The sequence below is a fragment of the Sarcophilus harrisii genome, chromosome 4 (assembly GCF_902635505.1).
Source record: "Sarcophilus harrisii chromosome 4, mSarHar1.11, whole genome shotgun sequence".
Taxonomy (NCBI): Eukaryota; Metazoa; Chordata; class Mammalia; order Dasyuromorphia; family Dasyuridae; genus Sarcophilus; species Sarcophilus harrisii.
In genome coordinates, this window is record NC_045429.1 from 131,528,231 (window position 1) to 131,600,319 (window position 72,089).

General features: G+C 36.9%; 1 protein-coding gene across 1 annotated transcript; it reads left to right on the top strand.

Moving 5' to 3' along the window:
* The first annotated feature begins 9,558 nt into the window (after positions 1-9,558).
* SOD2 (superoxide dismutase 2) lies at positions 9,559-22,962 on the top strand. The gene is made up of 5 exons (XM_003769575.4): positions 9,559-9,722; positions 10,796-10,998; positions 18,293-18,409; positions 19,857-20,036; positions 22,105-22,962. The coding sequence occupies exons 1-5, from the start codon at positions 9,691-9,693 to the stop codon at positions 22,248-22,250; spliced, it is 678 nt and encodes a 225-aa protein (XP_003769623.1). The 5' UTR covers positions 9,559-9,690; the 3' UTR covers positions 22,251-22,962.
* The last annotated feature ends 49,127 nt before the right edge of the window (positions 22,963-72,089 follow it).

Here is a 72,089-nt window from a genome sequence, read left to right on the forward strand (position 1 = left end):
CCCATTTTTCTTCTAATTCTTTTTTAATGACCTTTTTAAATTCTTCCATGACAACTTTTTGAATTGGAGAGCAGTTCATATCTTCCTTTGAGGCTTCATCTGGAATCATTTAGTCATTAGTATCCTCAAGATTTGAGGTCTGTCCTTCCCTGTCTCCATAATAGCTATCTATGGTCAGAGCTCTTTTTGCTTTTTTGCTCATTTTTAAAGGTTGAGTTCTGCTCCTAGGGCATAAGTGAGATTGTCCTGAGTTTTCTCTACAGGGTGACAGGGGCTTTACAATGCCCAGGGCCTACTTCCTTCAGTGCTGGGTGGACCTGGCCAAGTCCCACCTGTTATGTTGGGATTTAGGGGCTCACCATTTGCCTTCTGTAGTTTTGTTGAAGATCTCACAGCTAATTTGCTGATCCACCGTGTTCTGAACCAGGACAAAGTAGCCAACACTACTGTATTTTAGCTAAGAGCCTCCAACTAGATTCCCCATGTGGGTCCTCACTGCCCTGGGCCTCCCTGAACTACACCTGCACTGAGCTATGTCCCTCCTTGCCTGATTGAGACAGACATTTTCTGAAGTCTTTCTAAGATATCTTCTGCTGGAAATTTGTTACACTCCAAATATTTGTGGGTTCTGTAACTCCAAAATCCGTTCAGAAGCTTGATCTGGTATTGATTCTGAGAGAAGTCAGGAAGAATTTAGGCAAAATCCTTTCTACTCTCTGCCATCTTGGCTCCACCCCCCAAAATTAGAATTTGAACAAAAATTGAAGATAAAATCCAAATGAGAAATATTCTCTTTTTAAGGTCTTTATTTTTTAGAATCTTTAGATATATTGTCCCTATTACCTAGAATTTGTGGGAAGGGCTGATAAAAAGCTTTTGTAAGTGAATAATCATTTGCAAAGTTGCTTTCTTAAGTTACTGGGTCATCTTGACTTTTGCTTTACCACTGGACTCAGATGACTCTGGAGGAGAGAGTAAGGCTGATGATGACTTTGCTCAGGTCTGTCTCACTTCAATTCAATTCACAAGTAAATCAAGATATCACCCTCATGATGTGATTGGTCCTCTTCAAGAACTAAGATCAACACAACATAGCATTTCCACTCTTTCTGCTATTGTTTGCTTGCATTTTTGTTTTTTCTTCTCAGGTTATTTTTGCCTTCTTTCTAAATCAGATTTTCCTTGTGCAGCAAGATAACTGCATAAATATGTGTATATATATTGTATTTAACATGTACTTTAACATATTTAACATGTATGGAAATACCTGCCATCTAGGGGAGGGGGTGGAGCTAAGGAGGGGAAAAGTAGAAACAGAAGTTTTTGCAAGGGTCAATGTTGAAAAATTATCAATGCAAAAAAAGAATTAAGGTCAAACTCAACAACTACAGTAATTAATCATGGTAGCTAACTACCTTGCTTAGTTCTTCTTAGTTAATTTCTATATCTGACCATTAGAGTTTACTTATTTTCCCAATAACTAACAATAAGATACTTGAGAACACATAAAAAGTCATATCCAACTTTGTACACAGTGCCTAGCACACAATGGGAGCTCCATAAATACTTATTTTTTATTTAGTCATTTTGAACTCTTCTTGGCAAAGATACAGGAATGGTCTGCACTTTCCTTCTCCAGTTCATTTTACAGATGAAGAAATTGAGGCAAACAGAATTAAGTAACTTGTTCAGGGTCACATAGGTAGTAAGTGTCTGAGGCCAGATTTGAACTCAGGTGTTACTGATTCTAGGCCTGGCACTGTATCCACTGTGCCTCATAGTTGCCCAAATTTTTATTAGATAATTATAATTGGCCATTGAAATTAACCATTCTTTTTTGTACCACCATGTAAATGGAACATTCTTTAAACCTGATTGATGCAAGTGTAAGCTGTGGGAAAGAGAAAACATGGAGTAGTTTCTATAGGGAGTGAGTTAGGGAATCAATTAGAGAGGAATAAAAGGACTTTCTTACAGAAATGAGGGCCCACTTTAAGTTGGATAACATAAATTTATAATATATCTACTAAACACAGCTGCATGATTTATTTCGTGTCTCTTCACCATCAAGTGTGTAGGAATGGAAGAAGTGAGTGGTGGGAGAAATCTAGGGCTGAGCTTTGGTAAAAGATGAACAGTGATAAGATTTGAGAATAGGGATCAGAATAGAATTGAAATGGCTAGTAACAGGGTTGTGATTGGAAAAGGAAAGAAATAATGACCTGAGAATGTATGGAGGGAAGAAAAAATTGGAGGCCATAATGAATGTGAAAAACTATTTTTAGGAGGGCTGAGGTATAAATAGAGATTGATATCCAGTAGATTATGGTTAGATAGATGAATATCAGAGTTTCTAATTAAGACAGAGAATTTTTGTGGGTAATGGTGAGAATGAATGCTATCTATCATTTCTATATGTGGCTGAAGTAGAGTGAAGCATTATTAGGTCATGAGATTTAAGGAAGCTGAAGAACTGAGAATTTAGAGAGTTTGAAGGAATATCAGTGTGAATAGTAAAGTCTTATAGTGTAAGGGCAGGAATTGAGGAGGAGAGGAAGATATTGGACATCTGGAGAAAAAGGGAAAATGACTTGGGAAATGGTATAAAACAGCTATCATGCTTTGGACTAAGTGGAAAATCTCAATTGTTGGAATCCTTACAAAGTGCTAATTTAGCATGGCACTTAGCAAATCCTCTAGCTCACTAATGTATTTAAGTATTCGTTGGAGTTGACAGGCTTGGGAGATTTCAGGGTTTGGTATGAGATATCCAAATTCACACCTCCCTTAATCCCTCCCTCCAGAGGAGTCAACCTTTGGGAGATCATATATATAGAAGATCTTAGAGCTTCAAGTTAGTTAGTTCAGAACATTGCCAAGAGTCAGAGAAGAGCACTCTGGGAGATTGAGACTCAGGAGCACTCTGGGAGATACAGAAGCCCACAAGTCCACTCTCGGAGGCAAGACAGATCCTTTGTGCTGGCTGGAGGCTGAAGGGAGCAGAGGCAAAGGACTAGTGGCAAGAGCTCTTGGAACCAAGGAGAGAGAAGGCCTCCAGAAAACTAGCCGAGCCCTAAGTGAAGGAGATCAGATTTTGGAAGAGACAATAAAAAGACTGTACTTTAATCCCTGGCTGCATTTGGGGTGATTATTGATCTGAACTGATACTAGGGCTACCTCCCCAAGAAACCTGCTTCCAGAAAACCATTATATTATTTTAAATAAGAAGAACACCACATTCAATTATGTGAACTTCAAAGGGGAAGGAAGAACTTAGAAGTAAGGGGATAAAGGGACTGTTTGGATATGGTATTGTAGAGTAAGGAATAGTATGACTCCCCAAATAGTACGATTCAGGCATGATGAGAGAAGGTAAAGCTAGGGCTAGAGAGGATAGTCAGGGAAGTAGTTATCAATATTTTTATGTGTTTTTCCATTTATATTGTCAGTTCACATATATTTGTATCCACAAATATATTCATACATACACGTGTATGTGTATATGCATAAACACATGTGTATGTATACACACATACATATGTACATATGTGTATATATGTATTGTGTATGTATACCCATGCTTTTTTGTATTCTTTACACCATTTTTTCTTACGAAACAGCAATATTCCGTTATATTCATACACTACAATTGATTAGCCATTCTTCAATTAATGGATATCTTTCTTTTTAGTTCTTTACTACTATCAAATGCCTTGCTGTAAATTTTTGATATATATGAGGTTTTTATTTTTTTGCTAATTTACTTTGGAATATCCTTTACAGAACACTTTTCTTTCTCCTGTAATTGATATTGGTATAGAAACTGCAGTTACAGTCTATTGGGATTGCTTTGGACTGAACCACTGAGAAGAACCAAGTTGAAGTTGATACATTCTTGCTGTTACTATATACAATGTATTCCTTCTTCTGTTTGTTTCACTCAGCATCAATACATGTAAATCTGTCCAGGCTTTTCTAAAATCAGCTTGTTCCTCATTTTTAATAGAACAATAATATTCCATTACCATCATGTACCACAATTTGTTCAGTCGTTCCCCAACTGATGAGCATCTACTGCTTTTCCAATTCTTTGCTACCACAAAAAGAACTCCTACAAACATTTTTGTACACATACATCTTTCTCCCTCCTTTATGATTTCCTTGGAATACAGACCGGGTAGTGGTCCTGCTGGGTCAAAAGGTATGCACAATTTTATAGTCCTTTGACCATAGTTCCAAATTGTTCTCCAAAATGGTTGAATCATTTCACAGCTCCATGCATCAATTTTCCCCACATTCCCTCCAACATTTATTATCTTTTCCTGTCATCTTAGCCAATCTATGAGGTATGAGGTGGTACCTCAGAGTTGTTTTAATTTGCATTACTTTAATCAATAGTGATTTAGAGCATTTTTTCATAAGATTGTAGATTGTTTTAATTTCATCATCTGAAAATTGTCTGTTCATATCCTTTGACCAGTTATCTGGGGAATGATGTATTCTTATAAATTTGACACAGTTTTTTATGTATTTTAGAAATTAGGCCCTTATCAGAAACAATGGCTGTAAAAAATTTTCCCCAGCTTTGTACTTTCCTTTTAATCTTGTTTGTCTTGGTTTTGTTTGTACGAAACCTATTTAATTTAATGTAATCAAAGTTGTCCATTTTGCATTTTATAATGTTCTCTAATTCTTTTTTGGACATAAATTCCTCCCTTCTCCAAAGATCTGATAGGTAAATTATCCCTTGCTCTTCAAATTTGCTTATAATATCAGCCTATTTATTTATTTAAAAAATTTTTATTTTCTCCAGTTATATATAGAAACATCTTTTTTTTGTTACACATTATTTTTTTTCTTATTTCCTTATGAATCATATTAGGAGAGAAAAATCAGAACAAAAGGGAAAAATTGTGAGTACTTTATTCTTTTCAATAAATGAGTATCAATACTGGCATAGTTCAATTTCTGCAGCAATGTATCAACTCACTGATTTTTTTTTTTTTACAAAGATCTCACATTTAGAGTACTAATCAATTAACAAACATTTTCTGGTATCTGTGTTAAAAATAATAGCAGCTGATATTTATATCTATTATATGCGTCAAGTTGTGTTAAGTACTTTACACTTTTTAACTCATTTGATCTTCACAGAGACAGTAAGAGGTAGGTACTGCTATTATCTCTATTTTACAGATGAGAAAACTGAGGCAAAATGGAGTTTAAGTGACTTATTCAAGGCCACTCAGCTAGCAAGTGTCTGAAGCTGAATTTGAACTTAGGTTTTTCTGACTGTAGGCCCATTGCGCCACCCATACCATATATAATATTGATGATCTGGAACCTGTGAGATTCTTAGCCTCTGCCTCTTTTCCTATCATTTTGTCCCCATCACCGCAGAAGATGAAGAGAACCACACACAACTGAAAATTATTTTGTGTTTTTCTTTGTTTCTTGGGTTGCCAAGGAAGGTCTTTCTAATCAAAAGGCCACCATTGTAGTGAAGAGCTTCACCTTTAGCTGGATTAGTCATGTGATTAGCATATAAAACTTCACTGGGAAAATATTATCAGCCTTTACAGACTAGAAGAACCTATCTGAATTGGCTTAATATTTGAGAAAGCTTCATGCCCCAATGAACCTTTGGAATAGGACCTCAGGTTTGATCTTCCCATCTAACCTCATGTATACATTAATGCTGACAAAGAGCATATCATATGAGTCCCCCATGCAAAACACATTAGTGACTTCCCATTGCTTATTGAATCAAATCCTAACTCTTCTGACATACTTTAAAGAAGAGAAATAATTTGACTCCACTTTCCTTTCTAACCCAATGTTTTGTACTCTGTCACCTACTCTCCCTTCTAGGTTCACTGTCCTGAAAACAAACCACACTAAATCTTACTTCAATAGTATTACTTGTTTAGAATTGGAAGGATTCTCAGACATCTAGACCAGTGTTTCTCAAAGTATGGTCTAGAGAATTCTGGGGATCTCTGAAACCCTTTTAGAAGGTCTACAGATTCAAAAATAGTTTTTATTTCCAATATGGTAAATGTCTATAAATATAATCCAGATAAACAAAAATGCTTTGGAGAGATCCTCAATAATTTTTAATAGGATAAAGATACTGAAAACAAAAGTTTGAGAATCACTGATTTAGACCAATTCCTTTATTTTATAGATGTGAGGGGAATGAGGCACAAAGAATTTGATTTAACCAAGATAATAGTAATAGAGTAAGAATAGAACTCAGCTCCTCTAGTTTTAAATTGAGAATTCTTTCCTCAGAATACTTACTCTTGTCCTTTCTTTTCCTTGAATCATTCATCCTTCTATTCAAACTTTATTCATCTTCTAATCCATGTTAATTTCTCTTTATTATCCAGTGGTATTTGGGTTTTCTGGAAAAAAAGGACACAGAACTCATTTTTAAATGTAATATGCATTATTAATATTTTCTTCTTCACTTTCTTAAGTTTAGACTATCAACAAAACAATGAATCAAGCTTTGTTTTGTAGTGTTTGTGAATTTCCAAGTTGTAAATGCTCACACTGAGAATTAAAGATGGCTTTCACTGAGGCTTAAGCCACTTCTAACATAATTCTGCCTCTATCCTATTAAAAGGCATCTTGATATAGTAGTTGGTGTAAAGAGCTGCAGTCAAGGCCCACCTCTGACACATACTGGCCCAGGCAAGTAATAAACCTCCTAGAGTTTAGCAATTCTATAGGACAGATTTGTTGAAATTGCAGAGAAAATCCTGGCCTCCTGTATTGGTAGAGGCATTTTCCTCACTTGGAAATTCATTGGTCCTGGGTCCAGTCTTGTTTCCAGGATCTTAAGCATATAAGCCCTTTGATCTCAGAGGTGAGATGAATGAGGCAGAAGACTCATAGAGTGTGAAAAGAGCTCCAGTTTATTATGCTGTGCAGCTTGTTGATACACATTTTTGCAAGTGTGATCAGCATATAAACAGTAGGCAATACCCAATCACCATTCAGAGAAGCAGCTTGTGGGCTTTGCATATGCATGGTATCTGCCAATGAGAGGAGAGCCAATCCAGTCATCTAGCAATCCACTCGCAGAGGAGTATCCCTGTCAAGGCATCCCTGCTCAAGAGCAACTAGCTGTGATCCTTAGACCAAAACCGTTTCCATGATCACAAATCATGGCTCCTTGCTCAACAAAGGCGTTTCTGAAACATGGCAGAAAACTTAATGTACACCAAAGGTCGAAGTGGTTTTGGTACTCCCTCTAGTTAGAATCCCATAGTCTAGCACAATCCCTATCCCTATCTCTACACTCTGAATCCTTTATCACTGAATTTAGCATTCAAATGAATTCCATCTTTTATTGTTCACGAATTATTTAGAATTTTTATCTCTCAAATAGATTGTAAGCCTACCTGAGGGCAAGGGCTTTGTTTACACAAATAGACAATTAGATGGTGCACTGGAGTTTTGGACTTGAAGTCAAGAAAATCAAAGATCTGAACTCAAATCTAACTAAGGCAAGTCATTAAACTTTTCTCAGCACCTACAGCAGAGTTATTGTGAGGATCATTAAATAAGAAGCTAGGTTCTGAGAAGGTGTTGGAATACTCAGGAGCTGTTGGAATACACCTGACAGTGGCTGCTGGAAATTCAACCCAACCCTGCAGAATGGATCTCCTCTTGTGAGAGGATGATACAAGGAGACTGAGAAGCAGTTGCTGTTCTCTGACCTCTCTCCTCTTCCCTCTGCCTCCAATTTATCTCATTCCCAGTCCACAACACTTGTGTCAGCAAAGGCTGCCTTGCAACTCCCTCAGATGTTATGATCCACAGCTGTGGAGGCTCTGGGAGAATTGATCTGTCCCTTAACAAGAAAGGGGAGCTAAATGGGCAAGCTATGACTTGGGCGTGGGGGTTGGGAGGGGAGGACCGATTTGATTTGTGATTTTATTCTTAGAAACGGTTACTTAGCACCCGGTTGAAGAGGGTAGGAAACAGGTGTTCAGTAAAGTATGTTACTGACTGACCTGGCTTTTTTTTTTTTTTTAATAGCTTTTTACAAGTTATATGTATGGGTAATTTTACAGCATTGACAATTGCCAAACCTTTTGTTCCAATTTTTCCCCTCCTTCCCCCCATCCCTTCCCCGCGATGGCAGGTTGACCAATACATTTTTTTTTTTTTAATAGTAACTTTTTATTGACAGAATCCATGCCAGGGTAATTTTTTTTTACAACATTATCCCTTGCACTCACTTCTGTTCAGATTTTTCCCCTCCCTTCCTCCACTCTCTCCCCCAGATGGCAAGCAGTCCTATACATGTTAAATAGGTTACAGTAGATCTTGGATACAATATATGTGTGCAGAACCAAACAGTTTTGTTGTTGCACAGGGAGAATTGGATTTAGAAGGTAAAAATAACCTAGGAAGAAACAAAAATGCAAACAGTTTACATTCATTTCCCAGTGTTCTTTCTTTGGGTGTAGCTGCTTCTGTCCATCATTGATCAATTGAAACTGAATTAGGTCTCTTTGGACTGACCTGGTTCTTAATGAATGAAAATCTTCACTTGTGGCTTTGGATTGGAGTCATCCCCCCTTGTATAAGAAGCGTTTGCTGATCCCCCTTAACGTCAATGCCTTATCTTCTGTTAATACTCTACAATTTATCGCCTATGTATCTTGCTTGTTTCCTGAGATTTGCTTACTAGCACAGTGGCTTGCACTCAGTAGGTGCTTACTAAATGTCTCCTGATTATCATTGTCGAATCTTCCATTAGACTATGAGCTCATTAAGAGCGAGGAATCTTTCCTTTTTTTTTTTTTTTTAACCCAGCCAAGGACTGGTATAAAGTAGGCGATTAATAAGTGCTTATTAATTTACTGATCAGAAATAAAAAAAAAAAGATAATAGTATTGCTGTACATTTGATAGCAATTCAGTTTCCAAATGTCCTTTTCATATTTATACGTATGTACTTAGCAAAGTAGAAACGGATAGAGAGCCAAAGCCTCTGGCAAAGGGTATGTAAAGCTAGGTTCGTTTTAAATTGAATATGGTCTAGAACTTTGCGGTGTCTTTTAACTGCGTGACTGTCCGGACGTCTTAAACCCGCCTCCCGTGAGATTGACATCTCTAAGGGCTAAGGGCGCGCTAATCACGTGCCACCGGGCATTCGCGCGAGAAGTAGAAAGCGAGAGTTAAGGGACGAGGAGGGCGACGATTAACTCCTTTCTGCCCGGGGACCGCGGTCCTCGTCCGCGGAGAGCGAGGTTAGCGCACGTGACTAGCGCAGAGGCCTGCTCTCTGGCGGAGTTCACAGAGGGCTGTATCAATTCACAAAGATAGGGGAGAATTGCTTTTTCTTTAACACGTTACAAGAGAAACGGCCCCATTATGAGGCCAATTACTTTGATTCAATCATGATTTTCTTTATGTTTTTGTTAAGCAACATGGGAAACAGACGTGGACAGATCCGCGGAATCTAGGAGCGCTGTCAGGCGCTCCCCCCTGCCTGAGTTGGTAGCAGCGGGCGCTCGGCAGGAGAGGCGGGACCGGAAGGGGCGGGACCGGAAGGGGCGGAAAGCCGCCGTCCTTGGTGTTGTGGTCCCCGAACCTCTGAGCTCCTTTGCGCGTGGTTGCCGCGTCCTCCGGGGAGCGGCTGCGGGTGCTGCCTTGATTGCCGCTGGCGATGGCAACCATGCTCCGCAGGGTGGTGTGCAGGTGAGGGCGGATCCAGGGGCCCGGGCCCGAGGCTCCTGCTGGCGCCCCCTCATCTTGCCGAGCTGTCAGGCAAAGGGTCACCGCTGGCCCAAGGGCACGCTTAGTGGGGCCGGCAGGAAGCTGGGACCGAAAGCGGGGTTGGGGCCTGCGGGGGGAGCAGTATGTTCCCTCTTGCTAATCCGGCCGGCGCTGCGCCGCTGTCCTTTCTCCTCCCGTCTGAGTGTCAGCTCTCTGAGGGCAGTACTCTATATCGTAGCCTCGGCGCTTAGCGTAGTGCCTGGCTAAATGCTGCTGATTTAAAGAACTATCGGGGCAATATCTTTCCTCCTCCTTCTGTCCTTGTATCTTTTCCCCCTCTCTTCCTCCTCCCCCCCATCTCTTAAACGTCATCCGGTTTGCTGAGTCAGAATGTTTTTTTTGACGATAACCTTCACTTTTTGCTTTTGTGGTTTGGCAATAACCATTAACTCGTTCTAGATTTGCAGCCAGAAGGGAAGGGGGGGAGGGAGAGAAAAGGACTTTTTTGGTCCAACTCAGTCTATTGCAAATTTTTCTCGTGCTTTTAAAAAATATTCGTGCCCTTATTTAACTTGTGTTGGATTATTTGCTGGCTACGGGAGGGAGGAGAAGAAAATTTTGGAAAAAGGGTGTCAAAAGCTATCTTTGCATATATTTTGAAAAAATAAAAGCTACTATTAAAAAAAAGTTTGGAAAAAATGAAAATATTAACTCACGATCAAACCATGATAGTTGAGAGATTCTAGAAAAATTCAACCAGTCCACATTTATAGCCTACTTTGTGCCTGACTATGAGGACATACGACAGAAAACAAAATTCCACTTGTTTGTTTCCTGGGAAAAGATCTTATTACTTCTGAAACCAGTTTGAACAAGGAATATACAATTAGATGTATAGAATTACCTATTTCTCTAAGCTTAAAGGAAATTAGATATGCTGTTTACTTTACAACTTTTTTTTATAGCTTTGTGGACAAACGCCACAGTTTAATAGAAAATTTTCCTTATTTAATGTAGTGCCTTTTTCTTTTTCTTTTTTTTTTATATCTTTGCAGGAGAACCAATAGGTTAGTACCAACTTTGGGATGCTTGGGCTCCAGGCAAAAGCACAATCTCCCTGACTTGCCTTATGATTATGGTGCATTGGAGCCTCACATTAATGCACAGATCATGCAGTTGCATCACAGCAAACATCATGCCACTTATGTGAATAACTTGAATGTTACAGAAGAGAAATATAAAGAGGCTCTGGCAAAGGGTATGTAAAGCCATAATTAACATTAGATCAAGAAACTGACTAAATAGTAAATGTTGAAATAGAAAGACTTATTGATATATTAAAATACTTTTTGTGTTCAGATAAAGCATTGTAATACTTTTTTCCTGTGAGTATACAATTATGAAAACCTTTTTTCTAATAATATAGGCCCTTTTGGAATAGGACTTTAGCTTGATATAAATCAAGCTGTTATGCCAGTCCAGAAAAATTTAAGCTTCTGAACTCTACTCATATTTAGAATTGACTTAGGACCTGAATTATACATGATTATTCTTTTAACCTTCTGACTAGATACTGCTGGTGTGTGTAAATATAAGTTCATAACTTTTTAAAGTATGATGAAGGACATTTTATTTTTTATTTATCTAGTTAGAGTAGAGATAGGCATGTGGTGGAGAAGTGTTCCTGGTACTCATACACAAATTCGTCTTTGCTCACATGAATTCCTCTCAATCAATTTCTGTTTCCTACAGAGGTCTCTTTTCTATCCAGTTCAGTATGGCAGTTGAATGTACTAGAGATAGGATTTCTAGTCCTCCAGCAAAGTTTGTCTGCAAATACGGATTTATCCTGGCATCTGAGAAGGTGGTTTTGGTAATTTCTAATTCCTACCAGAAGCATCAATTTCTGTTATTGGGATAAGGAACCCTTTTTAGTTCCTTTTTGGGAGGGATTGGGGAGAAAGTAGTGCTAGCTCTTCTAATATTCTGTGCTCATAACATCAGAGATTAGTCACTAAAAAACTCAAGGATTTTATTTAACTTAAAACAATTTTGAAAAATAAGCTTTAGTAATTCTAGCTTATAGTTTTCTGTTCAAAGTAGTAAAATGCTCTTTAGTCTCTACATTAATCAATGATTTATATGTAATCATAGATGTTGCTAGACTTCACCTAGATTGATAAGACACATGGTTTAAGATTTCAGATATCCCATTTACATCAGAATTTGAAACTTACCAATTTTATATTGTTGACATTTTTGCTGAACTTGAATCCTAACATGTAAGCTTTTTTCAAAGCTGAATTTTTTTCTAGTTAATTGGTGGCACCTGCTGGCAAAAAGTGGTATTGAAAACTAACTCTAATAGTGTACAACATTCACAGAAAAAACTGAACTGATTGATTACTTTTAAGAAAAAGTGTCATAAATAACTCATTTAATTCTCTTAATTAAATGAGAAGTTTTGAACCTTCTGGAAGATCCTTCCAGTTCTAGATCTAAGATCTTTTTTTTTAAAAAATCACATTTATTTAGTATTTTATTTTCCCCCAGTTACATATAAAAACAATTTTTAACAATTTGTTTTTAAAAGATTTTTTCCCTTCTTCTCTGATACCATTGAGATGGCAATTTAATATAGATTATACATGTGTAATCATGCAAAACATTTCCATGATAGTCCTGTTGTAGAAGAAAACATACCCCAAAAAGAGAAGAAAAAAATCTCAGGTAAATAAAGAAGGTTAAAAAAAAAAGTATGCTTCAATCTATGTTCAGTTTCTATAGGGATGGATAATATTTTTCATCATAAGTCCCTTAGAGTTGTCTTGGATTGTTGTATTGCTGAGAATAGCCAAGTCATTTGCAGTTGATTATCTTACAATATTATTGTTATTTTGTACACAGAACATTTCACTTTTCACCTGCTCTTGGAAGTCTTTCCAGATTTCTCTGAGAGCATCTTCCTCATTACTTAGCATAATAGTTTTCCATCATAATCACATATAATTTATTCAGCCATTCCCCAATTGATGAACATCCCCTCAATTTCCAAGTCTTTGCTCCCAGAAAAGAGTTGCTATAAATATTTTTTGTACAGATTTTTGTATTTTAATCTCTTTTGGAATATAGATCTAGTAATATTGTTAGGTCAAAAGGTATGCATGGTTTATAGCCCTGTGAGTGTAGTTCCAGTTTGTTCTACAGAATGGTTGAATCAGTTTACAATTCCAGTAACAATGCATTAATGTTTCTTTTTTTCTACATTCCTTTTAATATGTGTCCTTTTCTTTTTCTGTCCTATTAGCCAATCTAATAGGTATGAAGTAGCACCTTAGAATTTGTTTTACTTTGCATTTCTCCAGTTAGTAGTGAGTTAGAGCATTTTTTTCTATATTACTATAGCTAGCTTTAATTCCTTTATTTGAAAACTGTTCATATCTTTTGATCATTTATCAATAGGGGAATGGTTCTCCTTTTTTTTTTTAAAATAAATTTAATTCAGTTCCCTCTTCATTTGAGAAATAAGGCCTTTATCAGAAAAACATGCTTCAAAAATTTTTTTTGCAGTTACTATTCTATTTTCCTTCATCTCTTCTTCCCCTACCCCCTTTTTATGTTCTTTTCTTTCCTTTCACCTTGTCCCTCCTCAAAAGTGTTTTGCTTCTGACTATCCCTTTCCCCAATCTGCCCTTTTTTCCATTATCCCCTTTCCCACTTAATTTTCTATATGGTAAAATATATTTCTATACTTAATTGAGTGTGTATGTTTTATCCTCTGAGTCAGTTTTGATGAGAATAAGGTTCATGAAACTCTCTTACCTTCCTTCTTTTCCCTTTCACTGTAAAAGTTTTTTCTTTTCTCTTTCATTTGAGATTATTTATTCCATTTTTCCTCTCCCTTTCCTTTTCCTAGTACATACCTCTCTTACCTCTTAATTTTTTTTTTTTTTTTTAAGATATCCCTTCATATTCAACTCATACCTTTGCCTTCTATCTATATGGACTCCTGACCTAATAATGAGGAAGTTCTTTTGCATTATAAGTATCATCATCCTATAGGGTGATAAACAGTTAACCTTATTAAGTCCTTTCTGATTTCCTTTTCCTGTTTACCTTTTTTTTTTTTTTTGAGTCTTGTTTTTAGAAGTCAGATTTTCTATTCAGTTCTGGTCTTTTCATCCATTTTTATTGAGTGCTCATTTTTCCTCCTGAAAGATTATAATTATTTTTGCTGGGTAGAGAATTCTTCATTGTTATCTTAATTCCTCTGCCCTGCAGAATATCATATTCCAACACCCTCTTCCTCCTGCTCTTTTAATGTAGAAGCTGTTAAATCATGTGTTTTCCTGATTGTGGCTCCATGATACTTAAATTATTTTGTTCTGGCTGCTTGCAATATTTTCTTCTTGACCTGGGAGCTTTGGAATTTGGCTATAATGTTTCTGGGAGTTTTCATTTGGGAATTTCAGGAGGTGGTCTGTGAATTCTTTCAATTTCTATTTTATCCCCTGGTTCTAGAATATCAGGTTTGTTTTTCTTGATAGTTTCTTGATAGATGGTGCCCAGGCTCTTTTAAATTATTTTTCTTGAATCTGTTTTCCATGTTATTTGTTTTTTCAGTGAAATATTTTATTGTCTTTTGTTTGTTCATTCTTTTGGTTTTTATTGTTCTTGATTTTTCACAAAGTCATAAGTTTGCGTTTGCTCAATTCTGATTTTTAAGGAATTATCTTCAGTGAGCTTTTTGTACCTCCTTTTCCATTTGGCTAATTCTATTTTTTAAAATAGCTTTTTATTTACAAGTTATATGCATGGGTAATTTTACAGAATTGACAATTGCCAAACATTTTGTTCCAATTTTTCCCCTCCTTTTCTCCACCCCCTCCCCCAGATGGCAGGTTGACCAATACATGTTAAATATATTAAAGTATAAATTAAATAAAATATATGTATACATGTCCAAACAGTTATTTTGCTGTACAAAAAGAATCAGACTTTGAAATAGTGTACAATTAGCCTGTGAAGGAAATCAAAAATGCAGATGGACAAAAATATAGGGATTGGGAATTCTATGTAGTGGTTCATAGTCATCTCCCAGAGTTCTTTCGCTGGGTATAGCTAGTTCAATTTACTAATTCTACTTTTTAAGGAGTTTTTTCTTCAGTGAATTCTTATACTCAGTTTCTTTTTGGCCAATCCTAATTTTTTAAGGCATTTTTTCCCTCACTGCCCTTTTGTCCCTCCTTTACCATTTGGCCTAGTTTGTTTTTAGGTTTTATTTTCTTCAGTATTTTTTGTACTTCACGAAGCTTTTAACTTGTTTTCTTGCATCCTCTTATTTCTCTTCACAGAAAATCTTTTTTGAGCTTTTTAAGCTCTTTCATGACCTGAGATCAATTCTTATTTTCCTTGGAGGTTTTGGATGTAAGAGCTTTGACTTGGCGATCTTCTGAGTGTGTGTTTTGAGCTTCCTTGTCACCGTAGTAACTATCTGTAGTCAGAGTTTTTTTCTGTATGCTCATTTTCCTTATTACTTGACTTAATTTTAATTTTTTCTAAATGAGTTACATTTAATATTCGTTGTATAATGAGTTGTTTGAGTTCTGTTTCCAAGGTGGAAGATATCCTAAACTTCAGGGGTTTTGTGTAACTGTTTGAGAGATTTTTCTAAGAATTAGTAAGTTTTTAATTCTTTCAAGGTGACACCACCTTCAGAGAGGGGTTTACTGCTCTTCTTATCTGACAATGACAACTAGCATTCTTTCTACCTGGAATTCTTAGGAGAGCTCCTCCTCGATGTGGCCTCAAGCTTTGTGCTAGAATTCCTCCTCACTCTGGGACCGCAGCCCAAATCTGAGTGTGGCCAAAGCAAATGATCCTTCCTCAGTGCTGTAACCTCCTTCTTAACAGTTGTTTGACCCCCTTACCATCTGTGGGCTGTGAGTTTGAGGAAAAAGCTGCTGCTGCTGATTTAGTAGCTCCCAGGTTGTTCCTGCTTTGCTTGGGCTGGTCTGTGCTGAATTGTACTCTTTTCACTCTGGTGAAAGACCTTTCCTGTAGATCTTCTAAGTTGTCTTGGATTGGAAAACTATTTAACTAATGACTTTTTGTGGATTCTGTCACTCTAAAATTTGTTTAGTCAGTATTTAAAATTTAGTCATCATTTAAAGGTATTTGGAGGAGTTTGGGGGAGAATTCAGGTGAGTGTTCTGCCATCTTGGCTCTGCTTCTTGATCTAGGTTCTTTTAAGTCACCTTTAGTGAATTCTTGTGGTATATTTGAAAGGATGCTTCTTTGGCTTTGGAGTAAAAAGACCTGCACTTGAATTATGAACCTTTTTTTTTTTTTTTTTAATAGCTTTCTATTTTCAAAATATATGCAGAAGTAGTTTGCAATGTTCACTCTTGAAAAATCTTGTGTTCTAGATTTTTCTCCCTCCCTTCCCCTGTCCCCTCACCTTAGACAGCAAGTAATCCAATATACATTAAACATGTTCAGTTCTTCTATTCATATTTCCACTTCACCATGCTGCACAAGAAAAATCAGATTAAAAAGGGAAAAATGAGAGAAAAAAACAAAAAACAAAAAAGTTCAAATGGCAATGATAGATGCTTAAGTCTGTGTCCCTAAAGAGTACCTATTGATGTTTGTATTCCTCACAGTATTTTCCCTATTGATATTTGTATTCCTCACAGTATTTTCTTAATGGAGTACCAGGTACAGAATAGGTATTCAAAAAGATTTTTTGAATGCATCATCAGTGATGCTTAAAAAAAGAAAAGAAAATCTGACAAAGTGCTAGCTTTGGCTTGACTTCTAACAATAAGGAATATCTTGCTTGATTATGGCAAAGTTTTTTATACTTGAATTTTATTGAGTTCCTTTTTTTAAAATCAAATACACCTTTTTTAGGAAAAAAAACTTTTCCTATTGATGTGTTTTGTTTTTACAATCTCAGCATATAGCTACCACTTTAACAAAGATTAAAAAAGAGGGGAAAATAGTTGAGCAAAACTATCACTTGACCATGTCTCATATAGTATGTAATATTGTATACCTTTAATTTCCCATGTCTGCAATGATGGAAGGGAGGTACATTTTCTCAATTCTTTTCAGAGGCCAAGTTTGGTCATTATGATTATATAACATTTAGTAGATTTTTCCCCCTCATGTTGTAGTCTCTGAATTTTTTTTTTTCTGGTTTTGCTTACTTTGCTTTATGTCAATTCATATAAGTCTTCCCATGCTTCTCTGAAGTTATTATATTCATAGTTTTTTACATATTATCATTATAGTTACATTACATTTGTTTAGTCATTCTTCCTGTGAATACTTATCTTCCATTTATTTACTATCATGAAAAGTATTGCCATGGATATTTTGGTGTATATATGGGACTTTTCCATTTTTCATAGGCACTTTATTTTCTTTCTTTTTAGTATCTACTAGAATATTTTATTTTATACAGTAGTCTAGCTTAATACAATTTTCAAAATGTGAGCTATTTAGATATTACGGTGTAATATGTTGACTAATTTAACAAAAAATAAGCAAAGACTATGGTGCTCACTTTTACTTTGGCATAAGATCTTTCATATTTTACTTAATAAATTTATCCTAGAATCATTAAAGTATTACATATGAAATAATCTTAAATACTCAAACTAGTTTTATTTTAAACCTTTTTAAAACGATCTATGATAGGAGTTTTGGTTTGGGCTTGTGATTTCATTGATGTAAGAAAATCCTGCTGAGGAAAGTCCTTTGACAAATGCAGATCAGTCCTGTCTTGTGACTTGACATTTTAGAATAAGTGTTGCCCTAGAGAAGTGAGAGATTTAAATGACTTGTCCAACATCTATATAGCTAGTATATATTATAGGCGGGACATGTACAAATGTATATTTTTCATAATTGAACTTAATGATTGAGGAGATTGCAAGTACTTTGGAATATTGGAATTTAAAATATAATTATAAAATAGAGATCAAAAAAGGGAATTGGTGCAATTTTTTTTTTTTGTTAAGTTTAAAAACTATTTGCACACATTATATATACATATATTTTATTTTTATGGGGATGAAATTATTCTGGTCAAGGGTATAATTTTTGTAACTTGTACTATCTAGACTAGGTCACATCCCAGCAGCATTTGGCAATAAATAGTGTTTGTAGCTTTTTTACTCCCAAAATTGTTAGTTGGAAATTTACTTAAAACTTGTTTTATACAATTTGACTTTTGTTGTTTGTTCTTGTGTGTAAACTTGGTCTTGTAGCAAAGTCACAATTTTTGAGGGTAAGGACTGTGAGACATAGTGTCTTTGTTTCCTTCACAGTACCCTAGCAGAATATTTATTGAATTCAAAGTATGTTGTGAGGAAACTTTTTTCTTTATATGCCTTTATTTTTTACATATAATATGGAATCATGGTATTTTTGAATTGTAAAACTAATAATAATTAGTTCAATCCTTCTGTTTTCTTGATAGGTTTTAAAATATACAATAAGGGTTTTGAGAAATTAATTTTTGTTTGCCCTTCACTTTTCAGGTGATGTTACTGCTCAGGTAGCTCTCCAGCCTGCACTGCGGTTCAATGGTGGTGGTCATATCAATCACACTATTTTCTGGACAAACCTTAGCCCAAATGGTGGAGGAGAACCCAAAGGTGTGTATAGTATGATATTAACCACATTTTAGTCAAGAGAGTAGTAACGATTATTTAATTAATAATCATTAATTAATGATAAATTAATTTAATTAAATGATTACTTTACTTAATAATTAATTAATAATGTGCTGTATATACATTATATAGTAATGAAATAGATTAATTACATTAATAATATAATTAGATGTTACATTAGATTTTCACTCACCTTTAATGGACTTTGACTTGGTTGTGGTTCCTTGGTATAAGAAACACAAAATTGTTCTTTTAAAAATTTTTTTAAACATAGGAAGGGAGATCCTTTTAGGTAGTTAAATATTTGGTGAATTTAGGTAGTAATATAGATTCATTTACCTTTGAAAGAGGAAAAGCATTTTATTTTTTTCAATATAGGGCAATCAAATTTCCTAGTTTTAAATATACTTTTGCTTATGGAAGGAGAATTTATTACTTTATTATTAGTTTATTACTTGGGGGGGAAAGTGTCTTGAATGATTAAAAAGTTAATTATGTTAGCAAGTCTTGCTTTTAAATTGGATTTTAAAATGTTTTATTTATTAGGTGATTAATATTTGTAACAGTTAATAAAAACAGTCAAACTTTAGAATCATTGTACATGAAATAATAAATTGCAAATATTTATTAAAAGGTATATCAAATAAAATAACAAACATCCTCATGTAAATTACATTTTGATCTCTTCTATATAATTTTTAAGCTTTTTAAATCATCATTTCAATATTTTACATTCACTGGAACTTTTATAATAATCGTTATTGACATAATAAATTTTATTTTTTACTCATATTCTAAATGAACCTATGGACTAATAGGAATTTCTTTAAGCAAAAACAATTAACTCCTTTATTTGAAGATGTTCAATACAAATGTAATCTTTTCTTGCCGTACTATATTTTGATCCATACTCAGTTATTTCCCACCGTTACTTCACTGTGGTTTCTAGATTTCCCTGTGAGTAGAGTTATTATAATTTTATTTATTTTCCTTACATAAAACACAACAAAACAAAACTTTTTTTTTTTTTTTGCATACTTGGCCAAAGCCTTATTTTTCTCATGATTTTTATTGAATTCAACTTAACTTCCTTGCTGCTTGAGCTCATACGCTTTATTGTTGGCTTCTTTAATTTTGTTGGTTGTGAATTTCTGAGTGTGTTTGGTATCTAACTTGAAGACATAGTTAGGCTAGGGAGTTCTTCCTTTATTTTCTGTGGAAGGTCTTTTCTCTTTGCAAGATCCTAAGTAGATATATATTTGCTGGTCCTTAGTAGATGCCCTTCGTGGCTAGATACAAACTGTAATGACTGTAATTTTAAATTGTGCCCTCAAAATCCTAATCTCTCAGTTAATGTAATAAAAGATTCTGCATTTGATCAGAATGTCAGTGCTTATTGTGATTCCATTTTTTTTTTTTCCCCTAATAGGGGAATTGATGGAAGCCATCAAACGTGATTTTGGTTCTTTCGAAAAATTTAAGGAGAAGTTGACAGCTGTGTCAGTTGGTGTTCAAGGTTCAGGATGGGGTTGGCTTGGCTTCAATAAGGAGCAAGGACGGCTGAAGATTGCTTCTTGTTCTAACCAAGATCCTTTGCAAGGAACAACAGGTTAGTGATCTGGATGAAAAATAATTAAATACTACAGTCAGAAGAGGTGGTTGTTGTCAAGAAATTAATAAGAGCAACTTTTAAAGAATATCCGCAATGTGTTATGTAGCCTTGTGTTTAAAAAAAAGTCTGCTAAAGTGAATAATGTGGGAAGTTTTTCTGTGTAAGAGCAACCTTTTTTGAAAGATTAAAAAAAAAGTTTGAAAGCTCTATGATAGAGTAACCAAGCAATAAAACCAGCTTCTTAGATTTTAGTACATAAAAAGCTGCGTGTATTTCATTTAAGAAGCCCTTTATTTTGTAATGAGATATCTGTAAAGTGCTTTGCAAACCCTGAAATATGATAAATGCAAGCTGTTTTTACTCCTGTTACTACCAGATAGATGGGCCCTGGTCTGTGCATATACTCTCATGTCTTAAAAGTCATTTTCATTACTGAAACTCTAGGATAATCAGGACTTTGAGAATGAAAGTCCTTCTAATCATTATCTATTTGACTTTATCAGTTAGGATATATCTATAATCAGATTAGTGATATTGGCATTACAAGAGGCAGTGACATCGAGGAGAAAGCATTTGGCTTGGAGTCAGAAAGATGAGTTCAAATTTAGCTTCAGCAATTAGTAGCAGTATGATTTTGGGCAAGTCATGTAACCTTCACATTTTAGGTGCCAGTCCTCATGTTGACAATCACCAATTCTTTTCTTCATAGAGCATAGTATCAGTGTTGTAGATGTTAGTAGTTTTGGAGCAAGTGGACTGTTGATCTATCTTAGTGATATGTACATTCTCATATAAAACTGCCAATTTATACATATCATAAATTGCCTTTTTAACTTTAAGCTACATTTTAATGAAATGTTTGGGTTTTTTCCCCTCCCAGTCCACTTAATTTCCTTTATTAATATATAGTTTCCACTATTATCTAAGACATAATGGATTTTTGTGCTGTGAAATTAGCCCTGGGAATCAGATAAAGGTTCCTATACAGCTGTTAAGTTCTTAGTATTTGCTTTATAGATGTGTAGGTTCTATTAAAGGAAACATATAAACAGAAATCTGTATAGTGTTAATAATGGATCATGTTCATATAATGCTTTATGGTTAAACAATGTTTTGTACCTCTCCTTTGATTTTTATAACAACTCTCTATGAGGTAGCATAAGTATTATGATCCCCATTTTACAGATGGAGTAATTGAGGTTCAGAAAGATTACTTGCTGGTGTGTCTGCTAATATACAATGCTGACTCTTAGACCTCAGTCTTTTGATTCCAAGTTCAAGGCTCACTTTGTCTCATTACATTATCTAGATAAGTGTTTAACAACTTTAAAGATGCTTACATTAAAACTGAGGAGTAATTAGCCCCTTGAGAACTTTTTTCTATTTGCATACTAAGATGTCTTGTAACTGCTTACAGTGTGCTTTTAAAAATTGTTAAAACAAGTCCTACTTAATGATTTTCTCTCAATTAACATTTTCTGGTGAATCATCATAATTTTCACCATTCTCATTATGGCCTATATACTAGAATTAATAAGTGTTTACAATGTGGTAGTACTGTGGAAAGTGCTGTAAACACAAATGCAAGTAAAAAAAAAAAGACAATCTGTCTTCACATAACTTACATTCTAATAGGGAAAACAACATATAAAAGGAAGTTGTAAGGGGAGAAAGGAATAAAAAAACCAAAACCCTACAGGGCTTGGTAGAGAAGTCTGGAATGTGCTTGGAGAGATGCCTTGCTGAGATGCTCTCCTTAAATCCAGGTTCTGGGAGAATTTCTGCCCATTGAGAGGGAGAGGCTATTGGGTAAGTTCTTCTAGTGCATGAATTCCTAGATTAAAATGAGGCTTCTGGAAGAAGAGGTGGTGTATCCTGGAGGTCTGCTTGAGTTTGGCTATGATTTGATTTAAGCAGGTCTTTCATATGAAACTGAAACATTAGCAAAAATAGTTTGAAGTATAATTTTTATAAAACAGGAAAGGGGGGAGTCAAAAGGAAAAAAATTTGAAAGTGGAGACTATATGTTTACTGATGTTTACTTTTTTTTCTTTTCTTTCTATAGGTCTTATTCCTCTACTGGGAATTGATGTGTGGGAACATGCTTATTACCTTCAATATAAAAATGTTAGACCTGATTATCTAAAAGCAATCTGGAATGTAATCAATTGGGAGAATGTATCTGAAAGATACTCGGCTTGTAAAAAGTAGAGCAGTACTTTATTCACTGTTTAAATTTTTGCTCTTGTTGAAGCTATTTTTGTAGTGTGTGGCACTGTAATTTGTTAATGAGTTGTTATCCATAACTCTTAAATTACCTGTAAAAATTGTATGTAAGCAAATTGTTTAATGCCATGAAAGATCTTTTATTTTCAAAGCTTTTCGGTTTTGTGCAATAATAATAATAGTATGCATAATAACTTTAGAGATTGAGTGTGGGTCTTGTGAATGTTTCAGATAAATGGACATGATGCTTAATGGACATGACTATTGTCTCGATTAGAAAAAGCCCAACAACACAAATAAGCACAGTCCAGAAGATCCGTTCTTATGATAACTGTTTCCAGAGAAGCCTTTAATCTGGTGGTATAAGAACTATAACACCTTGATTATCTAACAGTGAAGTCTATTTAAGAAAGTGATCTAGAATGGGGTTGAGGTAGGCAGGAGAGAATAAATTTCAAACAAAATTAAAAAAAAACAACAACATTAAAAATTTCACATGTAATTGGGAAATGTTTAGATATATTTAAAAAATAAAGTTCTAACAAAAACATTCCTTTTTGTACATGACTTTAAAATAATAGCTTTTTATTTTTCAAGATACATGCAAAGATTTCAATATTCAGCTATATCCTGTACAGTGTCATGGAATACATGAAAGCAACAAACTATGGAAAAATAAATATGTACACATTTAGTATTGTGTTTTGCAGGTTAAAAATTGTCCCCAATGTTTCTACTGCCTCTCCTATACAGCAAATAATCCAGCGTAGATTAAATATGTACAATTTTTTTGAACATATTTCCACATTTATCATGTTGTACAAGAAAAAAAAGATCAAAAAAGAAAAAAATGAAAAAACGTAAGCAACAATAAAAAAGATGAGAATATTATATTGTGATCTCCATTCAGTCCTATAGTCCTCTGTCTGGATGCAGATGGCTCTCTCCATTACAATTCTACTGGAATCACCCTGATTAATCTCATTGTTGAAAAGAGCCAAATTACATGATTTTTAAAGGACTTTCCAGAATGCTATTGTAGAAAAAGGCTTCTTGAAATACAGGTTTGAATGCCATTCTCTGATAGGTTTTTATAATGTCCAGGCTAGCTTTCTGTTGGGCCTCAGCATCAGCCTGAGGCCTTGGGCTTCCTGGGGGAATGAAGTGAAGGAGGCAGGAAAACAGACACCTGTTGGTCAAAGTTGGAGTCTGGACTCTGGAATCTGGAGCTTGAAATCTTCTCTGTGGCTGAAATCTGCGGCCCAGAGAGCCCTCTGTCCCTGGGACTCCCTTAAGTACTACACCACCATACCACAACTACATCACCATGCCGCACTGGGCATGCGCAGCTGTAGGACGTCACATCACTACATTACCTAAGTATACGCCAACTAGATTGACCACATATTACATCACATCAAGTATGTGCTTAGAAAAACCACCATCTCCCACCCATAGGTGCTTAACTACAAGCACCCTGCTGTCCTAGATTCAAGTACCCCCTTTCAGAGTGCAGGCAGCTACAAGTTATGTTATGGTTATCCTCACTTCCCTCTAGATTGAGCAAAAGCTTATTTGTGTCTGACAGTGTATACAAAATTCTGTCTCAAAACAGTCTTCCTGCCTCTGCCTTGAGAAAAGGAGGTGGGGTGCCTTCTCTTTGCTCAGATTGCCATTGTTTTTTTCCCCATTCTTCAGAGTTCAGTTTCCTCAGTATTCTGTTCATTTTTTCTGATGGCAAAGATGGCATGGTTTTAATGTCATAATGTTACAGGATTCCTTTATCTACAGATATCTTAGCAGTACATTGTATATGTCAGCATTGATTATGACTGAATTAATGGCAGAACCTGTATTATTCAAGGTCTGAGTGATCTTGTACTTTTTTTCCCCCACTAATGAAAATCAGAGCTTTCTTTTTCCATTTTCTGTTACTTTTAAGAGTTAATGGGAAAAATAAAGTAACATTACGTTATTAGTTACTGAAATATTTTTCAATGCAGCTAATTTTTTTAATTGGTTAAAGTAGATTTACACTTTTGGCCATGTTACAAAATTTTGGAAGATTTTACAAGAATATTGATGCGTGGGATTTTGTGTAAATTTTAAAACATTTCTTTCATTTAATGACTAGGTTTTTGGAAGTCACAGATACTTTGAGCTTTATTAAATTTTTGACTTCCAGTGAGCTCTGACATCAGTCACATGAATACAGTTTGCTTTTACTTAGGCCATGCAGGGTGAGACCGAATTAAGTAGTACAGAAAAATGGTCCTTTTTGACAAGTGGTCATTTGAATACAAGTAGCATCTAAAGAGCTAGTCTTGAGATAGCATTTTATGATACTTATTTCAGTATCAATTGGCTTAAAACAAGTTTTGAATGGCTAGTATCTTAATATACTTAGTCACACAATTTGGAATAAGTGGTTAATAGTGACTTAACTGGAATGAGTCCCAAGATTTAGTTATCCCTGTTGCCACACATTTCAATAGAAAACTTCTTAGTGGAAGTTTAATACAAGGTATTGGGTTGTCAGTTTGTAAGTTAACATTTTCTGGTCACTGACAAAACCTGATTTACCCTATCTTTTGATTTTTATTTAACCTTTAGGTTCTAGAATATCAGGATAATTTTCCTTGATGATTTTTTAAAAGAAGATGTCCAGTTTTTTTTTTTTTTTTTTTTTGATCATGACTTTCAGGTAGACCAATTTTTAAATTATCTCTCCTGGATCTAATTTTCAAATCAGTTGTTTTTCCAATGAGATATTTTACATTTTTTTGTTTTGCTTTATTGTATCTTAATTTCTCATGAAGTCATTAGCTTCTATTTGCTCAATTCTAATTTTTTATGGAATCATTTTTCTCAGTGAGTTTTTGTATCTCCTTTCCTACTTCCCAATTTTGCTTATTAAATAGGCATTCTTTTCATTAGCTTTTTTTTTTTTTCTATTTCCTTTTGTACCACTCAGGTCTCTTCCTATTTTTTCCTCTCAACTGATTTTCAAAATTACTTTTGAGATCTTTCACAGCCTGAGGCAAATTGTTATTTTTCTTGGAGGCTTTGACTTTGTAATCAGATTCTGACTGTGTATTTTGATCTTCCTTGTTATAATAACTTTCAATGGTCAGAAACTTTTTCTGTTATCTATTCGTTTTCCTAGCCTATTACTCAGCTTTTAATTCACTATTAAAATAGGGCTTTGTTTCCAGGGTGGAGGGTTCATTGTCCCAAGGTTCAAGGATTTTGTGCAGTTGTTTTCAGAGCTCCATCCAGAGACCTGACCACAAGCCCTCTTTTCTGCCCTGGAATTGTTTTTTTTTTTAATTTTTTTATTTAATAGCCTTTTATTTACAGGATATATACATAGGTAACTTTACAGCATTAACAATTGCCAAACCTCTTGTTCCAATTTTTCACCTCTTACCCCCACCCTCCCTAAATGTCAGGATGACCAGTAGATGTTAAAATATATTAAAATATAACTTAGATACACAATAAGTATACATGACCAAAACATTATTTTGCTGTACAAAAAGAATCAGACTCTGAATTATTGTACAGTTAGCTTGTGAAGGAAATCAAAAATGCAGGTGTGCATAACTATAGGGATTGGGAATTCAATGTAATGGTTTTTAGTCATCTCCCAGAGTTCTTTTTCTGGGTGTAGCTGGTTCAGTTCATTACTGCTCCAATGGAAATGATTTGGTTGATCTCGTTGCTGAGGATGGCCTGATCCATCAGAACTGGTCATCATCTAGTATTGTTGTAGAAGTATATAATGATCTCCTGGTCCTGCTCATTTCACTCAGCATCAGTTCGTGTAAGTCTCTCCAGGCCTTTCTGAAATCATCCTGTTGGTCATTTCTTACAGAACAGTAATATTCCATAATTTTCATATACCACAATTTATTCAGCCATTCTCCAACTGATGGACATCCATTCAGTTTCCAGTTTCTAGCCACTACAAAAGGGCTGCCACAAACATTCGTGCACATACAGGTCCCTTTCCCTTCTTTATAATCTCTTTGGGATATAATCCCAGTAGTAACACTGCTGGATCAAAGGGTATGCACAGTTTGATAACTTTTTGAGCATAGATCCAAACTACTCTCCAGAATGGTTGGATTCGTTCACAACTCCAACAACAATACATCAATGTCCCAGTTTTCCCGCATCCCTCCAACAATCATCATTATTTTTTCCTGTCATCTTAGCCAATCTGACAGGTGTGTAGTGGTATCTTAGAGTTGTCTTAATTTGCATTTCTCTGATTAATAATGACTTGGAGCATCTTTTCATATGACTAGAAATAGTTTCAATTTCTTCATCTGAGAATTGTCTGTTCATATCCTTTGACCATTTTTCAATTGGAGAATGTCTGCCCTGGAATTGTTAGGAATATCCTGTCCCACTGTGGCTGTAAGATCTAGTGTGCTAAAGCAACAGTGCTAATGGAGAGGCCTCCTGAAGCACAGATAATATCCACATCTTCTTGTTACCAGGATGATAACCGTTCCTCATTTAGAGGTGCAATTGGCTACTATATGCCCTAAAATGTCTTGAAATTAGTTTTTTTGAAAGTTGCCTATTGGATGAACATTTTTTACTGTTAATAAAAGAAGCTCAACCAATTACAAAACCTCTCCTTTAAAAACTTAATTTTCTTAGTTTTTGTGTTTTAACCAGTTTTACTGAACATGTGTGGAGAAAGTTTAGCAAGTGATGAGGAAGTTGAAATTTTAATCTGTAATCCAGACTGAGCATCTATTTTATGTTTCTGTGTTTGGGTTTATAGCAAAATTAGCTTCAAATAAAATGAAAATTAAGAAATTTTACATATTTCATGTTAACTATGGAAATAAATTTTAGAAAAGTATAGAGAAATTATGCACTTTTCAATGCTTTAATCATTGTGATAACATGGTTAATAAAGCTTTTTTAGTATGATTGATTTTTAAAATACTAGGATTTGATCATCACAATAAAAATATGAGTTATCCTGCCTTCTCCATGACATTCTTCTCATGCAAAATATATGTGACATTCATTTTTGTAAACCCTGGAGAAAATATCTTCAAATTGTTTTGAGCCACGGTCATTTTCAAGAGATAAGATTTTAATTCTGGCACTGCCACTCATGGACAGTAAAAAAAAAAAACAAAAAACCCAAAACTCTTTAGCCTTATGTTTTCTTATGTTTTAAAACGAGGGTAGGATTGGACTAGATCTCTATCTTCAAACATTCTGGTTCTGTTTGTTTCATCAGTTAAAAAATTGACTAGGATTCCTGTGGTTAAATAGATATTGATAATATTAAGTATCCAAGTTATTTTTAAGTGCTTTTTAAAACTGACAATTAAATTTAGGGATCCCTAGATAATGGATATTAGATTGAGACTAGATCTTAAAAGTAATGTCATATCTCCCTTTCCCCATGAGATTCTTGGTCATTTCAAGTAGTTTCTGTGGCTTAAATCCCCTTTAACAACTTGCACTTAGTCCTGATCTTAAAAATTCTGGGTAATCAGTAGCTGCTCCTCAGAAGTTTGGCTCTTCTTCCTTTGGCCATTGATTTCCACAAACACATTAAACATCTACTGTGTGCAAAGTTTTATACTAGGTGGTGATGATTGATTTATTTATTTTAAAAGATTTTCAGTTTTTGGCCTTGTTACACATAATCTGGAATAGGTTATGACATTCAAGTACCTACAGGAAAGGCAAAGAGAAAACCAAGTGTTTCGTTATGTGAGGAAGGCTAGAAGGATTGTTATTGGCAAGGCTTAAAAGTCTGCCAGTATCCATCTTTTTAATTGACTCATCCAAATCAGAGTAATCTCTGGCTTGAGAACAGTAAAGTCAAAGGGCAAATTTAAAACACTTGTTTTCTGGAAGATTGCTTTTTCTTGGTGACCTCTTTCTAGGAATTATTGCTACAGTTTCAAATTCATCAGATAAAAAAAGAGTATATGCTAAAGGTCAGCTTTGTTCTTCACTTCAACTTTCAGATTCTTGTTATGTATTTAAAATAAGGAGAAATATTTCTGGGGAAGGTTCAAGAAGAAGGATTCACTGAGTGCTTCTCAGGTTGAAATATTTAAAGCAAGTCATTTAACCCTGTTTGTCTTCATTTCTTCATCTATACAATGAGCTGGAAAATAAAATGGCCAACCATTCCAATATAATGGCCAAGAAAACCCCAAATGAGGCCACAAAAAGTCAGGCAGGACTGAAGAGCAACAAGGATTGATTCTGACGAGGAGAGCCTAAAACTCAATGGGGGACCCCGAAACTCTCTGAAACTCCAAGTCTCCTTGAATCCTAGCCTCTGTAAAAGACCCTGCCAGAGGGAAACAGGATAAACAGCTTCATTTTTGGGGCTTGGGGCCTGTGGCAAGAATGGGACAGTTTATTTCCTCTATCTCTAAAGATTTATCTTTAGGCTGGCTCTTAAAAAGCAGGGACAAATTCGGCTTAGGAGATCTCAAGATCAAAAAGCTCATTTATTTTTGCAATACTGCTGGCCTAAATATCTCTTAGAGAACCAGGACAAATGGCCAATTAATGGTTCAATCTATTACAACACTATTAAGGAACTGGACTTATTTTGCAGGAGACAAGGAAAATGGACTGAAGTTCCTTATATTCAGACCTTTATGGCTCTGTCCCAAAACCCTAAATTAAGATTAAATTGCAGAATGTTGCTTGTCAAGTTTAATGGAGAGAAAATGAAGGTAGAAACCGGCCTTTTAAATGATCCCTTCTTTTCCACTCCTTTAGGGGTGCAAGAAGTGTCTACCCCTCCCCACCCTGAAGCCCTCCGTCTAATGCTTATACTCCAGAACCGCCCCTTTTCAAAACAGGACCTTGAGTCCCAGGATATCTGACTCCTCTCTCCTCCAGAGCCGAGTTCTGGGGTTACGCAGCCCCCACTTATTAGCTCTTCTCATATAAGAAGTGGGATCTCTTTTTCCTCAATCCCCATCCCTCCTGCCTCCCTCTGGGGCCTGCCAACCCCAATGTCTCAGCCCTTTTCGTACTGAGAATGGAGCTTCCTTTTCTCCTCCCCAGGAGGCTGATTCAGCCACAACTGCTACTCAGGACTCTGGTTTGGCTATTTCTAAACTCTTCCCCTTGAGGGAAGTTGCCGACCCTCGGGGAGGGGAGAAGGGGAACACTTAGAGTGCAGGGGCCCTTTTCCATGTCGGATTTCTCCCAAGCTAAGGAAAGACTGGGCCTGTATTCTGAGGACTCCACCAAGTATGTTGAGGGGTTTAAAGCCATTACTCTCCAATACGATCTGTCCTGGGGAGATATTAATATCATTATCTCCTCTTGTTGTACCATAGAGGAGAAAAGGAGGATCTGGGACCTGGCCCAGAAGTTTGGGGATGACACGGCTGCCTCCTTCCTTGCTAGATACCAACCAGGGGTCACATCCGTCCGTCTTAGACCCCAGGTGGAACTACCAGGAGGGGAACGGGGAGAGGAGAGATCACCTCCTAACCTGCCTCATTGAGCGAAGGAAGGTTAATTATGACAAACTGAGGGAGATTACTTAAGCAGCTGAGGAGAATCCTGCCCTCCTTCAGGGCCTCCAGGTAGAGGCTCTGAGGAAATACACTCATCTGGGACCATTGTCCTTAGCATGCATTTTATCAACCAGTCTGCCCTGGACATAAGATGGAAGTTACAGAAATCAGCTCTGGGGCCCCAGACTCCTATGACTCAGTTATTAGAAGTCGCTTTTGGGGTGTACAATAATAGAGACCAAGCTGCAGCAATGGAGGAGGATCGCAGGGACAGAGCGAGAAACAAAGAGCAGGCCCAACTTTTAGCTGCCGCTATTTCCGAAGAACACAGGGGTTCGTCCTTTAGGTGCAAAGGGCAGGGTCATTGGATGAGAAAATGCCCTTGGAAAAAGCCCCCAGGCCCTTGGCCTGGATGCACTGGAAGAGGGACTGCCCAGAGAGGGGTAGAGCTCAAGCCTGGCCCTGCCGTCTCCTCAGGACCAAAAGTGATGGAGCCCGGGATTCAGCCAGGTCCCCCTTACTCCATCACTGCTGCTGAACCCAGGGTCATTTTGGACACAGCAGGTAAGCTCATCTTGTTTCTTTTTGATATGGGGGCTCTCTTTGGATTCTGTTCTGGAACTCTGGTCCCACTCGCCTATCCCTCTTCCCCAAGGTAATGGGAATTGAAGAGAAACTCCAGAACTGTTTGGAGACAGCTCAGGGACCTATTGTTTCCACACTCCTTTCTAATTATCCCTTCCTGTCCCACCCCATTATTGGGGTAAGACTTGATGGTGAAGCTAGGGGCCCAATTCTTTCTTCTCAAACCTCCAAATGATCTTTTTCTACTCCTTTCAAGGCCCTCCCATATTCTCTGTGAAATCTGGGAGGAACTCTCCCAGACAGGGATTCCCTGGTCCTGGAAGAGCCACGCAGGCCACCTCAGCCCTCATTAAGCTGCAGGGATACTAGTATTTTTCCTCATAGATGCCAATACCCAATTACACTTGAAGCTAGAAAAGCATTACAACCTCTGAAAAGTTCCTTAAGTTTAAACTCCTGCTTCCCTGCCAGTCTCCCTGCAATATTCCGATTCTTTCTGTTAGAAAAGCAAACTGAGACTACCGCATGGTGCAGGATCTCAGGGCAATTAATGAAGCGGTCATTCCAATCCATCCTGTAGTGCCCAATTCCTGTACGATCCTCACCCAGATTCCCAGAAATACACAATGTTTTCCACCCTGGATCTTAAAGATGCCTTTCTCTGCATTCCTTTGTATAAAGACTCCCAATTTCTCTTTGCTTTTGAATGGCCTAAGCCGGGAGAACTTGCTCATCAATTAATTTGGACTGTTCTACCTCAAGGCTTTCGAGATTGTGCACACCTGTTTGAGCAAACGTTAGCTAAAGACTTAAGAGAACTAGACCTGCCTGGCAACAGCCTTATCTAATATGTGGACGACATTTTGCTCTGCAGCCCCACCAGAGAGAGTCTCTGACAGCAGCCATGAAGACCTTAAATTTTCTAGCTTCAAGGGGCTGTAGGGTCGCCTTACTAAAGGCCCACATACCCTGCCAGTCTGTCAAATATTTGGCACAATTTCACCCCCACCTCTCGCTCTCTGAGGAGAGAAAACAGCCTATTTTAAGCCTCCCAGACCCAACCTCAAAGAAGCAATCGCGTACCTTTTTAGGCACGGCCAGCTTCTGCAGGATCTGGATTCCTAATTTGAGGATTATTGCCAAACCCCTCTATAATTCCATTCAGTCTTCCTCTTGAATGGGGACCTGATCCAGCCAAGGCTTTTAAAACTCTGAAAGCCAAACTGACCTCTGTGCTTGCCCTTGCCCTCCCTGACTTACGGAAACCTTTCACCCTGTATGTGGGTGAGAGGCATGGGCAGGTTTTGGGAATCCTTACCCAGCCTCTAGGACTTGATCCCAGGCCTGTGGCTTATTTCTCAAAGAAGCTAGACTCAGGCCATCCCTAGGATGGCCTTCCTGCCTCAGAGCAGTGGCTGCCACAACCCTGTTAATTGAGGAAGCCTCCAAACTGATCCTGGGTTAGCCATTAGAGGTTCTAACCCCGCACAGAGTCCAGAGCATTTTAGAAGCCAAAGGGCATCAGTGACTTGCAAATGGGAGACTCACTAGATACCAGGCCCTCCTACTAGATACCCCCAACCTGACTCTGAGTCTGTCACTTTAAATCTTGCCATTCTTCTCCCTGACGTCTCTCAATCAGGAGAGATTGTCTATAATTAGGAAAAAGTTATAGATTATCTGCTCCAGCAGGTCTGATTTAAGAGAAATCCCCCTAGAGAACCCAGATGGGGAGTGATTCACAGAGGGGTCCAGCTTTCTTAAAAATGAGGAGAGAAAAGCAGGTTATTCAGTGGTGTCTCTTCATAGCACACTGGATGTTAAACCATTGCCTCCTGGGACTTCTGCTTAGAAGGCTGAGCTCATAGTCTTAACCAGAGCTTTAGAACTGGGGAAGGGGATGAGCGTCAACATCTACACTTTTCATATCTTGCATGCTCACGGAGCGATTTGGAAAGAAAGGGGCTTGTTGACAGCAAAAACAAAACAAAACAAAAAACTCTTCTATTAAATACACCGGAGAAATTCTGCACTTATTGCAAGCTGTCCATGAACCCAGAGAGGTCTCAGTTATATCCTGTAAAGGACAGAAGGGAGATTCACTTCAGGCTAAGGGAAACAGGCTGGCAGATTCAGCGGCTAAAGCTTCTGCCCTTCACCACTGACTGTAGCACCTTTAATTTCCCAGCTCCCTGATTCCTTTACACCCTCCTATAACTCACAAGAAAAAGCTCTTGCAGAGGAAAGGGGGTGCACCCTTTCTCCCTCTGGTTTGTCTCAGACGCCCTTAGACCACCTCTTAACCCCAGAGGCAAGTCAGTGCACACTGATCTCTGGGCCCCTGGGGAGAAATGCCCTCCATTCCCTGGTGAGACGAGTTTTCACTGGGAGACACAGATAGGTCTGCCGGGCCTGCCCAGTCTGTGCCCAGGGGGATCCTGAGGGAGCCGTTGAGCCCCCACCTCTCCAGAAGCCAGTGCACAGGAGAGGCTGTACCTGGGGAGGATGGGAACTTCCCGCACATGCCCCTGGGGAGGTTTAAGCCGCTTCTGGTGTTTGTTGACACATTCACTAACTGGGCAGAAGCTTCTCCTTCCCGGACTGAGAAGGCCAAGAGATAGATACTAAGTGCCTGCCGGGCTTTGGCTTGCCCAGCTCTTTACAGAGCCATAACGGGCGGCCTTCATTTCTCAGGTTACAAGGAGTAGCCAAAGTGCTTAAAATCACCTACCCCCTCCATTCTGCCCTAGTCCTCAGGTCTCTGGGAAGGTGGAGAAAATGAACCACACCCTGCGAGTCCTCACTAAGTTGTGCTTAGAGACTCGTGAGGACTGGATAAAAATCTCCCATCAGGACTTCTATTGCCCCCCGGGAGACCATCAAGCTGAGCCCTTTTGAACTCCTGCATGGCTGGCCTTTCCTAAGCACTGACATTCTTGAGGACCCAGAAGAACATCTGGTCACTCAGTTTGCTACACAGTGTGGGGCAGTTCATAAGGGCCTTTCTAAATATGCAAACAAGCGTCTCCCTAAATCTACAGAAGCTCATGCTCAGGTGGACTCCCCTGTAAATCCTGGGGACACGGTGTATATAAAAACCTAGAAGCCCCAGGGGTCTGACTCTCTAGGTGGAAAGGCCCTTACAAGGTCATTCTGACCACTCCAACGGCAGTTAAACTGGAAGGGTCCCCCAGCTGGACTCACATGTCTAGAATTAAAAACCTCTTCTTCAGATACCCCAGAGTACTCCTGGGAGCCCATAGAGGACCTGAAGTTTCTTTTCCGCAAGACTCCTGAAAAAACCCTGGAGAAAGAAGGCTCTCACTCTGATCTCCTTCCTTTCTCGTTATGAGGACTCTACTCCTGATACTTTCTCCAGCTTTCCTGGTCTTACTCGGTGGGCCCTCGCCAGTGGGATGACAACTTCATGGGCAGACCTCTGCGGGGAATGGGGGTGTCCAAGCTTGTAGGGGGTGCCATCCCCACTCCCTGGGTGGCCCAGAGATGCGGCCTAATGCACTTTTTGCAAAGGTCCCATTCCCACAGGTCACCATCTCCTCCCTGGACACCACCCCCTCCGTGCTAGCCAACCCCCAGGGGAACCACTCTGACCCGACTGGCAGGGAAGGATCCCATATTTACACATCACCACACCACAGAGACAGTGGTTGCCACTGTGGCCCACAATGGCCACGTTCACATCCCTGACGTGGGGACCCTGACGTGTACCACCAATCCTGTGGGTACCAGCGAGTGTGACCCCTCTCAGGCCTGCCGCAATTTCACCTCGGCAACCTGTACCAGCTGCACAGGTGGGTCACAGGCCAGGTGTACCTCCCCCGGGGGTAACTGCAGGGAACCCATTCCAGGATTATCCTGGCAAACTCACCCACAAATCTTCTATAGCTCCTTCCTTAACCTCCTGAAAACTAACATCCCGATTGAGAGGATGTTATGCGACTACAATCATCCGTGGGGACAAGCAACCAGGAGACGGCTACAAAACCTGACCTCAGGTGCCATCTGTGAACCTAAGGGAAATACTTTTCTCTGTAAAGTCCTCCATTCCACCTCAATGTTTGTAAGGGGCCTGTCAGGAGAAATGCCTCTGGCTGAGACCCTCCCCAATCTGTAATTCTCACCACTTGGCTGCTTAACACCTTTTAAACACTTCAGGTCCTGCTCCCTAGGCTACTTAAGTGCTCCTTTCACTGTATATTGTTGTGCCACAGTTCCTTTTTGATGTCCTGACCCAGTTTCTCCATTGTCCTATTTAGTTACTCTGCCTCAGGTTATAACCTTTCCCTCTTCATGTTTGATGAGGGTTCTTGGTTCTTACTTGTTCTGTGGTACTTACAGAAGGACACTTCAATGCTCGTGCCCTGGGTGGGGTATGTAGAGCATGAAAACATTCTCTCCAACCTAACGGCCACCATCAACCAGCTGGCCAACGAAACCACGTATTCTCTCTGGGAGATTCAAGAATCCCTGGACTCTCTTGCCAACATGGTTTTAGATAACTGTGTGGCCTTAGATTATCTCCTTGCTTCTAGTGGAGGTGTCTGAGCCCTGGTCAATACCTCTTGCTGAATGTATATTAACAATCCTAGGGAGGTTGAGCTTCGTACTGAGAGAATTTTACAGAGAGCTGCCTGGATGTAAGACATTCCTGAGAAAATCCCTACCCCTTGCCCCCAATCTTCCTCTATAGGTAGGGTTCCTGGCTATGGTCTCTATTAACCCCTATACTAACTCCACTTCTAATTGTTATCTTTTTACTCATATTTGGCCCCTGCATTTTCAGACTGCTCATGAGATTTATTTCTTCAAGGCTTCGAGCTGCAAATTTTCTGCTCCTGCAGCCTGGAGACTCTGGGACAACTGATGGGGAGACCCCTCCCTCCATGCTTCTGCTGCTATTTTCATGTTTCTCCTCCTGGCATGAACCCCCAAATGAACTAGGGAGATCGCTATGACCCTTGCCAGCTTGAAGATGTTTCGGAAGAAGAGACCATTGCCCTTTATCCCAAATGAATTTGGGGGTGACTGCTTGAAGAGGGGATGATGAGGGGACTTGAAACTGAAGGGGGACCCCGAAACTCTCTGAAATTCCTTAAAGGAGAAAGTCTCCTTGAATCCTGGCCTCTGTAAAAGACCCTGCCTGAGGGAAACAGGATAAACAGCTTCATTCTGTTAGCCTGAGAGGGCACCATCCCCGGTGATAACACTCACCACTGATTAAGCTCTCTATAGAGGGAAAGATTAGTCCAGAGACACTGATTCAATTCCAAAATTCTCTATTCAAATTTCAATCGTCCCAAGCTCTAGGATCTGTCCAAAAAACTAAGTATCATCAATAAACCTCTTCACAAAACCTCCTGATTGTACTAGGGGCTTTTGTCCACTAAGAGAATCTTTTCTTTCTTTCTTTTATTTTTTAAAATTTATTTTATTTTATTTTATTTTTTATTTAATAGCCTTTTATTTACAGGTTATATGTATGGGTAACTTTACAGCATTAACAATTGCCAAACCTCTTGTTCCAATTTTTCCCCTCTTACCCCCTCCCCCCTCCCCCAGATGGCAGGATGACCAGTAGATGTTAAATATATTAAAATATAAATTAGATACACAATAAGTATACATGACTAAACTGTTATTTTGCTGTACAAAAAGAATCAGACTCTGAAATATTGTACAATTAGCTTGTGAAGGAAATCAAAAATGCAGGTGGGCATAAATATAGGGACTGGGAATTCTATGTAGTGGTTCATAGTCATCTCCCAGAGTTCTTTCTCTGGGCGTAGCTGGTTCAGTTCATTACTGCTCCAATGGAAATGATTTGGTTGATCTCCTTGCTGAGGATGGCCAGGTCCATCAGAACTGGTCATCATATAGTATTATTGCTGAAGTATATAATGATCTCCTGGTCCTGCTTATTTCACTCAGCATCAGTTCGTGTAAGTCTCTCCAGGCCTTTCTGAAATCATCCTGTTGGTCATTTCTTACCAAACAATAATATTCCATAATATTCATATACCACGATTTATTCAGCCATTCTCCAACTGATGGACATCCATTCAGTTTCCAGTTTCTGGCCCACTACAAAAAGGACAGCCACAAACATTCGTGCACATACAGGTCCCTTTCCCTTCTTTAGTATCTCTTTGGGATATAAGCCCAGTAGTAACACTGCTGGATAAGAGAGTCTTTTCTTAGTGAAATTCAGAAATGAACTTTCCTATTCTTTGCCACAGATAACTCCGGTTGGTGAATTCTTGGGACTTGCCTCAATCCCTGTTTCTTTCTTTTCCTCCTTCTCCAAGCTCAGGTTCACACCTCATCAATTCTAATGGTTGTCATCAAAGTTCAGCAATTAGCAGTACTTAAAATTCCACCTTTTATCTTCAGATTGAGAGAGAAAAAAATGGCCCTACAGGTGGTTTTCATTTTAACATCTTTATTTTATATGTTGATTTTAAACTCTGCCTTTGGTCAAATGTGTGATGCACATTTGATTAAATGTGCATCAAATTATATATGTGCTTCAGGGTATCTTTATAACAGAAAACTTGGGCCTCTGAAATGTGTATTGTACTGTAGTATTCCAGGTGGCATTTTCCATTAACCCAGCTGGATCTCCGAATATGAATTGGAGCTCTGTGATCCATGCCTGTTTTTTTTTTTTTTTTTTTAAACTAAGAGCCGGTTAAAGTAGAGCACCTGAGCGGAGACAGGAACTTGTGAAAGAGCTTGACTCTACATCCCTATTGGGAAGAGGACTAATCCTGAAAGTTAAGAAAATATACAATGATCAATTCTGATGGATATGGCTCTTCAACAATGAGATGATTCAAACCAGTTCCAACTGTTCAGTGATGAAGAGAGCCATCTATACCCAGAGAGAGGACAGTGGGAACTGAGTGTGGATCACAACACAGCATTTTCACTCTTTTTGTTGTTGCTTGCTTGCATTTTATTCTGCTTTTTTTTTTTTTTTTAAACTGGTCTGATTTGCTTTTTCTTGTGCAGTACAATAATTGTATAAAGATGTACACATATATTGAATTTAACATATATTTCTACCATGTTTAACATGTATTGGAATACTTGCCATCTAGGGGAGAGCTTGGGGGAAGGGAGGGAAAATTGGAACACAAAGTTTTGCAAGGTCTAATGTTGAAGAATTGTCCATGCATATGTTTTGAAAAATAAAAAGCTTTAATAAAATAATAAAGAAAGTTAGGAGAAGACTGGCCCAATCAGTGATTAAAGTTTGGTAAGAAATAAAGCAGAGAATGTCCTTTGATCAAAAAACCCCAAAAAACTGGGAGGGGAAGATCCTCAGGTATTCTAACCAACATAGAAACAATTGCTGTTTATATTCACTCTGAGCCAAGCAGGACCCAAACAATGACAAAGTGAGACTTGGCCTGGGACCTATTCTTGGTTGATCAATGAGAGCCAAAGTGATTTGGTTTTAAGGCATAGTCCTAATGATGCCAGTGTGGTCCCTTTAAGATTCCTTTTTTTCTGATTCCCAACTTCTCCTAGTTGATGTAATTATCAATCCAGGATCTTTTGATTCACAAATCCTGGTCCCTTTGAATTCCAATAGAAGATCCAAGCCTGTCTCAGCCCCACCCGGATTTGAGCCAATTTGGGACTCCACCCACAGGCCCCTCTAGCTAAATCTCCCATTACAAAAAAGCCAAGCTGGGACCCCCTCTTTGCAGAGGTCCCAAACATTCCAGCCTTACTCCTCGCATGCCAGGACCCTCCGTCCACGGGAATCCTGTTTCTGGTGCCTTTCTTATCCCTACCTTCACCTATTTCCTTAATTATACTTTAAACTTACTTCCAAACCTCTTTTATCAATCTAGATTTTCGGGCCTACAAATTCCTTCATTGGGAACTCTAGCACTGCTACTAGACTTCATTTAGTTCCGTATCCTTGCACCGAATCCAAAGGGGTTGCAGGGGACCTCTATTTTGACTCCCTGTACCCCAAACCTGCCACTAGACCTCAATTAAACCCTTATTTCATTTAGGTACCCCGTCTCTAGACCTCATCATTAACCTGTAAACCTCAAGGTATATGGCAAGATTTCAACAGATCCAAATTTATATTCTGGGCAGAGCACCAGCGGTTAGGGCTATGATCTCCTATGTCAGTGGTTCTCAAACTTTTGTTTTCAGTATCTTTATCCTATTAAAAATTATTGAGGATCTCTCCAAAGCATTTTTGTTTACCTGGATTATATTTATAGACATTTACCATATTGGAAATAAAAACTATTTTTGAATTTGTAGAGCCTCTAAAAGGGTTTCAGAGATCCCCAGGATTCTCTAGACCATACTTTGAGACCCACTGTCCTATGTGGACAGAAAAGGAAGGAAAAGGGAAAACAGAAAGGAAAGGAATGAGCTGTTAACCAACTGCCCAGTTCCATCTAGGACCCCAGTGGGGCAGCTCCTGCTCTTACTCACAAAGGCTGTTGTTTGTCCTTTGTTCTCGAACAGGATCATGGAATCAGGGACATGAGGCCATGACATTCAAGTCCTCAGGCTCACTTCCAGAACCATCTGGGTCCAGAGGCCAGATATAGATCAGGATGATTGGAGATGGCCCTAGATGCAGTGGGAGCAAAAAAACCTTATGACATTCAGATGTACTATAAATTAGGCTGCTTACGAAGCTCTGCAGAGTTGAGAGGATAGAATGAATGATCACTTTTTGTTTTGTGGCAATCACAGAAAAGTTCATGGTTGGCGCTGGAATTTGGATGAGGTTATAAGAGGAAAGATTTGGAAGGAACTGGGGTCACAGTTGAATAAACACTGAGTCTGGGATCAAAAAGACCTGAGTTCAAAGCCAGTCTTAAAGACTTCCTAGCTGTGTGACTCGGAACTTCCTTTTGCCTCAGTTTCCTCAAATATTGAATGAAGCTTATAATAGCACCTACTTTCCCAGATATTGTGGATCAAATGAGATACAGTGTCCTAGCATGCTGTAAGTGCTGTATAAATGCTATTGATCTTATTATTACCATAAGAAGAGACAATAAAACTGATGGGGTAATGAACCCCAAAATATTGGGAATCCAGGCTAGTGTTGCAAGGTATCTCAAAAGATCAGAGCATCTCTAAATTGAGAGGCAGAGATTTTTATCATGCTGTTGGCAGCAGTTCCAAAAAGGAATTTGTGATTAATAAGGGAAAGACTCAGGATAAGTCCCTGGAACTTAAAATTAACAAGGGGGAAGACACCATAAGGTGAATCAAGGATGCACCTGCCATTGTGACACTTAGTAAGTGGGCAACACCTTACAGTCAGCAGAGCTTCTAATGAAGGGGACAAAGGGAAGGATAGGGCCTTATATTGTAAAGGAATAATTGGACACAGTAACTTTGGGGTCAAGATAATCCTGTCAATACAAGGAATTTAAAGAAGGCCCACTACAATGAAGGCCCCCTTAAAGACAATTCTATCTATGCCCTTGCCTTCTTGGCCTCCTAGGTCCCACTTCAACAAAGGCTCACTTAAATTCTACTTAAATTCAACAAAATTGTTCTCCTGTTCTTGCCTCTTCCTATGGCCTACCTTGCTACCACCTCCAACTGTGGCAACTGGCTATGCAAAACAAAAAGGAGCATGAATAGAATGTTTTAGTTTTCAAATTAACTCGTGTTACCTTAACTTGATCACAACAGCCCTTACGAAGTAGGGCCTATTATCCTCATTTTACAGATGAGGAAATGATGCAGGGAAATTAAATGATTTGGCCAGTCTGCAAAATTGGACTTCTGAACATTTATACAGTTGTCTTCACCACTGAAAGCAAATTGAAGCTCTATGATGCCAGTCCAAAACTTAGAGATAAGATTTTCCCATAGACTCTCAATTTGTAAGCTATTTTTAAAAGCTTTTTTGAATGTACCTTGAAAGGAGAAAATAACCTTAATCTAGCAGTTTAATCAGATACTCATTGAATACTCTCCATGTGTTCCCTTGCAATTGTCATAATTTAAGATGATGAAAAGGATTTGAGGAATAATCAGATTTTTTTTTTTGGACTTTCTGCTTTTTCTAGGTTGGAACCAATTAGTGGGGACTGAAAGAAGTACATTTCTGTGGTTTTGTTTTTGTTTTTTATTTTTAATTCGCAGAACAAAGGAATATATATTTTTTTAATCATTGGGAGATATGTGTTAAGGAAAGTGGATTTTCTTCTTCCTCTAGATATCTAGATTATAACCAGTAGGTGGTAGTATTTGTATTTTTAAATTTCACTCTATGAGATCTACACCAGGAATAAAATGTAGCAATTCTTGTCCAGCTCAGTTTTTAAATTAGGATGGGATGATACAGGCAAAAATGGCAAAAGATAAAAAGATGTGGATTGGTTACATCTGCTGTAATGGAGAAAGTGCCCATATTAATTAGATTACAGAGTCTTTGAAGAATTTAAAGAAACAGAGTTAGCCCAGATTAGGTTTATCATTATTTTAAAATCATTCATAAGGAAATCATGGATGCTTTAAATGGCTTTTTTGTTCATAGCTGTGACTAAATGGCTAGCTAGAAGTTTTTTAGCTTATTACATTATGTTCAGGTAATATTTTAAACTGTTCTTACCTGTTGATATAAATCAACTTTAATTCATTATTACAACCCTCCTATTAGTTGGCAATGCAATAGTTACTTTTGCCTGCTAACCATTTTTGCTTAGGAGAGAACATTTGAAGTCTTTTGGGGCAGAAGATACAGTATGAAATGAGAAAAACTGCTCTTCTACATGCAGCAAATGTATTTTATATCATTAAATCAAAATTCGCAGTTCTGCATTTTCTGAACCAAATAATAGACACAATATTAGGAGAGCCTCGGTGGTTGTCACATTGCATTTAAAGAATGTAATTTTTAATGAAGAATTTACTTCCACTTTTATATTTTTCTACATAATTGATGTTCAATAACTGAATGTTTTAAATGACTGGTGTTGAGGTTGAGAAGGGGGACCCCAAAAATCACAGACTGGTATTACAAGATATCTCAAAAGAATTTGCAGGCTTGAATCCATTTCCCAGTCAAGGGGCAAAGTTTATTAAAAGCTATATGATGCTTGGACTGAATTCTAAGTAGAATCCAGCAAAGAGACTGAAGCAAGGAGATACACTTATACAGCTTTCAATCATAGATAAGACTAGGAAGTAATCTCCAGATGAATTAAGGGTGGTCTTCAGATAGAGGGGGTGTGCTCAGTTTCCTGAGGCAGATTCTAAAGCCAGAAGACCGAGGACTCATTAGAACAGAACCCCTAAGGTCAGAGGACCCCCAAATCACATTACATCACTGGTATGTTAAAAGTATTAGATGTAGTTTCTGCCTTCAAGGAATTCATAGTCCATTATTGACCAGAGTTTTTGAAGGATAGAGAACAGTTTGAGACATATGTTTTAATATGTTTGTTATGGTTCCTAGATTGCTGTGGATTTGTTCAGAAAAAATTTTTAAGTACTTAGAACACTTCCTTGGGGAGGAAAGGAGAGGAGAATGATGGAAAGGCTGTTCCCACCTCTCCCAATTCCCCATTCTTCCAACTTTATAGCAGGTGCATATATCTTACGATTGCTTCTGATTTCTGCCAGCCAGGATGACTCTTTTAATTGGCTGTTGAGTCAAAACTTAACAGATACACTAAAAGCACAATCCCATCCCTTAGGCCTCTTTTTTATGTTGGCCTTGAAGTATAAGAATGACTCTGAACTCTGGAGGCTTGGTGGGGGATTATACCTTTCCTCTCACCTGTGAGATGATGGCATCCTAGGCAAGTTTGTGCCTGAAATGGGGCTGCCTCCTACTTGTGTTTTTTCCTATTGAAATCTCAAAAGGCAACTGGTGTCTTTCCCTTTCCAGACACCTAAGCATCAGTTGTAGCAGATGTAGTAGAGTCAGAGTTCCTTCTCCTACACCCAGTCCTAAAGTCCCCTAAGGGCTACTTCATTATCTCTAATAATCTGGAGAATAGACCAGTTTTACTTGATACCCTTTACCTTCTCTTCTAGGTTACAGATCAACTTACATTTTGTCCATAGTCACTTGTCAAGGCAGAAATGTAAATATCAACCACTCAGCAGTGATCACTGAAAAATTTACCTTGCCTTTTCCTAAGGACTAGAAATGTGATTCTCTTTCTTATTAGTGGCTTCTGAGGAGAACTGCTGTCACTAACTACTTTTAGGTGATGTCAATTCTAGAGTTGTCATTTTTTTTCTTACTTCTTTAGAATCTCAACACTTTGACAGCCATGCCTGATTTCCTTATTTTTCTCACTAGATTCTTATCTTTTTTTAAAACTATTTTTTTGATAAACTGTCTTATCTTGTTTAACCTATAACCTTTTTTATTTTTAAAAATTCTTTATCTTTCAGTTTGTTTACCTTCCATGTTGAGTCCTTTACTTTCTGTTTTTCATTTTTCTTCTCAGATCCTTTTACTTGAATCCTTTTTTCCTTTCATATCCTTGATCTTGATTTTTTTCTTTAGTTCTCTTATCTACTGTTACTCTACCTCACTTCCTCTTTCTACTTTTCATCTCTTCTCCTTTAGCTAAATCTCTTCTCCAACTTTTCTAAGTCTCAAATTTGCTCCCTTTAGTTCATTCTTAGATGTGTGGAATTAATTGAGTGAAGACACTCTCATGGGAATATAGCCTTAAACTATAATTTAATTGTGACTTGAGACTTTATAATAACAAATAGAACTATAACTAAAAAAGTTGCATGTGTTTGTCCCCTCCTGTTTCCCACCACCTCTTAATTGGCATTTAAGTACTTCTTTTAAAAGTGATGATGGCTTTGAATACTCTTATCCAAGGATATCTGGGTTTAGAGTATAAGCGTGGACTCCCTCAAACAATGGGAGAAAAGATCAAGGTGGGGAGGGGGCATTTCTGTTCTATTTAATCTTGTGTTTTTCAATTTTTATTTTGCATTTCTTTACTGACAAACACCTTGTCAGATGGGAGATACCCTTTCTCACAAGATCGAAATAAACTCCTTTTTGCTTTCTTTTCCTTTTTTTAATATGAGAGCCTGTTTTTGTGGTCAATACTGTTCCATTTACAGACCTTTACAATTATGTAAAAGTCTTCATGTTGTCATGATTTGATAACACTAAAATAATTTGCAATGTTCGAGAAACTTCAGGCAGATAAAGGGAAAGATGAATCCATACTCCTTTTGCTGGAAAGTACTTTGAAAGTTTATCTTATGTTGTTTGAGCCAAAATAGACACCTACATGGAGGCAGACCATCTGACTCTCACCTATCTTATTCCAACAAAACCCTGAAATTTGACCCTGATGGAATACTTATCAAAAAATCCAATGAGAAATTATAGTAATTGACTTTTACCCCCAAACTGCACAAAGATCATCCAGAAGCCCATTGGTAATAGGAAATAGGACTGGCCATTTCCAGTACTCATATTGTAGCAAATCCAATATTAGTACAGACATGTAAGCAAATAGTTTCCCACTGTGACTGCTGATGGGTCAGAGATACAAGTACTTGGAAAGCTCTCTATGCAGAGACAGCAAAGGCAGAGAGCTTTTCTCAGAAAGCCCCGGGATGACAGAAAGACCTCAGGGTAGGGATCTTGGAAGCCAGTATTTGTAGCCACCACGGGGTGTCCAAGTTTTCAGACTGAGACAGCTCAGTGCCTAAGGCTCTTGAGTCCTTAAGACTGAATACTCTGTACTCCAAACCTCAAAAGATCCACCAAGACTTGTCAATTCTACATTCATAACTTCTCTCCTATATGTCTCCTATTAGCTCACATTCTGGTGCAGGTCTTTGTCACCTCATACTCAGAATGATGCAATAGTTTTCTGGTTGCTCTCCTTGTCAAAAATCTCTCCTCAGAATACTGCTATCTTCCTTTTAGCTGCCAAATAATATTCCATCAGTTTCTCCATCCATCTGATGTAATTGAACTGTGTTTCCCTGATCTTTGGAGGGGGTGGACCTGCATTAGAAAAACTCCTTCAGGCTTTGGGAAAACTACTTGGTTCTCAGGGGAAATGTCCACCTCCAAATGATCTGGGAATCACTTTGGTCTGGGAAACAATCACCACCTTTATTGATTTGGAAATTAGCCCCTAATCACTCTCTAACCCCAAACCATAGAAGGCTAAATAAAATTCAAGACTGTATCCCACACTTGGCTATCTTCCTAATCAGGAAGCACCCACTGAGAGAAAAAGTTTCTCAGTGAAAGTAAATCCTTATTGTCAAAAACCTCCCTTGTAGACTGGGACTGTGAATTCTTTCACAAAACCTGCGACACCAGCCTGGGGTCCCCCATTGCTGTTAGGGTATTCTCACCCCTCAACATGATGCGGTTCTAGTGGAATTGAGGTGGTGAATCCCCTATGGTCAGCACACAGGTCCAACGTGAAAAGTCTGAATGGCAGAAAAGGAAAGTTTATTATTCACTAAAAAGGAGCTCTCTTTCATTAGAAATTTGGCAAGAGATGGATTGACAAGTCATGATTATATGGAGTACATCTTGGCCTGGGGCTGGGAGCTATCAGAGCTAATCAATAAAGGACCATCAGACAAAGATCTCCAATCGAATAAAATCATTTTGAAGGCTTTTTCCCTGAAGGGGATCTGGGCCACTCCCAAAAGATCTTAGTTTCAGTGGAGGGGCAGGGGTGGGGGGGTGGGGGGGTGGGGGGGGGTTATTTGACCAAGATCTCCAATTGAATGAAGCCACTTAACTTGGGAAGGACTTGTCTGGGAAGGTATGCTTTCCCAGGGTTTGGGATTATTCAGGCCCCTCTAAAGGTTACATTATTTTTCCCAAAAAGATCTCAGTTTACATCAATTGTACTGGAAAAAAAGAAATAGATTTTTAATGTCCTATAAGACTTTCAAGCATTTTTGATGAAAAGACTAGAGGTGAGTAGAAACTTTGAAATATAAACATAAATGCAACTATGGAATTGTTATCAGTATCAAGAGGGGGAATTAATAAATTGATGAAATTATGGCTCATAGGATTTTAGAATTAGAAGAGAACTTAGATATCTTTTTGAAATGCCAAAATAAGTAATTATTATGTATTTTAAAGAACAATAGCATTAGGTTTCCATTTATTTATTTTGTAGTTTACTGTTTTATTGAGAATTATTCCTTATTTTGTTTATCTGATTATTGGTATTGGTTGAGATTGTTTTAAAATTATAATAATAAACTGTTTAAAAATAAATATACATGTGTGTAGTGCACTTTTTGGAGCTCTCCCAAATGGGCTTAATCACAGGTTAGAGAAGACTGAGATGTGACTACTTGTAGGCAGGCAAGTCCCTTATGAAGTCCTTTTTTAGTTCCTTAGACCTTCACGTTTTTTGTTTTTCAGTTGTGTCTTTATGATTTCATTTGGGGTTTTCTTGGTGAAGATACTAGAGTAGTTTGCTATTTATTTCTCTAACTCGTTTTTCCAGATGATGATACTGAGGCAAATAGGATTGAGGCTTGCCCAAGATCATACACATAGTAAGTGTCTGAGACCGGATTTGAACTCAGGTATTCCTGGCACCAGGTTTGACATTCTATTTGCTGTGTTACTTACCTGCCCATTCCAGACTTTACCTAAGGCAAATTATCCAGACTGCTTTTTGTCTCTGGGACTTAGAGAGTCTTTTAGGTGGGAGAAACCCAGGTAGGGAAGGTACTAAAAGAATGAAGCTTGATAAAGAAAAGGATAGAGAATGGTGGGGGTGAGAGTCAGAGCTATTTTCCCACCTGGAACCTAGGTACTGAGCTGTGCCAGTTGGGGGTGGGGGGATGAGCTGAATACTATTGGACATTAAATACTGCTCAGTGACAGAGGCAAGTGCTAAAGAATCAGGGTCACTGGACAGTGACCATGTGTTAAGATTGCCTTAAGGGACATTTTTCTCTATCCCTTCCCTCCTGGGCACTGGAGATTTACTTAACTATTAGTCAACCTTGGCTACTCTCTTGCTTCACCTGTTTCCTGATGGAGAAGCCAGATGCACTGCTCCTGAATCACCTCCATCATTTTGCAACATTAAAAAAAAAAATCCAAACCACTATTTTCAGAAACCGTACAGTTATCCTATCCACATGGCAGGGGTTAGGGACATGGTGCCCCCTGATCTGAAAAATCTACACAAACATTTTTGGCCATCCCTTCATACCAGAGACGAATTCTGATTATTTAATTTATCCTTTATGGGGTGTTTACAATACCCTAATAAAAAATGTGGGTTGATATTATACAATACTGTACACAGAGTTTATGAGTTTCTGTATCTGTAAACATTTTCTGTGTTGTCTTACCTGTTGGCCTTTGTGTGTCATTTTCAGCTTCTGAAAAACTTCCAAAAAATCTCATTTAATTTCTTATGTTGACCTGTGATATATCAGAACCATGGTGGGGAAAGTTGTGATATGGAAGGGATAACTGCATTCTGTTATGTTTGTGACATTCTATTAACAATTGTTTTGTCAGTACATACTGTTTGTGAGTGGTGCATTAGAAGGAGAAAGAGAATATTTTTGGTTAGGTTTCTCCAGAAACATGAACTGATAAGGAGCCTGTATAAGCTGACCTAATGGTGCCCAGCTCAGCTTATAATCAGTATATAGACTCTGTCTGGTCCACTGCTTTTGCTCCAACTTCTGCCATATTCTGGTCTTTGGTTCTTCAAGCTTCCTGGAAGCAGGATTCTGGAGACTCTGGAAGTTTGCCTGAAAATCTGAAATAAGACCTTATAAAGGCAATCTTATTTACAGATAGCCACACCCCATATTTCCTTGTTTCATGTCCTAATTCTTTTGGAGTAATTCCCAAAAAAAGACTTTCAACACACATATTTACATCTATATCATAATATAACAACTTACCAGTTACTTTTTTTTTTCTGCTTTTGCTTCCATTGTCTTTTTTTAGAAGCCATTTTCCATTAGAAATGATATTACAAATGATGGTTATGTTGCTGGATCAGCCCACAAAAATCCTATTTAACTTATATGTACCTGAACTATGGTAAAAGATGTTCTGTTTCAACTATACCCGTCTACTATTTATAACTTAAAGGAACATGATATTAACATATTATATTGATGTAAATTGTGTCCCCTTTAATCTTTGGGGAGGGCCCTGATGTAAACTGTGTCCCCTTTGGGGAGAAGGGTGTTCCTGATTCTCAGACTCTCCAGGCCTTTGGACACCCTTCCCAGACAACTCTCAAGATAAGTAATCTCATTCAATTTTGAATTGAATTGAATTGAAAACCAGTCTCTCAGATTCATCTAGAGTTTGGCCCCCAATTTGGAACCAAGGATCAAAGAAGCCCCAGACCTCAGAAGGCTAATAAAAGACAACTCTGAACCCCAAAGCTTTGCTAAATGCCCTTCTGGACTTAGTCCGCTGATGAAGATATTTTCTTCTCAATGTCAACCAGTCTTTGCTAAATTCCTAATCAGGAGTTTGCCTGCTTAGGTACTATTTTCTTAGGGTAAATAAACCCATTTTTTGACATAAATCTCATGCCTATACTTCATTGGGGTTTGCGAATTCCTGTCACAGGCCAAAGGGGATCCCATTCCTATTAGGATATCTCTTACCCTCAATTCTCACACCACACCAATATTATATTACTATGTGTTGTTACATATAATAGGTCATATTTATATAAAATATATTGACATAAATAGCATATATTTCTTATGAATAAATATTTTCTAATTCCAACTCAGGATCCCAGAAATACATCCCTTAAATAATGTCAATGAGTGTAAGTGGAGAAGGGAGACTTTTCCCATTGGTTTTGTGGCTTTCTGGACCTTAGTTCTGTAAAAAAGAGCTTAGTGGATGGCCTCTGGCTTTATCTGTGATTCTATGACAATTATAAATGTTCCTGGCCACTTGCTAATTCTATACTTTGATACAAGAAAGTTCTCCTAGATCGGAATTCCCTCCTCAGGTATTCAAAATTATGAAACAAAGGGGGAATTCTCCAGTTCAAAGAGCGGAGATAAATAACTGTCCCAACACTGTTCTTGTAAGATGCGAGACTGTATTTCTGCTTTGTTATTAACTTGTTTAGTTAACCCTGGTTACTTCACCTTGAAGTTAGCCATCCATATGCCCTTATCTGCAAAAGGATGACAAGAGTAGAGTGAAATATTGCAGCTTTTGGCTGAAAGCCTAGTCAAATGTTTAGTGAATGTTAAGACTTTGGAAACAAAATACTCAATTCATCTCTTTTTCAATTCCTAATCTGAAAGGCTATAATGATTTCTGTGGAAAACAGCAATACCTTACCTTGTCGCTGCGGTAGGGATGGAATCTTTACAAGATTTCGATCCTTTTTTTTTCTTTTGATAGGGTGGAGGAAGGGGAATTTCTTAGAAATTCTGGCAAATTCCCTTCTGGAATTAAACCTGCCAAAATGGCTAATGAATCCTCTGAACTTTCCTTGCTCTCTTTTCCTTTCTGGACCTGTGGAGTTGATTCTTTTGGCCAAATGGGGCCTCCAATGTTCTGTCCCCAGTGGATCTGGCTCTTAGATGCACTCTCAAGTTTTAGGGAGGCAGGAATCCTGAACTGCTCCAAGATCCAGCAACAACAGAACTCACCTCTAGCTATGTTGGGGAAGAACTAATGCTTCTCACCTCCTGTTACTTTAGAAAAGTGAAGAGACCTGGCTCTGTAGGAATCTAGAAATTATTAAGGCATTTGAGAAATTGGGTAATTGTACAGAGAAAAGAACACCTCCCCTTCTCCTCCCATAGTACTGAGAAAACAGCCAACTTCCATTTCAATTTAAAGCTATCCATAACTTGACAGTTCCAGAGATCAACTTCCACATTTTTCAGAAATGTACAAAAAGATTCTAAAGAGTTAGAAAGGAATTGGCCTTAGGAGGAGGGAGAAATGGGAAATACATGAGGGAGGGGAAGATGCCAAAAATTTGGAAGAAAAAAATCTCCAAACCTTATTATTTTAAAAAAGTCAATCAAAAAAACATGAATAATTTAAGACCTGCAGTGAGTCAAGTAACCTCCCATGACAAACTTTTTGGAAGACATGGTGACAGAAATAATTTTTAATGAAGAATTAATATTGAGGGATCCAGGGTTTTTCCCTATTTCCTCATTCTTTACTAGGTCAAAGCAGCTTCTGAAGGACAGGTTTGATAATGAGATTGGGTTAATATTCTCCTCAGTTTTATCCCACACCATTAGGAAAGCTTAGATCTGCTTGAAGATCTTCGATTAATTCCTGATCATTGCTCAACTACTTAAATAATTTGGATGGGGGACAGATCTCTGGAGGCAGAATGTTCTAGGTGGAGATGCTTGTCCAAGAATTACATAATCAAAGTCACTGTTTCCCAGCTCCTCATTGGAATAAGCCTCCTTTCATTATAATAGTCATTCTCTCATTAATTCTTAACCAATTAGAGTTGATTTACCTGTGGAGAAACATCCATTCTTCCAAGGATATTTAAACTCTGGAGTGAGGAGTTGTCAAGGTTCCTCTTTAGCTTCCAAGAGTACCCCTGATCTCATTTTATTATTTCCTAATCACAATTGATAAATTGATTACTAATTATCCATAAACTATGTCTCTTGAACTTTTTTCATTCATCACAATGGGGGATGTAGTGATCTGTACTGCTGAAGAGGATTTCCAAATCAATGAGATTACAGATCTAATTGAATATTTTAGATTTGAGTACGCAGAATAAACATAAATTTGTTCATCAAATCATTCAGTACTAGATACACAGCTCACCTTTTGAAGATAGCTTAGAGACAAATAAAAAGAAAACATAATAACACTTCATATTTGTAGCATCTAGAAGTGAACACCTGAATATGAATCAATCTGGATTGTCTTAAGAGAAGCTATTTTTTTTTATCAGTGTGGACAATTCCTCCAACAGTGGTGACCACACTCATACTAATCATAATCACCCATATTTACCAATCATTAGTTACTGAATAGGTTTATTGAACACCTACTATCAATCAACAAATATTTGTTGTTCAAGAGTCTTTTCTATTTCCTTCAAAAGATCATCCTTCTTATTTCATTTTCTATAAATTTCACCCTAAATGTAATAAATTTCTCTACATTCAGTGAGCTCATTAGTTCACAGGATTCCATTATTATCTCCATGCAGATGATTTTCAAATCCTCATATTTTCAGTGTTTTTTCCTTCTAATTTTGGTAATCTTTTCCTTGATTTTCAGGCTTTCTATTTTGTTACTTAGTTATAAATTCAAAAAATTTGGTATATGATATTTAGTATTGAAACATATTCATTGTCTATATTATTTTCAGTAAAATGTAGTTTCTTTATTTTAATTGTCTATTTTTTTCTTGTTACTTTATCTGACATCATACTCACTAACCTTACTTCTTTGTGTTAAGCTGAGGTATACTGAAGATTTTACTTTTACCTCTTATTTTTACTCCTTATGAGCCTTTATATTTCAAAGATGTTTCTTGTAAACCTTTCCTAATTCATTTTGCCAAACTCTTCTATTTTATGAATCAATTAATTTCATTTAAATTCAAGGTTTTTTGTTTATTTCCTTCCTTCCTATTCTCCTATACTTCTATATACTCCTATTCTTTGTTTATTTCAAGCCTCCATCTTTTATTTTTCCTCCTTTAAACTCTTATTTACTCTTCCCTCTTCAAACTTAGGGTTTGTTTTGCTTATAACTAAAATCTTTCCCTCTATCTATTTTGTCTTATATATCTCTTTTCCCTCTTCTTATTCCTATCTGTATCATTGTTGAGTCAAATGTATTTCTATACCAAATTTTGTGAGCCTCTATGTGTGTGTGTTCTGCACTCTTTTCATCAGTTTAGATCAAAGTGAAATTCAAGTAATTCCTTCTCTACCCACTCCTTCCATGTTTGTATATAGTTCTACTTAGGAAAACCAGTTATATATATTAAGATATTATCCTATCTTTCTTTTTCTTTTTAACCTAGTGGAGATTTCCCCTCTCTCTTTTCTTTCTTTTTTATTTTAATAGCTTCTTCAAAGCATAAGTAAGTATTTATGGATCTTTCCCCACAGTTGATTTTCTCTATGACCCCTTGTACTATGAAAGAACTCTTTTAAAATCTTCCCTTTTTAAAAATAAGAACAGACTTTATAAAGTCCTTTCTGATTGTTCACCTGTAATTTACCTTTTATTTTTTTTCTTGACGACCATATTTGTACTTTTAAAATTCTTTTTTAGTTCTGTTTTTTTAAGAGTTCATTTGAAAGTCTTCTATTTCATTGAATATCCATTTGTTTCCTTATAGAACTGTCTTCATTTTTGATTGTATATATTTGCCTTTTATCTTTTGGGATATTTCATTCCATGGTTTATGATATTTTATACTGATAGCTGCTAAATCTTGTGCAATCCTTATTGTGGCTCTTTAATATTTGAATTCCTTTTTTTCCTGGTTTCTGGAGGTATTTTTCTTTTATTTGGAAGCTCTGGATCTTGTCAGTGACATTTGGAATTTACATTTTGAGGGTTTCTTTCAGGAGATGATGGAAGATTCTATTTTCATATTGCCCTCCTTTTTCTAATCATTCAGTCAGTTTTCTTTAATCATTTCTTGAAATATGATTTCCAAATTCTTTTCCTTTTTTAAATTATTATTTCAGGTAATACTATAATTCTCAAGTTATCTCTGTTTGTTCTGGTTTTCAGATAAGTTGTTTTGGTATGATGTTATATTTTCTTCTATTTAGGAACTCACAGTTTAATGGACAAAATAATTAGACAAACAAGATCTATACAGGATAGAAAATAATACTATAGGGATACATAGAAAATAGGAAATAATCAGGATAGGGAAGACACTAGTATTTAGAGGGACACTATAGAGGGTGGAGGTTTAGCCAGAACTTGAAGGGGGCCAAGAATGTCAGAAGGCAGAGATGAAGAAGGAGAGCATTTCAGGTATAGGGGTAGCTATGGAAATATCTGGAAGTCAGGTTATGAAGTGTCCTGTGGGAGTAAGAAAAAAGAGACCAGATCAGAATACATGGAGTATGTAAAAAGCATGTAAAGAAAACTGAAAAGGTAGGGGAAGGACAGGAAAAGGTAATGATAAATGTTGGAGAGGATGTGAGAAAACTGGGACACTAATCCATTGTTGGTAATATTGTGAACAGATTCAGACATTCTAGAGAGCAATTTGGAATTATGCTCAAAAAGTTATCAAACTGTTCATTTTGAAGGGGAGGGGAACTGTTCCCTTTAAGATTATCACTCTGAGATTGTGTCTTCTTTGATCAGGATCTCCCAGGCTCCAAGGAGTTGAAATAGAGCCAAATCTTTCAGGATAAGAGAATCAACTCCCATAGAAATCCCAAATTCTCATTCAATTGAGGAATCCTGATCTGTGCTGTCCCAGCCCGCCATTTAGATACCCTATGTAATAGCTTCCTTCAACTAAGGTCTTTGCAGATGGACCTAGGTAGCTCACTCAGCTTCCAAGACCTTCTGTCCACTGAGAAAGCATTCTCAGTGCAAAACTCCATTTTCTATAGATCTGCCACTACAGAAGGCAGTCTCTTGGTAAACTGATTTCTATCCAACAATAAACTTTCATTTTGCAACTAATAATTCGGGAATAAGTGAATTCTTTTACTTCTAAAACCTGCAGCCTATTTAAAGGGGATTCCTAACCTCTAGACCACCAGGAATTGAGACCACTCAAACCGCATCAATACCCTTTGATCCAGCAGTGTTACAACTGGGTTTATATCTCAAAGAAATCTTAAAGGAGGGAAAGGGACCTGTATGTGCACAAATGTTTGTGGCAGCCCTTTTTGTAGTGGCCAGAAACTGGAAACTAAGTGGATGCCCATCAATTGGAAAATGGCTGAATAAATTGTGGTATATGAATATTATGGAATATTATTGCTCTGTAAGAACCAACCATCAGGATAATTTTAGAGAGGCCTGGGGAGACTTACACGAACTTTTGCTATTTGAAATGAGCAGAACCAGGAGATCATTATACACTGCAACAAGAAGATTATATGATGATCAATTCTGATGGATGTGGCCCTTTCCAACAATGAGGTGATTCAGATCAGTTCCAATTATCTTGAAGAGAGCCATCTACACCCAGAGAGAGGACTATGGGAACTGAGTGAGTGTGGACCACAACATAGCATTTTCACTTTTTCTATTGTTGTTTGCTTGCATTTTGTTTTCTTTCTCAGTTTTTTTTCATTCTTGATCCAACTTTTCTTGTGTAGCAAGATTAACTGTATCAATATGTATATATAATATGTACATATGATTTAACACATATTTTAACATGTTTAACATGTATTGGATTACCTGCCATCTAGGGGAGAGAGTAGGGACAAGGAGGGAAAAATTTGGAAACCAAGGTTTTGCAAGGATCAATATTGAAAAATTACCCATGCATATATTTTGTAAATAAAAAGCTTTAATAAAAAAATAATAAGAAAAAAGATAGGGGAAGGCTGTCATGTTATGAAGGACTTTGAATAGAAAATTTTATATTTAATTCTAGAGGGGATAGGGATCCACTAGTGTTTATTGAATAGGGTAATGACATGAACATACTTGAGATTTAGGTAGATCACTTTGGCAACTGAAAATCATGATTGTAGTGATCATGGTGAAGAGAACCTTTCTTTTTATTAGGAGCTGGAACCAGTTCATCATTCTCTTTCACTCTGACTAATCTCTATTATGTATCAGCCACTCTGGAAATTAGGCTTTGGGGGTTACAGCTCATTTATTTACTAGTTTTAGGATATTTTAAAGCAAGTGTATTGTAAATAAACAAAACCTAATTCTCCATGATCAAGAGGTATAAAAAAGGTATAAAAGATATTGAGTATCAGGACTTACCCCTCACTGTACAGTTTATTGGCATTTTGAAATCTAATAGAACTATTTAACCATCCATTACTAAAATGATACTTATGCTAGTCCAAAAATTCTCCCTGATTTGAGAGCCTCTGTAAAATGAGACTTATTCATGGCAAGCCACTTCTGCTATGGACAAATCTCCTTCCTCTTGCCCTTTGTTGGAAATCTCCAAATTCCCTGATGGAAATTTCCATGCCTCAGGGTTATCTCATTGATAATAGAGGTGCAAAACCAAGCACATGCTCCCTTTTCCCTATAAACTCTATGCACCTTTGCCTAAAATATGAAATTAGTGAAGGATTTAGACAAAGCTGTTTGGAACTTGTATACTGAGCCTGATGGCAGATTTTGCCTCTTGCTCTCAAGCCATCTCACACACAGCCTTTCTCCTACTGTTACATCTGAGGTACAGTAGAACTTTTTTGCCAAGATTACGTCCTTGCTCCCATTGAGGGCTCTTGTAGGGAGTGTTCTGAAGAATATCAAGAGTTTATTTTTTCCTGAGGCAATTAGGGTTAAGAAACCTGCCCAAGGTCACAAAGCTAGGAAATGTTAAGTGTCTGAGATCAGATTTGAACTAGGATCCTCCTGATTTCAGGCTGGTGCTCTATCCACAAGAATACAAGTTTTACTGGACTTAAAGTAATAAGCAGGTGACAAAATGAAGTGAAGAACAATTACAAAATGGATTTGGCTGATTGCAGAAACCAAGAGTAACAATCATATTCTAAATCAAAAAAATTGACTCCATCTTGTGCTGTCACATGTATTACTCTCCATTTTGTTTTTCTGTAAATCATAGGAAACTAGATGGTATAAGCTATCTATTGTTTTGTAAATACACATATATGTGCCATTAATCAGCATTTCCCTAAACCATCTCCCCTCCCTCTTAACTTGATCCAAAACTCACTCTTCCTGATGGGGAGAGGGAATATTCCCCCAAAAGTGTATTGGAGTCATGGTCCAGTGTTGGTTGTTTCAAAAGAATTTATAGACTTAGATCTTCTCCAAATCAAGGGGCAAAAATTTTGTTATGTTTCTAAGAGCAGGCTAAATCTGTAAGGGTTTTTAGCAAGGAAAAGGCATTTTTATCAATTCTTGAAGGAGTCCTTTTTAAGGAGGAAGATGCCATTAAATCATAGCAAGTTCCTTATGAATCCTCCATGTTATTAGACAGTCTAGATTACATTTAGCAAGCAGACTTACTCCAAAAAGGACTTAGCCACTAATATGCTATGAGCCATGGCAGACGGGGAATTACAATGGCAGGCTAACCCTAAAAAGGAGTTAGTGAGCTAATGAGGTACAGGTAGGTTCTTCTATAGGGGAAATCGAAAGGGATGGGGTAATATCATATCTTGGCTTTCTAATTTAGATACAATAACTGTGGAATCGTAATGATTTGTTAAAGCCAGGTATTCTATAAGGAACAAAAGGCCCTCTTAAAGTCTAAGAGGATCCTATCAGTATTCCTCTCTGTTTGCCTCAGAAAATAGTTAGGCTTCCAGATTATATACAGTAATTCAGTCTCTCTCTGTCAATGCTTATCTAGTTTACCCAGGACATCATCATTCCCATTTCCCAACTTGGAAAGTCCCTAATCTTTCCTACAATTAGAAATCAATATTACTTAAATTTGTATGCTGGCTTATTTTCTTTTAATTAATTGATTTTTTAGAAAATTAATTGTAATTTTAATACATAAAAATTTGTCTTACTCTGTATTCAGGACCTTTGGACTGACCATGGAGTACAGTTATGCTTGTTTTGCTAATAAATATATAGTTCAGATTGTTTCCTCAGTTATTTTAAACTCAACCACACAGTCTGTAGCATGACTGGAGAAGGGGAGGACAGAAGAAGAATCATATGGAGCCATATTACTTTCATGTCCCTGAATCTATCTAGCTAGGCAGAATGCTAACAACTCCAAAAAATCAAGACCAGAGGCTTTAAAGGGCTTAAGACTGCTGCTTTGCTATTCCCAAAGGACTTCACAAGGCAGATCTCACTGAATCCTGAGATTTATTATTTAGTTCCTGTATTGAATATTTCCCTCTTTAACTATTTGGGCTAAGGGAATTATATTACTTTTCTTGGAACTCAGAGATGTGGCCAGAGAATGATTCTGCCATCAATTCTCTATTTTTGTTTAACATTGATTATTATGTCTTAGTGAAATGTCTTTTGTACCTGTATTGGTGATTCTTGAATGGAGCTGTAATAGAGAGTATTGCATTGAACCAGGCTGTGTTCTGAATACAATTACTCCAAATAGCTACTGTGAACCTGGAAAAGCTCATTAGGAGCTCCAAGAGTCATTTCTCAGTTTCTGGGAACCTAAATGTTAGAATGTTAATACTTTATATTTATATATCACTTACAAAATATTTCAATATATATTTTCTCATTTGAGTCTCAAGACAAAAACAAAACAAAAGAAAACTTCAGAAGGGAAAAAAACCCACCCTTTTGGGGATTTTCCAAGTTTGTCAGGTTTGTGGAATCTATCTTGGCTAGCCCTGAATTTTTCTGGAGTTTATGCTGGTGCCCTAAAATCTTTGACATGGGCCCCCACCCCACCCCAACATTTCTGGCATGGAGTTGTGAGCCCGTCACTGGGCCACAGACCTGTAGCTGGATACCTGGGTCTAAATTTCTCAGGCCCCTTTCCCCCAGGGTCCTAAAATCTATCAATTTCTTAAAGCCCTGTGGGTTTGAAAGGGCAGTTTTCTGTCACCTTAAATTTTGGGGCTATGTGTGTGTTTAAATTGAAATTTTGATTCCAAAATTGTATGATACAATTACTGTTAACTAGTGTGTGCTAAAATTGTGAACTTGTTTATTCTGGTATGAGATTTTAGAAATATATGTGCATTGATATTGGAGTATTGTTATTAGAAATTTAAATCTGTATTTCATTTGACTTTTATGCTAAAAATTTTGGTTCTCTGATACTAATTTAAAGAGATCACATATTTGTATCTTCTAATTAGATGAAATATAATTAAGCTACTATGCTGCTTTCTAAATTGGGCAATTTGTAAAATTGTATGAACTGTGCTTTAACATTTTGTAAGCCCAGTTGGATTATATAATAAATTTTGTGAAATTTGGTCCAAAACTATTTGGAATACAAAATCTTATGGTTTGTTTTTCTTTCTCTCTTTAACAAAGAAGTAAAAGCAAGAAAATTTGGCATATGGGAATGTGTGTAATTGTAGAGCAAATTGTTTCGGAAGGGTAGGTAATATGTCAAGATATAGATGGGAAAGTATTGAGGAGGTACCCCTCTGGAGGGAGGGCACCTGGCTCCAGAGTATATAGGTTAAGTTTTGGTGAGATGACATCAGTGGGGAACAGATATAGGGGATGGGTGGGAGCTCTGTTGCTTTTTAAGAAGAGTTAGCAGAATAACACTGGAACAAGTTGTACCTAAGTTATGGATTGGTAGAGGCTCCATTCTGATAATGGAACATTACTTCTAAGGTTTTATAAGAAGTTATGGTGAAGGGATTGCAAATTGGGTAGCAATTCCATATCCCTGGGCATCTGCTCTCATCAGGGAAAGTGGAAAGAATGAATCATATTCTTATGAAACAAATTATTAAATTGATGTTAGAGACTAAATTACCTTGGACCAAAACGTTTGCTATTGCTCTGTAAAAGAATTAGAGCTGTTCCCAGAAGTGATCTGGCTCTTTCTTCATTAGAGATGCTGTTTAGTTTCACCTAAATCAGGTCCTTAAGAAATTGAGTGGGAAAGAAGGAATTGTGTATATAGATTCCAAATATGCCTATGGGATAGCACATACTTTTTGAAAAATTTGGGGGGAATGGGGCCTCATAAATAGTAAGGGAAAGGATTTGGCTCATGGTGAGCTAATCAAACAAGTGTTGGAAAATTTACTAACATGTCGAATTTGGCTAAGTGACAGGGAATATCCTATGTTAGTCTTAATATCTCAAATAGATCTTCCCAAAGTAATCCCTGTCTTTCATCAAAGAGAAACAGAAAAGTTGTCTAAATTAGGGGCTATTAAAGATGAATCATTTTAAAACTGTTCCCATTGTTTAGGGAGATTCTGAGAACAGGGGTCTATATCTTTGTCCCTTTGAACATGGTAATATCGTGTTTTGATATAGATTGGCATCTTAAAGTAAAATGATTTGTGTAATGTTGAATTTAAAACCCATCTACTTAAATATGAAGAAAAGCTGTGAACTTTCTAGGATGAATCTCTTACTGTTATCAGTGTAAGTAGGTATAGTCAATTCTTTGTTAGGATATGTGATCCTTGAGAGCTAAATTTACCTGAAGCTTTGATTAATGAAATTTTCTATTTGAGATAAAATCTCTTGGGACTGTAACTGATGTTAATTGGAGTTTTGCATTCAAATAATTTTCTTTAAAGCTTTTTATTTTTATTTAAAGGTCTCATAGTATATTTCTTTAATGGAGTTTTCCAAATTCCTTTTATTTCTAACCATATGCTCTTGCAACTCTTTCATATTTGCTGCTCCTGGTGCCTATTTTACCTCTTATTTTTGTTTGTAATCTCTTCCAAATAAACTTGCCTTTTGCCAAAGAGAATGGCCATTTTAAATTGTCACATGTTTATTTTGAACGAGGTATTGCTGGCCCAACCTTATCACTTTGACATGGTAAATTGATGAATAAAAATGGCTAACATTTATTTTATTTTTTTAAAATTAAAGCTTTTTATTTTCAAAATATATACTTGTATAATTTTCTACATTCACCCTTACAAAACCTTATAATTTTCCCTCTCCCTTCTCCCATTCCCTCCCCAAACAGCAAGTAATCCAAAATATGTTAAACATGCAATTCTTCTATATATATTTCCACAAGTATGTTGAACAAGAAAAATCAGATCAAAAAGGGGGAAAATGAGTAAAAAAACAAAATGTAAGCAAACAAAAACAAAAAGAGTGAAACTACTATGTTGTTGTCCACACTCTGTTCCCACGGTCCTCACTCTGATTGCAGATGGCTTTCTTCATCACAAGACCATTGGAACTGGCCTGAATTGTCTCATTGTTGAAAAGAGCCACGTCCATCAGAATTGATCATAGTATAATCTTGCTGTTGCCATGTGTAAAGATCATCTGGCTCTGCTCATTTCACTCAGCATCAGTTCATGTAAGTCACTCCAGGCCTTTCTGAAATCATCCTGCTGGTCATTTCTTACAAAACAATAATATTATATAACATTCATATACTATAACTTATTCAGCCATTCTCCAATTGATGGGCAACAATTTAGTTTCCAGTTTCTGGCCACTAGAAAGAGACCTGCCACAAACATTCTTGCACATGTTGGTCCCTTTCCCTTCTTTAAGATCTCTTTGGGATATAAGCCCAGGAGTAACACTGCTGGGTCAAAGGGTATGCACAGTTTGATAGCCCTTTGGGCATAATGACTAACATTTATATAACAGCTTCATGTTTGCAAAGCGATTTATAGCTATTATCTGTTGAATAATTTTTTTGAGATCCTGAAAGGAAAACACCATGTAATTATTTTGTAAACAATTAATGATAGTAGGAAATATTTTGAGCATGATACAAATGTTCAGTTTGTTTATGCACAGAAACCCAGCCAGAGTACAAACAATTGCACTATTTCTCAATAACTCACAAGTTGTGACCTTCCAATGTCCATTTTCATAAGTAAACTTCAGGACTTTTTCAAGACAAAAGTATTTATTATATTTTCTGGCACAGTAAAGATTGTAAGCTAGGAAAGGCTGGTCAGAGTTATCTTGACCTCTGCCTCCTTCTTTTCATACACATTTCATACACCTCCCTACTGAGTGAAATGGGAAGTTGAGGACTTCTCAGAATAATAACTTTGGGTAATTCAAGACTCAGCACCGAGGATCTGTTTAATCATTAGGCTCTGGGAAGAAGAGCAAAGATTTACTTTTCTAGCAGAAAATACCTGAGTAACCCCTTGACCTTTACTTAACTGCTTAGAGAAGAAAATCACACAAGTATATATTTTGAAAATAAAAAGCTTTAATTAAAAAATAATTATTTAATGGCTTGGAGATATGAGAAGTCTCCATCTCTGTTGATTACTTACCTGAAGTAATATAGACTGAATCTCCTCAATTACTAGCTCAAGAAATTTAGGAAACCTTCAACCTCTCTGGCTTAATTGATTACTTACCTCTAAATAAATCTCCTTATTGTGAGGTATTATGTGGTTTCTCATAAAACCATTAACTAAGGTAGATTGCACCTATAACATAAATTTTAGTTATGAAAGTTTGATGGGGTTTGGAAAAAATGAAATTGTTTGTACAAACGTTACAGTAGAGTCTCATATCAGCACCTGCAAGCATATGCAAACATTGTAACAAGCTAACCACAATAAATTTAGGCAAACACACCTGCAATAAGTTAACTATATCTGCTTGATTAGAATTTAGCAAACCTTTGCTACCTTTGAGCAAGCCTTGAGCAGTCTGTGAAAATTAACCAGATAAGGGGAGATGGTCATGGGTTCCTATGGTCTACTATTTAATCAATTCTAATTCTATAATCATCAGCTTTCTCTCTCTGAGTAGTCAAGGAACAGATCTCTGACTTCTCTCGGGATTCTTCACTTTGAGAGATCACTGAGTAGTCATTTTTGGTCAGGGATCACACCGTCCCACACACTGCCCTGCCTCTCACTCCCAGTCTGGGGCTGTTTTTCCTTTTAGGACTGGGAACCTGCTATTTATTCTAGTATTTATGCCTCTACCATTTAACTTGTGTAAAGCTGTGCTTCTGTTTTAATTAGGCCTCTTTTTAAGAAACACGTCAGTAAGGTTTTGAGTGTTGTACCCCTACCTCATTCTCTTTCCCTCTCTCCCCAACCCTGCTCCAATCCCTGTAGTTTTAAATTCTATCATTTTGTACATCGAGGTGTGTTTTGGGAACATTACAGTCCTGTGAGAACAAATCTGGATCGGTGAGAGGGAGGGAGAAGGGAAATGAAATAAAATCTCACCTAAACCCAAACCTACATTTTTGAGCAAAACAAAGCTCTTTTTGTCTTGAATATAAACTATCCTTAAATATATAATATACTTCCATATGAAGTATATGCACATATACTCTGAAATAATATTAATCATATGTATTACTTTGGTTATATAAACCAAATTTAGGGAATGTAGGGTCCAAAATTCCCCAACTAAGGGACCAAGCCAATTGTAGCAAAGAAAGAGGTAGGGAGTTCCATTATGATTATATCAGTGGTTTAATAATCATAATAGATTGTTGATGTAGGGGCTATCTGGGAGCCACTGCCAGAAAATTCATTGGATTTCAGATCTACTCCATGAGGCGGGATGATGGCCAGACTATTTAGTGCATCCCAAGAAAGGCTCCCTAAAAGTCCCATGGTAATCACAGCAATTAAACAAAGCAAGGAGGAGCTGCAAAGAGTTATTTTATATATATATATATATATATATCATCAGAGACTAGAGATTGTTTAGCAATTTTGGGTCTGGGTTCCAGGCTTGGGGGACACTCTAGCACTCTTGGGTGATTGCCTAGACTCTCAAGGTTATGTGGTAGACACAGTGAAGGTTGTGCTCTGATTGCTATGTTTTTGTTATGTCTTGCCATAGCTTGCACCTGGTTACTATACTCTTATTATGACTTTCAATTCAACGGGAATGTCACAAGACCATGTGCTACTTAGTTTGAATAAGTTTCCAGACACACACAAGGCTATTTTTTGGGTACAGTGTCCTTGTAATAGCTTTCACACCTTTGGAATGGCTTTTACTCCAATAACATGACTTTCACCAATCAGGACACACAGGAAAAAGAGGATCCTAATTAAGACTAATTATTTTTGGACTAGATCTGTGATTTCATCAGTATGAGAACCCCAGTTCTCTGCCAAGGCAGATTGGTATCTCAGAATTTATGGTTTCAGAGAGTTGCCTGGGTCTTTGAGCCATTAAGTCACTTGCTCAGGGTCATATATCTTGCATGTATCTGAGGTTAGACTTGAATTAGTCTTCTTGACTCTGAGGCCAGTGACCTAGTTGCTGTGCCATATTGGTTTTTAGACTAAGATGATATTGAATCCATTTTGGAGAAAATGTAGAGGATTTTTTTGGGGGGGTTTTCAAGGATTTGGGCGATCCTTTTAAAAATAATGTATTGATTCCCTCCCTGCCTGAGAAAAGAGGAGAAGTGATTTGCCCAAGATTACCCTGGATCAGCGGAAAGATTAGAACTAGGTCCTATAAAGAGAGAGGTTGCTTAAAATTGTGGGAAAACACTGAATTTGACATCAGAAGACCTGAGCTTGATCCGTAGCTCCCCTACTTCCTGATTTTGTTACTGTGGGCAAGTTAACTTCTTTAAGCCGTATTTTGCCTGTCTATATATTGGGTCTAATAAGACTTTTTTTGTAAGGCTATTGTGAGGAAATCACTCTGTAAAATTTAATGAATTATATTAATGTGAGCCTTGCTAATTCTAATTAATTCCTTTGACTGTCCTCACAATCAATGAAGCCTAATTATTATAATTTAAATTTTAAAAAATGAGATGCTCAGTTGAGTAATTCCATTTTGTAAGAATACACTATTCCAAACTAGTCTAATAAAACAAGTAAACAATTGTCAAATAGAATGATTGTTAGATCCTGATTTCATCAAAGTACCGATTCCTATAACTAAGTCTTAAAGAATAAATAATTCAATAATTTATTCAAACAAGCAATATATTTCAAGTGGTTTAGATCTAGAATTCTAAATCTGAATTTGAAAAAGTTGCATCCTTAGTGAGATAAATTTTAAACTTTCTCTGTTTTGAAACAGTTCTTATTTTTCCCCTTTAAGTTTTTGAGAGTGGCCACCTTGTTTTGTTGGATTCCACATTCATCAAAATGTTATTGCTTCAATACAGGAGATCTGGGACCAGCCTGGAAATGACAAGCTTCAAAGTTGTTTCCCATCTTTTAGTTTCTTTTTTGGAGCCTCTATATGTTTTAGTGATTATAAGAAAACAAAGCCTCTCCGTTTCTTTCTTTCTTTCTTTTTTTTTTGAAAGTCCTCAGAAAAGTATTTCCTTGTTGTCTCTGTCAGCCAGCCAAACCTTCTGATGCCTTATGGTCATTGAGTCCTGTTCCACTGAGGTTTAGGCTCCAGTAACAAGCTAGTTTTCTTAAAGAAAAAGGAGGAGAAACTTTTTATTATAAACTTTATAGCCATATAAAATATGGAATAAAATATGTATAACCTGAATGATATTCCACACATTTGAACAAAGTAGAATCAGATAAATCAAGCAAATGAACAAAGAAGAAAAGATATTTGTCCTATATCTCCTTCAGGTATATCTGAGGTTCCATTTTTGACTTGCTTTCCAATTTCTCTCCTCTCTTTCCTTGTTCCTGTCCCTATCATTCCCAAGAGGATAGCAAGGCATCCTGAGGGAGAAATAGGGGAATATGTGACAGACAGGTCAAACCATCAGTCACTACCACTATTTCTCCTCAGATCCATGGAGACAACCTATGACCCTGTCCTTAAAAGCTCTGGGAATGTTAACCACCTCCCCTATCAATAACTCTGATTCTAGCCTGCCCTTCTCAGCAATATTTAAAGGATCATCCCTTGTGAAAAAGGGACTAACATTCCTGCCATCACCATACCAACACCAACTTCTGATGAACTATTATTGCTATTGTTTGTCCTTCATTTTCTAAGAGGATCAAGGTTTCAGAAAGGTGATATGACTTGCAAGTGAATTGGATTTAAGTGAGGCAGGTTGTGCAAACTCACTAGCCTCTCTCTTTTTTCCAGTCATCTGGGTCCAGTGGCAAGACATAGAACAGGATGAAGATGGCCCCAGATGCAGTTGAAGACCTTGGCATTTTTTTTAAAATCCCAGAATACTTTTATTTCTGCTCCTTTCCAATTTTTAAACATTTTTATTTAAAATTTTGAGTTCAAAATTCTATTTCTCCCTTCCTCCCTCCCTGACATGGTAAGCAATCAGATATAGGTTCTACATGTGCAATTATGTAAAACATTTCCATATTAGTAATTTTTGTAAAAGAAGACTCAAGAAAAATAAAATAAAGTGAAAAATAGTATTCTTCAGTCTGTATCCAATAAACATTAGTTCTTTTTCTGGAAGTAGATAGTATACTTCATCGTTAATCCTTTGAGACTGTCTTGGATCATTGTATTGCTGAAAATGTTTAAGTTATTCATAATTTTTCATTGAACCATATTGTTATTACTATGTACAATGTTCTCCTAGTTCTGTTCACTTCAATATACATCAGTTCATGTAAATCTTTCCAGATTTTTCTGAAATCATCCTGCTTGTCATTTCTTATGACACAATAACTTTGTATTATAATCATATACTACATCTTGTTTAGTTTTCCCCAATTGATGGGCATTCCTTTGATTTCCAATTCTTATAAAAGGATTTGTGTCAGAATAGGAATTTGGTAGGTTTCCTTCTTTGCCTATTTTTACAAATAGTTTTAGAAACTATTGAGTATTGAGATTCATTGTTTTTTAAATATTTGTTAGAATTTGTTTGTGAACCCATATGGACCTGGGCTTTTTTTCTTAGAAAGTTAATTGATGACATTCTGGGTAATTTATATTTTTGTAGATATTTATCCATTTTATTTAAATTGTCAAATTTATTGCCAAATAATTGGACAAATAAGTTCTAACATTTTCTTCAGTGAGCTTTTGTACTTCCTTTTACACTTGGCCAATTCTAATTTTTTTAGGGAGTTATTTTCCTCAGTAAATTTTTGTATATATTTTTCTATGTTATTAGTTATTTTTTCATGATTCTCTTTCATGACTCTCATTTCTTTTCTGTTTTTCTTCTACTCTAATTTGCTTTTAAAAATCCTTTTTAAAGCTCTTCTAGGGATTCTTTTTGGGCCTGAGACCAAATTACATTTTTTTTTGATGCTTCGTAAGTAGTCATTTTGACACTATTGTCCTCTTCTAAGTTTATGCTTTAATCATCTCTAGTTATCATAGTAACTTTCTATAATCAAGCTCTTTTATTTATTTATTTTTGCTCAATTTTTTTTTCTGCCTCTTTTGTGACTTGATGTTTTCATGTGAGAGTTGAACTCTGCCCCTATACTGTCCCAAGATTTTGTATTGGCACTCTGGGTATTACTGCTGGCTTTCATTGACATTCTCCCTCCTCCCCTTCTTTCCTTCCTTCCCTCCCTCTCTCTTCCCTCCCTTCCTTCCTTCCCTCCCTCTCTCTTTCCTCCCTCCCTCTTCCCTCCCTCCTTCCTTCCCTCCCTCTCTCTTCCCGCCCTCCCTCCCTTCCTTCCTTCCTTCCTTCCTTCCTTCCTTCCTTCCTTCCTTTCAATAAAACATTTCCCCCATTAAACTGGGGTAAGTTTTCCCACAAAAATATTACATAATGAAGAATGGGTACACGAGGAAGGGCATACATGAAGGGATATTGGAACTACCATTCACACCTCTGCAGTTATAGTGCTACTTCTGTTTTGTTAGTGATGTCATCATATCAGATCTGCTGCATACATAATCTCTGGTAAGCACATAATGTCCAATTGTGGAGCTTTTCACTATTCTTGACTTATGATCCAATTGAAGTTCCACAGTACTTTCTCTTCTCATGAGAAAAATGGGCACTGATATATTCCAAATCTGGATTTTTTTTAGGGGGAGTAGAAGGCAGATGTAGCGTATATTAAATGCTTATATATCAGAAATTTTGATAATTTCTTGGAATACACATACAAATAAAAAAAAAGTTGCTCCCTACCTTCAAGTAACTTAAATTCCACTGGGGTAAAAGAACATGAAAAAAAGGGAGCTATAAACAGAGGTGCAGAGGAAATGCTTGAGTGGAGACCAGGTGTGGAAATCTAGAGAATCCGAAGTTACATAGGAGAGTGGGTGGCCTTGGCATTTTCTTAAATGGATGTTCTGGGCAGGAACTACGGGAGGGGCTTCAGGGATAGAGGAATCTCCAATGGGAAAAAGCAGCTGAGGCAGCAATAAAAGTCTGGAGAGCTCTAAGGAAGTGGAATTAGAAAGAATGCTTTCAGAAAAGCAGTTGCTCCTGCCTTAGCCACTGGACAAACACCAGCCTCAGGGAAAACTGAAAACCAAACCAAACCACAAAAACCTTCTTTGGGTTTTCTCCCTTATGAAGTGTTCAATCTTTCTTTCTGGCTACCTGGCCTTTCATTTCCAGCTGGAGACTATTTGCACCAGGCCCTAAGCTTATTAGTACACAGGGCAAGGAGCCAGCTAATGTCCTGAAGTTTAATTTTTTCTTTTGACTCAGCTTCATGGTGGCTGGGTTTGGGTCTCCGTGTGCAACCTAACTCTAGTTTATGAGCATTCTGTGTATCTTTCCGTTTTAGTTCATGTTCTCCATACTTGGATGTAATATCTTCGCCTGAGATTTCTGTCAAAGCTCCCTTCAGACAACCCACATCTTCCCTAATGCTCTGATATTTGACAGCAAGAAAAGGGAGGGGGAGAGTTTACAGTTTTGCCACAGGCTGGTTCTGGCCCTGGGTTCCTTCATCCAGACTGATGCACAGTAATTATGGACAGAGGCTTGCCTGGCCAAGTATTTATAGTGAAAACTTTCCATCTCTCTATTTATCATTTAAACCTCACTTTTTCAGTCTAATCATTTTACCATGTTGTCCTTCCTAATTAACCCTTATGTAGTACATACACTTGTTAAAACGATTTGAAATTCATGTAAACTTTCACATCTACTTCCATCACATCTGCTACTTCAAACATAATGGCCATAGCAAAGTGCCAGGAAGCATTTTCTTCTCTTTGACATTCATTTTCTCTTGTTCCTTCAAAAAATCTCTCAGTCCTTTTATCTGAGGAAATCTACTCTTGCCATTTATATTTTGTTGATGCCTTTTGCTCTCTTCTTGGCGCAATATTTTGACAGAGGGCCACTGAAGGTATCTGTAGAATACAAAAAAGATTCCAGGAAACAATGTGGAAATGATGGGGCTGGGCATGGTATAAGCAGATGGTTCAAGATCAGAACTTCAAATAGAAATTAAATTTCTTTTTTAATGGGAGGAAAAACTTATTTTTGCAACAATTCAGAATATAACACTTGGCAAGATTAGTGAAATAGTCTGTCTTGTTGCCTGAATTAAATTTTAGAAGCCATTTGGGATCCAGTGAAGACTTGTAAATTCATATTACAAAAAAGTACCTAGTGTTTATGTTTTATCCCATAGAACTAATATAATACATATGGTTATATGGCTGAGCTATTATATGACACGTGGGTGTAGAATTTGATGATCTCCAAGGTCCTTTATAGTTTTTACATCCTATGTCTATTTAATATCTTCTTTCTCTTTATTTCTTTTTTAAAAGTTTTATTGCTGCCTGTTTTTTCTTTCTTTCTTTCTGGAGACAATTGGGGTTAAGTGACTTGCTTAGGATCACACAGCTAGTAAGTGTCTGAAGTTGGATTTTGAGTTTTCAGATCTTCCTGACTCTAGGACTTGTGCTGTCTCTACTGCTCTACCTATCTGCTTCTTGTTGCCTTATTTCTGAATATATCCCCTGTCCTACCTCTTCATTGAATCCTCTCTTATAACAAATAGAGAATAATTAAGCTGATAACAATAGCGATAACTTCTGAGAGTTAAGGCAACCTTCTATTACCATAGTTCCTTATCTCTTTGTTGAGAAAAGGAAGATTTCCTTCAGGTTATATTATCTGGGACCAAGCATGGTTTTTAACATTTACTTAGAGTTCAGTTTCCTTTTAGTGTTCTTTTCATTCTAGTCATTGTGTATATTTTTTCTGGTTCTGCTTATTTCAGAAGTATTAAGAACATAGATTTCAAGGTAGAAAAGACTTAGAGGTCATGTGATCCAAACTTCATTTTACAAATGACAAAACTAAAGCCAAAGTGAAGTGACAGCTCTGAGGCTTTACCTCACACCTAGCAAACTGTTCCAATAGTTGAATATTTGAGTGAAAGACCAACAGCATTGTTAATTTCTTGCATAATTCTAAATATTTTCCCTAAATGGTTGGACCAATGCACAATTCTATCCAAGGTGACTTAATAGGTCTATTTATCAAATTCTTCCAACATTGACTGCTTTATTTTTGTCATCTTTGACTAATCTGTGAATAATTTGTTCGGTGTGAGGTAAAGCCTCAGAGCTGTCAATTTGCATTTGTTTTATTATATTTGCATCAATTTCCTTGTATCTTAAATATCAGACATCAAAAATTTGATGTAAAGTTTCCCCCCCAATGTTTTCTTACTCTAGCCTCATTTTTTTTGTGTGAAAAAATTAGAATTTTATATAACTAAAATTATCTATTTTATCTTTTGTAATCTCTATTCCTTGTTTGGTTAGGATTCTCTCTTTAACTATAGTTGTGAAAGAAAGCTCATTTTCTTCTCTAATTTTTCATGATATAACCTTTTATATATAGGTCAGATATCCATTGGAGTCTATTGCAATATATGCTTTTGTTCTCATTATCTTTATCCTATTAAAAATTATTGAGAATCTGTCCAAAGAGCTTGTTTATGTGGATTATATTCATAGATAGTGGCCATAATAGGAATACAAACTAATTTTGAATTTGTAGACTCTCTGAAAGGGTTTCAGAGTCCCCCAAGATTCTCTGGACCACATTTTGAGAACCACTGCTAAGATACTAATTGCTTCTGACACAGACTAGTTAAGTGGATAAGTCACTTAGACTCTCTTTTTCAACTCTCTAGGATGATGAATTGCAGAGAAGGTGTAGCATTGATAAAGAGAGTTTAGTTCCTTAGAAGCTCTGGCTAACAATGGAAATCAGAAACTTAGTCCTTATCCCTCTCACAATCCCCTACATCCAATAGCTTCCTGATTTTCTTTTCTTTTTGGGAGGCAATTGGGGTAAACTCACTTGCCCAGGGTCATATAGCTAGTAAATATAAAATATCTAGTTCAGATTTGAACTCAAGTTCTCCTGATTCCAGGGCTAGTGCTCTTATCCACTTACCATCTAGCTACCCCACTTTCCTATTTTCTCTGAAGGCCTTTCTTGAAGTAGCTTATATTCTTAGGTTTATTGAACATTGATCCACTTGTTTGTGTCTTTCTTATCAAGTATCATCAATGATTTATTATTCTTAGTTAATATTAAAGACTATTTATAATTATTGCTTAAAAATGTAGTTTGAAATCTGTTAATGTTATTCCCATTTTGTTCTACTTTGGTTCATTATTGTCCTTGAGATGCTAGACCTTTTGCTCCTCCAAATTACTTTGGTTTTACAAATTATCTCCCTGGTAATTTGTTTAGTATGGCTCTAAATCTCTTTGTTTTAATAATATTGGCATGGTTAAATTATGTACTTTGATTCTTTTCCTTTATTAAAAACACCTCAGGGTGGATGATTTGATATTTATAGATGCTATACAAATACTATCTGTTATTATTATTATTTTTATTTAATAATTATTAAATAATTAAAATAAATTATTATCAATTAAATAATAATAAATAAGAAAATAAATAATAATTATAAATTAAAATAAATAATTATTACATAATTAAATTAATTATTTATTATTATTATTTTTGTACAGCATATCCTATAGTATGTTGAAGTTATTTATTATAGAATCACTTTAGTCTTAAACACTGTCTTCTTACAAATATAGAAAGGCACATACTGCTTTGGTTAAATTGATTTGTATAAGATGTTTGTAAAATCAACTATATATAAAATGTCACAATAATAATAAATACAGTAGCTAATATTTATATAGTGCTTTAAGGTTTGCAAACCATTTTGTAAACAGGGTTTCATTTGACTTTCACTGCAACTCTTGGAGGTAATTATCCCCATTTTATAGTTTAGGCAAACAGATTAAATGATTTCTCTGGGATCATATAGCTAGTAAATATCTAAGGCTGGATTCAAATGTAGGTTTTCCTGACTCAAGGTCTTGTGCTTTATCCACTCTGCCAAATTAATTACCTATTGAAATTCTTAGCAAGAATTGCACTAATAAAATGATTAGTCAATAGATGTATGAGTTTTGTTTTAATTTTCTGACTTTTACATAGAAACACTGATGTAATAATAATGAAACTATGTAATAGGGATATGGACTGAACTTGGGACTTCTTTGATGTAGGAAGCTCATTTATAGTTTTCTATAATTTCTATAATTTCCCTGCAATTTATAGTTTTCCTAGAATATGAGGAATTAAATGACAACTCAGGTCACAGAAGAAGGCTAGAACTCAGGTTTTCTTCATTTTGGGACTGGCTTTCTGTTCACTATTATATGATCTTGAGAAAAATCATTTAACCTCCTTGCACCTGTTTCCTCTTTTATCCAATACAGAGATTGGATTGGATAGCTTTAAATTCTGTGATCATACACCTGGATGATTAGGCAATGAAAGCCGAAATAGATTAAACTGCTTGGTTAAGGTTTTACAAGTTAGCACATTAAGATTAAAACTCGGGTTCTCTGATTCTGGGTCCAGTGGTCTTTTCATCATACCTGGTTTGGAGCTCTGTTAAATGTGTCAGAGTTCTTGGTGAATGTAAAGCTGGCTCTGTTTCCCATCACTTAAAGGAAGAGCAGGCTTATATGAGGAAGTAAAAAGCTGTTTATAGTGGGTAGAGGGAAGGTCAGGACTTGGATGAATAGTAAGTAGGAGTCTGCACCCTTCTCCTTTTTTGGCTGAGAAAGACAATAAACAGAAATGACTTCCATCAGAAACTAAACAATAACTTTAGAAGCAGATGTTAGACTACTCAACAAATCACTACAGAATTATGGGAATTTAACTCTTATCAGAAACATTTATAAGCATTAAAAACACAACTGATATGATACACATTCTAGAAATTAATAACTGAATTAGATATATTGAGACTAGTTTACAAAACCTTAAAAAGGTGTTAATAAGGGATATAGTAGAATGGTATCTACATGCGGATTTTTCTTCCTTTCATATTTCTCTCCTACCCATATTTTGAGAAGAAAGTAAAAATAATTTGTCTCTCACAATCTCATATCTCATAGCGTGAAATGTCAAACATCACTATTAGTAGAGGTTTCTGTTGGAGTAAGTTGTCTTTGGCAGAACAAATAAAGGAGAGGAGAGCTGACTACTTGCTCCTAGCTACAATGTAAAGGAGAGGAGATCTAGTTAGCACTTATTTCTCTAGTTCAGCTGGCTGATTCTGACCCTCATTCTTTTCTATTAAAGAGCTTTTGAAATTAACTTAGACCCAACTCGATCTCTTGTGCCTCTAAAACCCTTGTACCAGATACATACACACATATATTTCATACACACATACACGTCTGCCATACACTCAGATAGAAAAGCATATGTGGATATACTTGTCTGTATTTGTGTATATGTGTATATATAGCTATGTACATATAGCTAGTAAGTATCTAAGGCTGGATTTGAATGTAGATTTTCCTGACTCAAGGTCTTATGCTTTATCCACTGTGCCAAATTAATTGCCTATTGAAATTCTTAGCAAGAATCACACTAATAAAATGATTGGGCAATAGATTTATGAATTTTGTCTTAGTTTTTAGTTTAGTTAATGTACACATATATGTCTACATTAACCCACACAG

Bases quoted from the DNA above. Each gene is read 5' to 3' on its own strand.
- SOD2 (XM_003769575.4), top strand. From the start codon at position 9,691: ATGGCAACCATGCTCCGCAGGGTGGTGTGCAG. The intron at 18,410-19,856 runs GTGTGTATAGTA...TTCCCCTAATAG, and splicing joins TGGTGGAGGAGAACCCAAAG to GGGAATTGATGGAAGCCATC. The intron at 20,037-22,104 runs GTTAGTGATCTG...TTCTTTCTATAG, and splicing joins TCCTTTGCAAGGAACAACAG to GTCTTATTCCTCTACTGGGA.